Source organism: Chenopodium album, chromosome 4, assembly GCF_948465745.1.
Source record: "Chenopodium album chromosome 4, dcCheAlbu1.1, whole genome shotgun sequence".
Classification (NCBI taxonomy): Eukaryota; Viridiplantae; Streptophyta; class Magnoliopsida; order Caryophyllales; family Amaranthaceae; genus Chenopodium; species Chenopodium album.
In genome coordinates, this window is record NC_137837.1 from 74,217,274 (window position 1) to 74,289,362 (window position 72,089).

The 72,089-nt window shown below is 32.5% G+C and overlaps 3 protein-coding genes across 5 annotated transcripts; 2 read left to right on the forward strand and 1 right to left on the reverse strand.

Annotated features, from left to right (window-relative positions):
• Nucleotides 1–6,302: 6,302 nt before the first annotated feature.
• LOC145627273 (transcription factor bHLH123-like) lies at nt 6,303–10,263 on the reverse strand. 2 transcript variants are annotated; one of them, XM_081679673.1, is made up of 7 exons: nt 9,824–10,263; nt 8,875–9,613; nt 8,542–8,652; nt 8,329–8,394; nt 7,629–7,688; nt 7,402–7,455; nt 6,303–7,271 (listed from the first exon to the last, which is right to left on the reverse strand). In XM_081679673.1, the coding sequence occupies exons 1-7, from the start codon at nt 10,099–10,101 to the stop codon at nt 7,119–7,121; spliced, it is 1,461 nt and encodes a 486-aa protein (XP_081535799.1). In that variant the 5' UTR covers nt 10,102–10,263; the 3' UTR covers nt 6,303–7,118. The 2 variants fall into 2 exon arrangements, with proteins under 2 accessions (XP_081535799.1, XP_081535798.1); XM_081679672.1 differs by having other exon boundaries at nt 7,623–7,688.
• Nucleotides 10,264–27,992: 17,729 nt separating this feature from the next.
• Nucleotides 27,993–30,438, forward strand: LOC145628134 (uncharacterized). Its single transcript, XM_081680450.1, has 3 exons — nt 27,993–28,769; nt 29,376–29,681; nt 29,728–30,438. The coding sequence occupies exons 1-3, from the start codon at nt 27,993–27,995 to the stop codon at nt 30,436–30,438; spliced, it is 1,794 nt and encodes a 597-aa protein (XP_081536576.1).
• A 3,475-nt stretch (nt 30,439–33,913) lies between these two features.
• Nucleotides 33,914–48,462, forward strand: LOC145627274 (uncharacterized). 2 transcript variants are annotated; one of them, XM_081679674.1, is made up of 4 exons: nt 33,914–34,282; nt 37,236–37,400; nt 47,191–47,675; nt 47,844–48,462. In XM_081679674.1, exons 1-4 carry the CDS (start codon nt 34,015–34,017, stop codon nt 48,213–48,215), a joined length of 1,290 nt encoding a protein of 429 aa, XP_081535800.1. In that variant the 5' UTR covers nt 33,914–34,014; the 3' UTR covers nt 48,216–48,462. The 2 variants fall into 2 exon arrangements, with proteins under 2 accessions (XP_081535800.1, XP_081535801.1); XM_081679675.1 differs by having other exon boundaries at nt 37,242–37,400.
• Nucleotides 48,463–72,089: the final 23,627 nt, after the last annotated feature.

Genomic DNA, 72,089 nt, shown 5'->3' on the forward strand with positions numbered 1-72,089 from the left:
CACAAAAGTACCAAAATTGAGATAAGAAATAGCATAACTAGAACAAAATCTAATGCATAACCAAGATTTCTACTTTATTACAAACGAAAATCAAAAGCAATCTATCATAGACTCCATACCATAAATCCACACGGTTTCTCGTTTTACCAAGAGATCTCAAAGGGGAACTTATCATGAAGAGATCGTAGAAACCGCAACCCCAAAGCTCGTAACCCTAAAGTGCATAATCATCATCATCGTCGGTATTGGCAATATTTGCGTATTTGTCCTCATTGGATTTCTCCTCATTCTTCTTCTTTAATTTCCAACACTCGGCTTTGATGTGACCCTTCACATGACAATAGTTACAAACTTTTCCTTTACCAAAATTCTTATTACCACCATGAGCAACTAAAGCATTATTTTGAGCCGGATTATCAGATTTATTAACCAATTTATTGTCAATTAAATCTCTTTGAGTTAAGGCATCCTTAACATCCTCCAAACTCAAATCATCTCTACCATACAATAAAGTATCTCAAAAATGCTTATACGTAGGCGGTAAAGAACACAACAACCTAATAGTCATATCCTCATCATCGATCTCAACATCGATGTTTTACAAATCCATAATAATAGAGAAGAATTCATCTGAATAAGACTTAAGCGGTTTACCTTCTTCTAGACGAAGATCATGAAGTCTAGATTTGAGCAGTAGACGGTTGGTCACGCTCTTTGTCATATAAAGTGACTCCAACTTCAACCACAAACCCGCAGAAGTCGTCTCCTTGGCAACCTCTCTCAAAACATCATCAGAGAGACATAATTGAATTGCCGAAAGAGCCTTCAAATCGATCTCCTCCCACGTATCCACCGTCATGCCCAAAGGCTTGTTGGATACACCTTCAAGAGCCTTGTGACATCCACTTTGAACCAAGATGGCTTTCATCTTCAATTTCCATAGGCCAAAGTTCACTTGCCTATTGAATTTCTCAATATCAAATTTCATTGGCATAATTTAAACAAAATAACCTATAAACACCTAAACCTTAAGACCTTAAAACCTTAAAATCTTGGGTCTAGATACCACTTGTTAGGAAATTAGGGTGTAATTATGTTTGATTAATGCGGAACAAGTCAATGAAATTAAGAACGGAGAAAAAACAATAAAGAATATAAACAAACAACACAAGGATTTACGTGGTTCGGTCAAAATAGACCTACATCCACGAGTGGGGGATTCGAGAGCTTCTTCACTATAATGGAGAAAGAACGAGAGAATAATACAAGGAGTCTTAAATCTAATGGCTCAATAAGGTATGATCTAATTGATCAACTAAAGGGTCCTTTTATAACACAAGGAAACCCTAATAAAACCCTAATATTGTTCCCCAAGTATACTCAAATAGCCGTCATAGAAAAGATATAATTTTAGGAAATATTCCATAAATTATCCTAGAATAACCTAACTACCGAGCTATAGCTCGGCAGCTAGCTCATGCCTGCCGCAAGTCTTCATAGGGCCGAGCTATAGCTCACTCGCATAGAGCTATAGCTCGCAACCTCGTTGCAAATTTCCAGCTTCGTCAGGTTTTCGTAAAACGGTCATAACTTTCTCGTTTCTTATCGGAATTGGGCATATGACCTATCGTTGGAAAGCTCTTGAACCAAGCTATCACCTCCAACTTGAATCACCTCAAAATCAGTTGTAGTTTGAGAGATATAATTGTTCAAAGTCAGCCCTACTAAATTTTGAGTCACAATTTAACAAGTGGAATGACAATTGGTTGTGAAAAGACATCATTCTTGAAATTTGATGTGATCCGAAAAAGAGCATGACAGTCAGTGTTAACCAATAAATAAAATATCTAAAAATTTATAAGGAGGCTCACCAGCGTGGCGCGACATGTGGACATAGCCATATATAGGCATGATAGATCAATACGAGCTCAACAAAACACACCTTTTCTTACTCAATTCAAGCACAACTTCAAGGGCCATGCCCAACTTTAGTGGTCATTTAACTTGTTGTGTAATTCAATGTTAAAAATAATAATTGATGAACATGATCTTCTCTCCATCCTCAATATATCCTCTTTTTTAAACTTTAACAAATTCAAACACACGTTGAATGTTTGTCAATTTTTACACATCATTGAGAAAAGTTGTTAGAAAATACTTCATATATGAGTTAGAACTGATTATCCCATTGTAGAAAAGATGAAGGATTGTTATCATGTCACATAACTCTAGTAAGTTGCTCCACACATTATCAATTGATTTTATAATGGAATTCGATTAGAATTGTTTGTGGTGATCACATACTCACACTCTCTTCCAATTTTTATGCTTGTTGGCTTGATGGGAATTTGTCATGGTATCAAGAGTGAATTATAATCTCAATAAATCAGCTCAAATTGCGTGAAAAAGATGAAGGTAGTTTGGTTATCCGTTGATTTTGCTCTAAAAGGAAAGGAAGGACAATTAACATATGAATTTGTCAAGGCTATTTCGTCATTTGGTTTTATGATAAAATCTTATTATGCGTGCTTTAGGGTATTTATAATTAACTAAATATCCTACATATATATTTTCAGTTCCAAAGCCTATGTTTATATTATAGATACACGTACACGGTCCATAAGAGATATACTTTGTCATCATCATCAATGTGTGCTTTAAAGCCTTTAAGGAGCAGAAAGAATTTAAAGAAAAAGGAAAAAAGTTTGTGTAAGGAGGTAAAGTATGATCAATGTACACACTAATCAAGTAGATTAGGGTCCATTTAAATATAATTATGGTACGGTACAATGATGTATGTAGGATAAAATTGTATCATATCATTCTTACTTGCTTATAAAACAAAATTGAAAATGTTCCTTTTAATCATTAGTCATTTATCCCAAAGGATTCTTAAATCAAAAGCTTTCAATTTTCTTAATTATTGTACATGTAAAACATTCTCTTTTCATATGACCTACCGACTTTGAGCTTCGTCTTTTCTTTTTGTTTGCGGTTTAGCAACTCACCAGTTGTACACACGAGTATAGGAAAAGTGAGGGAGAATCGTTTTTTTTTAAATTTGAGCTAAAATTGCAACATTCAAGTGTAGTGATTAGCATATTAGCATCCCAAGATTAATAATATTATGCACATGACACATAAATTGTAACACATTGTACATAGACTTAATTGCTAGCTCTATTATTTTGTCAAATGCAATTTTAAAAATTCCAGGTATAAGGGAGGCCATGTAATAATCCTCCAAATGAACCATCATTACATCAATTAAAATGTTATGGAGTTGAAATTAAAGTAGAGCTAGGCATGGACTAGACCAACAAGAGTTGTAGTAGTAGGCATGACACGAAAATAACCTAATCTGGTTTGATATGAGAGGCACATCAGTGGACCATGAAATGTGCATGAACATCACTTTAAAAAAATATATATGCGTGAGCATGACAAGCCTTCACACTTATTCTTTTTTACTAATCTACAAAGAAATATACTACGTATATATTATTTAAGGAGCATTATTCTGGCATGGTTCAATCGGTATGTCATGACACATGGACTGTCATGTATGAGCTTTGTTTATGAAGAATTAGCATGAGCCTAACAGGCTAACATAACTCGAATTCTTCTAGACCAGTTTACTCATTAATATATAGTGAAATGACACTTATACCCTTGTTTAATTTAAAATCCTACCTAAATTACATATCCCACAATTAGCTTATTGATCTTTTCACATACTCAAATAACTTTAAGCTATCAACTATTTACCAAACACTTTTATACAATTAGCTAATAAAATAAATTAGCAAATCAGTTAATACAATCCGCTAGTCAAAATCACCTACATAATCAGCTTCAGCTTTAAGATATTCACCAAACACGACCTTAAATTGATAGATGTTGAAAACTTGAATTTTTTATGGTGATTCTTGTACTAGAAACAAGAGTTCAAATTGGGATCCATTTCAAAGGACACATTTGATGATTTCTTCACCAGCCATGAATATCATTTTAACTGTGTTGAGGATCTCATTTCAATTGGTCTAGAAGCTAAGTCAGTATAAACTATGATTCTCGATTATCATTTGATCCAATTGGTGGCGCCAAGGTGCATATTGGTGAATTGGAATCTTGTTAATTTAACTTTCCCTATGTAGCCTATATATTATTAGTAAATCATATATATTATCTTTAGAGTACACATATAAGTGCTTTAATTTTATATATTTTAATACAACAATCGTATAAAAGTGAGATAAATTATTGACAGTTTAGGTATTTTCTGTAAACACCGCTACTGATCTCTTGGCCCATATAATAGATCATTTAGTTTTATAGCTAAACAAATAAATACTCATTCTAGTATTCCACAATACAAACATGAGGGACAAATTAAAAAATAGATTGATAGTCACTTTAGAATGACCCCAAGATTAATATTCCTTTTAATCAATTTGTAGACTCGTCTCCATTACATGGATTTTAATTTCTTACTCATGAGTAAAAACTTTGGAGGTGCAAGGTTATAAAAACACATTTTGAAACTCTTAACACTGGGACCTCTTAGAAAATTATTGTACACTTCTCTATTTTAAAAGTTTAAAAGTATGTCTTGTTAATTAGATCCACTCTGGAGGAACCTATGTTATATACTGATCAACAACCATGCTAGATATCTTATAAATCATCCAAGTTAATGATGTATTAAGAATAGATTGGTAACTAAAATGATAGAAATTAAACATGCATTTGAATTGCTTAGAGGATTATACAACATTTAGTATGGAATTTGAAGGGCTTAAATAGTATGTAAAAATAGGGTTTTTGTAGGTGAATTCTTAATGAAAATCACGAAGATCGATCTAGGGTATATATATGGAAAAGCGTTGCAAAATAAGATTGCTAAAGGCTATGAATGTTTTGCCCTAGTGTTGGTTGCTGCAAGTGTGCATGCTAGTAGTGTACCTAAGTTGTGTATTCTGTCTTGTTGCATAATGGAACATTTTGTGCTCTTCATTTTACAAAACTCGGTATGTATTGTGTTTGATAAGCGTATTTGGCCCTAATGAATAGGTTTATGAATAATTAATGCATAGACGATGGAACAAAATTTCTATTGCATTGTCTACTACACCTATTAATCTAAATTTGCACTAAGATAATAGTCAATATACAAATACTTATACCCCCTAGTTGTAGTGTTATTTCTCACTCAAAAAGAAAATATGTTTAATTAGGCATATATATTACTCATTTAACAAATAACTTTAAATAATTCCTTAATTATCTTTCACTTAGACGTTAAATCACTCTCATTTAAGGATCAAATCATCTTTCCTAACTTGTAATTAAATGATGTTATCTACATTCCACCCTATATATGAATAGACAAGCCTATGACCTAAGACGTCATCTTATATTGTCACAATTTTACTTGAGTTGTGAGCTTATAAAGTTACATACTTTGGTAGCTAGCATTTATTTCCCTTATCAATCCATGGTTAATTATAACAATATAGCATATGCTATTTTGGTAGGATATTCTATAATCAAAGGTTTTGATCCAAAGCAAACAAAAATTATTTTTCTTCAAAACTTCAAAAACTTTTATAAATCTAGATGTACTAGAAGATAATATAACTTTCTTTTGTGTTAGCCATCCTTAGCACCAAAATGCATTTTAAAAATATGTAATCCAAGATGAGAAGTCAAACTAAAACTTTTGATCGTAAAAAAATCCTTTGTTTTTTCAATTAGCCTCTTGCTCCAATGAAACCTTCCAATGGACGCTCCTCAATGTGACCATTCGATGAAAAGCACAAAAGTATGGATGATGATGGGCTCCTTTGGAAATTACACTTTACTCCTTACTATTTTTCTCTAATTTACAAGAACTTAATTTTAATAAAATTAATAAATCCCAAAAAGTAGGAAATTGTGGACCCCTTTAAGCACTTCCCACTAACATATTCCCTATCACATAAACAAATCTAAAAGTTAGATTTCCAATCCAATGACATCCCCCACATTCACTCTCTTTCTCTCCTATTCTGGAATTCAATTATTCCAAACGATCACCCTATATCTCTCCTTTCCTCCTTTTTATCTCTATGATCATCATATAAGTTACAAAGTGAGTAATTTCATACATGTGCAATTTTAAAGGTAATTAGTGTATTTCATAGAAAAATGTAACAACAAATAAATTTAGATGATTATAAACTCGTTTCATCATGTATGTCATCATAAAACGTTGTATGACCAGTTATACCATACGCACATGCATCAAATTACACGCTATATAAATAAAAAGAAGTTGGAGTTTAATGACGTCTGATTAGCATGTATTTGAAAAAAAATTCAAATCTTCCAATACAAATTAAAAGAAAGTAGTATGTTTTACCTTTTAAATTAAACAAATCGCATGAGGATTTTAGCACTCCAAGACTTATAAGTTTATTTCCTCTATTGCTTATCTTCTTGTCGCATGAGTGAATTCCGACCTGTCTATGGAGTGCTAATATCTTCATCCAAAGCTAACAGATGAATTTAGTCGATCCTATACTATAAACTTCAATTCCTATGCTTTTTCTAACATTCTTTGTTGGTGAAACTCTTACCAACCTCAACACTACCTATAATTAACAATTAAAACTAATCATAATCATGCAATTATTACAAAGATGATGAGTATTTTCTCATGGCCCTAGCTCTTTTAGCTTGCACCTTGGTCCTCAAAGATAACCATGATTTTTTTATTTTTATTTTTTTCTTGGCTATCCAAATGGTCCATGCATTCTCCCTTTTTTCTATCCTTTGGATTGAAAGCCATATTCCTTTCCCTTTTTTCCATATTCACAATTTTTTTCCCTCCATTTTTCCATGCTCCAATGTCCTTGCTAGTACTACACAATCAAATTCATATGGCTGCATTCTTATAACGTCATCAAATCCACCTTCTTTTTCTTCCTTTCGTTTCCTCGATTTATCTCATCAATCGACCAATCTCTCTCGAATTCAACTTGCATAGGGAGATTCCGTCTATGAGTTGTATATTTCTCCTTTTTTTTTTCACCATCGTATCAAGAATAAGTTCTTATGAATGATCCCTTTATCTTTCACCTAAAAGTTCCTCCAAATGTAGGCGTCCAAAAATCTACCGTGGTCTCATGTGTTACAGGAAATGTGCTAGAAACGGGTACTAAACATAACCCTCGACTCCTTAAATCTTGTTTCGGACCATCCGGATCAATCTTCGCCTTTTCGTTACCCTACATTATTAAGGCATAATCCCACATATGATTACAAAGCAATCATCATTAAACAAAAAAATTAAACAAATATTTCTAATATTTTTTTTCTTAATTAAACTACTATTAAAAAAATATAGAGAATATATACCGGTTGATGTTGTTGGTAGGAGCCTCCACTTTTCAAGTATGGGTTGCTTAAAACCTGTTATTCAACCCATGAAAGAAATGTTATTATAAATTAGAATATATGACACTTTTTGACCTATTTATTTTCCTAAAAAGTTTGTATTTTTTTTTAATTAACTAATTAATTAAGATTATACATTTATATTCATAAAAAAAAAAAAAAAAAAAAAAAAATTAACTTACACTGACTTGTTCATGGAGAAACTTGATGTACTCAATGGCTTCAGAGAGGACTGACGCAGTATCAGTCTGCAAAAGGTATTAAAAAAGGAAATAAAGAAATATACCATGATTCATATATGGACCAATATTAATTAGTGTGCACAAAAAAATAAAGCCTAAAAAGTAAGCTTTTTTCGACCCAAAAAAATTGATCGAAATACAAAGGAATGACATTTGATGAATCATCTATCAATGCCATGCTTAGCTCTTTTATTTTTTTTGCTATAAAGTAAAAAATTAAAGCTGAAAGAAACGGTGGGAAATTTAGCACCACATGATTTCTAGCAAATTTTATCCTATATTGTATATTTCTAAGTTTAATTATTAGTGTAGTCTTTATTATTGTAAGATAATGACTAGCTAAAATAGATGATAATTATTTCGGGTAAGAATGATTCATGTATACAACGTATATGTGTATTGTATTATGTACTTGTATATGATAGTGTAGTCATTTCAAATCATGTATAATTCGCTCTTTTGTAAAGTTGACTTTTATGAAATCAAACGTGATCGAGTAATCATACTGTTTATCATACACTCGTTCAGTTGTAATTTTGTGCTATCATAGTGTATACAAACTTATTACACGAAGTAGATTGACTTAATACAATTAAAAAAAGATATGTATATAATACAAAGTACTCATTTTAAAATTAAAATTTACCTTTCCGAAAGGCGAAACTAATTGTTGAAGAGCAGTGATTCTGTCCCCCATCTTCTCTTTCCTCACCTGGTAAAAAGATTTTCCCACAATCAATCAATAACGTACAATATATACCTAGCTATAGCTAGGCAAGTCTTTCATCAATGTGTCCTATGAACTAATCATACAACTAACATATCTTACTAATATTACAAGTTTAAGATTAATCAATACCTTAAATGGTGGCAAAGTTGATGAAGCACCATCGTTCCTAGATCGTTTATTATTATTCTCGGAACCATTCTTTTTCGCCATTGAACTCGTATCTCTCACCTCCATTGTAGTCTACCAAGTCGTAATATAAATAAAGGTAAAAAAAAATGATATATATTAAAAATAACTTAGTGATGATTTTTCCAAGACAATATTAATTAACTTATTACTGCCGCCAAGTGTTAATAAGGTAGTTTAAGTTGAGAAAACATTATTCTATTGATAACTAAATTTACCTTAAGTAGTTAAATCGTCGAAACCCTAGTTAATAAGGTAAAGTATCATTTTAGTTACCTTTGGTTTCTCTTCAAATGTTGGCATGGTAGGCAATTGGGCACCTTGCAACGACGAAAAGAAATTCGGCCTAACATCAGTTAACGGAGCTGAGGCACTCCAATACGGGGCGTTGTTGATGAAATGAAGTTGTTGTTGTTGTTGCTGTTGTTGTTGTTGTTGTTGTTGCTGCGGCTGTTGCTGCTTAGGAGAAGAAGCTCTAAGGAATTGAGGCACTTTCGCCCAAGAAGAAGGCAATTGCGAGTGTTGTTGATGATGATCATTACTAGTAACACTACCCATACCAAAATAATTAGGTTGAAAATTGCTCGTATTTAATTGTTGTTGTTGTTGTTGATGTTGGTTGTGTTGTTCAGTACTCATAAGACCTTGCAAGATACTCGAGGGGCTACCAAAGACGGAGCTAGAAGAGGAAGTATTATCGAGTTGAAAGCTTGAAGGCGCGGTTAGCCCTTGGCAAGTAACCGTGCTTTCAATGGAACTACCATTAGGTGAAAACTGTGGTTGGTTATCTAAGGAAAATCCGCGCCCTATTTGTTTGAAATCCGTGCTCGAATCTTCACTACTCGGAAATAGTTTGTCCGGTCTCCATTGATGTAACTGTGGTGAATTACTACCTCCGAACATGACTCCGCCTCCTCCTCCACCACCGCTCGTGTCTTGCTGGAAGTTCGCGGTTAGGCCCATGCCCTCTTGTAGCATGGACCTAAAGCTATTCTCGGCTTTCTCCGGATTCCTACTATGTCAAAAAAAAAAAAAAAAACAAACAAACAAAATGACAAAAATCAATTCAAATGTATAATTACAAACTTTGAAAATTCTTTAGTCCACTTAGTGTTTACCGTACTATTTACGATTTTCCTTGATTTTCGGGATTTAGTCTATGTGAGTAAAGGACGAGAATTTTTATAAGGTAGTTTTTCACAAAAACAGTCGTATTACTACTTACAGTATAGCTGTTTGTTGTTGATTCCACTCTGCCATGGCTTGAGAGGACAAACCAAGCCCCACGAGCTGAAGCGAAGAAGCGTCCAACTTAGTGTCCACCGCCGTCGGTCCCTCGGTTAACCATCCGTAACCGGCTCCACCACCGCTATTGGCTAGCGTCGTAGTAGAGGAAGTAGAAGAAGAGCCGCCGCCACCACCACTACCACCGTCGAATCTACTTCTATTAGTTGATGTAGTTGAATCCCACCAATTTGCTCCTCCACAATATTCTTCAGCCATAATCTAATATTTATTACCAAAATAGTATGTTGTGTATATATTTAGAAACTGGTTTAATTATTTTCTCTATTTTGTTGTAATAATATAAGCTTGTGTTACAAGTGATATAAGCTAAGGGTTTTTTTTTTTTTTTCTCTTTTAAAAGGAAAATAACTTTGCTTAGGTTTTTGAAGGGGTTGATGATAAAAATGAAAATAATGAAAAATGGACCGCTACATCTGACCACATATTTATATTACCGACTTTATACCATTTGAGAAGGATGTGGTTGACAATATTTTTTTTATTTTAATTTTATTTTTTTGGGTTTCTAGGGTGATCATGAAAACAAGGAAAGGTCATTTTGAAATGAAATTCTCTGACTTTTGTAAAAAAAAATTAATTTAAAAACGATGGCTAGCTAATGATGTTTCTTAAGCTTAATTATGTTATCTTAATTACCCTAATCCTTAAGTTGTATGACTTTGGTAAAATATTGAGTGCAATGTTTTATCTAATTAATGAAGATTGTTGTCACTTGCTTTATAGTCAATCAAGGGGTGCCACAATAATATAAAGTTTTTTTGTTTTGAGTCATTGAATATAACCCTATAATACAAGTGGTTAAATGAAACAAATTGTCCCAAAAAGTAAAAGAGAAAAAGAAAAAAAAAAAAAAAAAAAAAAAAAAAAAAAAAAAGATTGTGTAAATTGGCCAAGTTAGCTAATCATGAGGGCAATTCTTTTTGGATGCTAATCATGAGGTACTAAATTGAGAAAATAAGAATCTGCCTTCTGTAAAGCTGTTGTTATAGTTTTCTCTATGGATGGTTTTTTTAGTAGCTAGATTGAAGTAAGGTTGGTGATGGTAGCTAGACACCTTATAGATATATCCCGTTTAAGTTGTTAATAATTATTACTTCATTCGGACTTAATAATGGTTTGTAATGCTAATAATAGTGTGATATAAACTACTAAGTGTGACAGTAATTAGCCCTGAACACAAATAAGAATAAAGAATACAATAAGATATATCCCGTTTAATTTACAATGAGTAGATAGGACAATTAGTACAATTTCAGATGTCGTTAAATAAGGGTGTCTAAAGGTACCTAGAATATTAGTTCGAAGCTAAGTTTTCAATATATATCTTTTTGTAATGCATGATAAAATTTGTCTCTTTGACACATTCCAATGTTATCATATACTTTGCATCTCATACGTACCTTCTTGGTTAGATAGAGGTTTTGTTCAAGTCCTATACTCTGATGATATGTCTCATTAATATATGTTCTCTCCTTCTTGAGTCATTAAAATGACTCGAAAGAAGTTGCTATTGTTGAGTCCATTTTGACTCGGTCAACATATAACACAGGCGGTGGTGCAAGATACCTAAAAGGCAAGCTTTTACAGCGAGTGGTTGTAGTAAGTTAAGAAGCAAGACAATAAGATACAAAAAAAATAAAGATTAGACTCCCATCCAAACTTTAATAATTCAGGTATTTTGAGCTTTAAGTCCTTTTAATTCAAAAATACAAGTAAAAAAAATTAAATGATGAAATAGCAAACCTAAGGATGCTTACCTTGACTAGATTCTCTACACTTTTTATGTAGAGGATGCGTACAACGTAACATAAAGATTATTTAGACTAAAATTTTGAATCTCTTTATTTTGTTGGCCAAATATATTTCCAAATACTAATTGACCTTATAAAGCTATAGGGCAAAGTTGTAATTACATTAGCATATAAGTATGTAATATATTTCCTTACACGAAAGTTGCATAAATAACAAGTTGCATGAAAGTTTAAAACAATGTTTAGCTACGTTTGGTGTGGTTTAACATAAATACTTTATGTCAAAAATAGTTAAAAAATCATGGGAAACCAAAATCTTGTAACATGGAATTTGTCGAACAAAAAAAATATCCTAAGAAGAGTTGAAGATTCTATATGCCATTAATTAATAATTAAATAATATACCATGAATATATACTCCTATATATGCTAGCTTAATCATAAGGCTTATTGATGCTCATGTGCTTCTCTGGTTCTGACACACAAAAATAAAAGGGATGATTTTTGGGTGTCTTTGGTAATACAAGTGGCCAGAATTTTGAAAGTGTAAATGGATGTTAATCTTATATTCTTTCAATTTCATGAATTTATTTCTTGCCTTTCTCTGCCAGTTACTGCCTTTAACCTTTTATTTTTCTTTATTTTACCTTTTTAATTGATGATAAAATTTAAGATGGTCTTGTTATGGCTACATGTAAATGTGCCATGATGATTGATGATGGGTGTGATTGTGCAAAAATTATTGTTTTTGTATAAAAAAAAAAACTTTTTTTAAAGTAGCAAAGAAATTGGTTAAGGCTAGTACAAATATAGTAACAAAACTTGATTTTAGCACACCTTTATGTGAAATCAACGTAAAAAATTGTATTCTCAAAATGAATGTGCCAAAATTATTATCCATGGAAAGTCAGTTTATTGATGACGGTTTGTGCGGTGTTGCAACATATGTCTACATTCTCTACAATCAATGAAATCAAAATTTTTACAATTGAAAAATTACAATGGCTCAAATAAGAAGATCCACTCGTGAAAATTTTTATTAACTAACAATGTCATATCTCATATACAATGACTATGATTTTTGTAGGTTAGAACATTATTATTTAATCCAAATTGTTTTGTATTTATTAGTTTTGATTAATGCCGTATAAATTTTTATTAATTAAATAATTTTACTTTTACAAAAATATTCAAAATATATAACCATTGTCTTTTTGTATCACTTAAGTACCAAAATCATACTCGCAACAGGAACATAATTGTGTTCTTTTTTACTCCCTCCTTCCCAATTTAGTGTGTTCATTTTCTTTTTGTAATTGTCACTGATAGAATATAAAACCTATCCATGAGCCTTAACCATCGGCTTAAGTTTTTGGTTGAATTGATCCTCTAACATAATGGTATCAAGAGCTAGCGTTATACAAAGGTCACAGGTTCAAATCTCATACAACCCTCATTTTAAAGTAAAATATCAAGTGTCTGGTATGAAGAGGACCCATGCTGCATTCACACTTTAACCCCAACGAGTTTATTCCTGAGGCTCAACCTTCAATTTAAACTTTTTTGTTGAGTTGATCCTCTAACAATCACAATTTAGTTTGCCTATCTCTATTTTTTGCCAAGGACCACTATTTTATTAATACTTCGCTCTTCCTAGTTCCCACTACTAAAATTAGAGTCTCACGTTCTATTTCATTTTCTTAAAAAGGTATCCAACTATTCTTCATTATAACAAGAATGATTTTCATCTTATACATGTGATTTTATTTAAAGTTTGATAACTATTGCGATCCAATTTTGTCTAGTCGGAATCTCTCGTCTTGACTAGTATAGAAAATGTACAATATTTACACCTTTATTTCTTAGTATACCAACAAGGCAACAATGACTACACCTCTGGCCTGGACTTCCATTATAAGAAGATCCATCAACATTCCAACTTACCTTTTTTGACAACGGCAACACTCCCATACAATACACCCATACGAATCTTTACTTCTTTACATTTAAACTACACCCCGCGTTTGCACTAGCTTCATATATAGTGCAAGAAGCCAAGAACCTTACGTTAAGTGGTAAAAAGGGTTTTATAAAATATTTGTTTTTAACGCGTTATTATTCTATCTACTCATGGATATTTGTTAAGTCCAAGGAGATTTAATTCCAAAACCATACTTCCTCCGTTCTTTTTTACTTGACCCGCTTTGACTTTTACACTATTCACCAACCCACTTTTGACCGTCTTTTGTGAATTACTAGATTAAACCCCGTGCAATGCACGGTTGTTAAATAATTCTAATGACAATAAATTTTACCAAAAATAATGAATATAAATATTATAAATAGACTTAGTAGTAAAAAGTATGAAATATTGTGAAAGAAATTAATTAAACATGTAATAGTTATAATGGGCAATTTGATATTTAAGGACATTTATTTTAGATTTTATACAAACTAAAAGTAATAATTTAATTACAATAAGCTTTTTTAAGTAAGTGGTTTTGGAGGGAAAACTTTTTATAATATTTTGCCAAGTGTTCTCTAAGTTTCGCCTTTAGTATAATGTAATGATAGGTAAAGAAAAACATATTCATGTAGGATCTTGTTAGAATCGTCTAAATAAGTACTATCACAATATATACCTTTTATAATTTTTACTTATAGAGTATTAAAATTATTGATGGTTAAACTTGTGCATTGGCAAACGTGATAAAAGAAACAGGTCAAGTAAAAAAGAACAAAGGAAGTATATAATAGCTAATAGGAGGAGTAGCCTTCTCTCAGCTTTATGATGTGTTTTATATTTTATTACTCTTTTTCTTTATCAATATAGAACAATTATCATGTCTTGTTTGGGAAGGTTACATTTACAATACGTATGACCTTTGTATGCATACATCATTTTAAAGGTCGGTGAGCTGGTGGTGGAAAGACCTTCGGATGGTGGTAGGATTTGATCAAGGTGGTGAACATGGTGGTTGGGAAAGAAACCTCATGTGCCACTCTCGTGGGAGTTTTGGCTAGTGAAAAAGTACACGGCAGCAAAGGTATAGTCTAAGGAAAAAGTATTTTAAAGTGTCGCATTTTTTAAAAGGTTATTTCTCACAAATTGGTCGACATAAAATGTAATTTCTAACAAATTTTCCTAATGATATTTTTTTTTTTTAGTGAAGAACACAACTACAAATTTGTTATCCTTTCTAAATCGATTAGTGAGAAAATGAGAAGGAAATGGATGTATTGGAGGGGAGATATAGGGTGGAGGTGATGAAATAGACACGAAAATGTGTGACATTCTATTTTCTATATCATTCTAAAGGATAGATTAGATGCTTGAGAAAACTATTTTAATTTCCTCCCCATATCAACTAAAAAAGGAAAATTAATTTTCTTGGAAAATATCATCCTCCCAACTAAACACACATTGTCATGGTCAAGGAACGAACGGTGAGAGGTATCTTGTGTCATCAACATCTATTTTAAAAATAACATAAATCATTAATATTCGGCTTTATTTTCTACTCAATTAAATACTTAATTGTCATCAAGAAAGAAAAATTGACGGTTATTTGAGAAAAGACAACCTAACATATATGGGGAGAAAGTTTCCAATCATATTAAAAAGCTAATCTAATTAATCTGCAAACCAAATTGCCAAAACAAATCAAATTGCAAGCTTGCTAATACATAACAAGAGACCATAAGACTACCAAAGGTACAACTATACATATATGTAGGTTTACAAGTTGATTGAAACCCAAATAAAGCCAAAACACAAGTTAGTTAGCAACTAAACCAATGAATTACACTTTGTGAAAAAAGAAGTATATAGTGAGGGCTGCTCAAAGCAAGTAAACCACACACATAATAAATTAAGCATCACATCATAATACCATATATATTAATAACAATTAATCTATTGGTTAATAAGCTAATAATAGAATTGAAGTAGTAGTAGTTGTTGTTACCGTTGGTAGAGAAGGAGTTGAATAAAAAAGGTCAACGAGTGGGACTAAGGGTGAGGTGGGGTCTACACGGTGCACGCGCGGGGGCAAGAAGAGGAGACAATAACAGGATTAGGAACAGAAACAGACTCCGTTAGTCGATTTAGTCTCAGAGTCAGAGCCAGACAGCGACTTCTTATTCTTCTCCTCATCATTACCATTCCCATTATCATTCTATCTCTCTCTCTCTCTTTTTTTTTAAATCTATTTTTTAGTTTATCTTTTCTTGGGATATTTTTTAACAACATTCATTTGGTATAGCTGGACACACCGTGCAACAAGCTGACAAGCACAAAACACTGCTTGAGTAATCCCTAACCAACCGATTAACTTTTGACTGATTGAGTAATTCATGATCGGATAACTCCGACTACATCGTGTGGCCAACCACATATGAAAATTTGTGATATTTTAAAGTAGAATTAGGCTAGTTGCCTACTATATTATTGTTGAACCTTTTGTATAATTCTATTGCCAAACAACACATGTGAAAGTTTGTATTGACGAGATTGCTCCTAGCATGAGATATATGTGGTTCATGAATTAAGGGTTTGTTCTCTTCAGCTTATTTCAGTTCACTTCAGTTCCAATAAGTTCAGTTCAGTTCAGTTCTTAATTTCCTTCTCTCATAAAATATTCAGTTCAGTTCAGTTCAATTCGACTCCAATAAGTTCAGTTTATCTCAACTCAACTCAGTTTAGTAAATCAGAATAGGCCCTAAGCATATAACATGGTTTATGTTAAACATCTGGAAGGGAGTTTTTGACCTATCTCGATTGCAAGCTTAAATTGACTCACCTATAAAGGAGAAATATAATGGAAACAACCTATATAACTAAGTTGTAAGAGAACAACTGAAAAACATACAAAGTATAAGATTAGTAGGACACTCCAATTGAACTTGTTAGACAAGTGTGTGGTCAGTTTCTCTCCTAGTGGGAGCTTGTACTCATCCCGGTGAAGGTTATCAATTATTTGTCACTTATAAATTATCTCTATGCTTCAAATGTACAATATACAGAGTACATGATACATTCATGGTCATTTCATAGGAACTTTCTAATATTTCTTCATCCATTGTTACTACAAAATTGAAATTTACATGAATATCTATTAACAATTGATAGTTTAATTATTTCTTATGTTTTGTAGCATTTTCTTTTTGATTCCTATAAATTTCTACTTTCTTTTTTACATTTAAAATCGGTTCAATGTTTCTATAATCTCTATTAGTTGGCTTGGACAATGCACCTATCACGTCACGAGTTCAAGGAAGTTAAATTCTCAAATACCACATTGTAATAGTAGAAATACGCTCTTACCCTTAACCATCTCATCTCTTATCGATGTAGAGTACTCACAAATAAAGTCACATATATTGTTTGGAAAGGTCATTGTTCGATCAACAAAAGAATTACACAATTAAAATTCAATTTGGAAAACATGATTATACATTAATTTATACAATTCTGCTACATTATTGCATTGCACCATGAAATTGCTGGTTCTCGTATAGTGTCTTGGACATTTTAAAACTAATAATCATTAACAAAACGTAAACATGCTACTTTACCGGCACAAGATGATTAAGAAATGATCACTCTACTTTTATGATGCATGAGTTGGTAGATGATGGAGGAAGATAGCAAATTAAATTTGGCCATCAAAGAGATCTATTGATGACCCTATTGCTTAATTTCAGTGTCTAGTGGTGGAAACATCTCTCATTGACATTGAGGCCCCAACTTCAAGTCCCCAATAGGCATACAAGGAACTTATATTTCCCTTCTTCGGAAACTTCGAGCTTGTATTATAGTTTTAAACTTAATTTTTTTTTTTTTTATCGGCTTATTTACAGTTTATGTTATTAAAGTTTCGAAAATTTTTGACTGACTTTGATGATTTATACTCCGATTGTTTTAACTTAATCGTTGTAACATAGGACAACATGCCTTGTTGGCATGTTGTTCGGAAAAGTAATTATAAGGTAAACTAACAAATTAATTCAATTTTTCATTGTAAAAACCTAGGTTTTTTTTCTCTTATTGGTGCAAGGCTATATTGTTAAATTTTAACCATGCATTATCTACTTTCATATACGTAATATATCTTAATTGAGTGTATAATGCATGCATGTGTTACTAGTAAAGTATACATGAAAAAACGTTTTTTTGTAAGATCTTGTTGGATTTGTCAATGTGTATTTTCATTATAACAATTTTTTTTTAATAATTTATAGTGCTAAACTATGCAAATCACAATACAATTTATAAAATATTCAAGGAACGAAAAGAATACCTATTTATGATTTTGAAGATATTAGATTGGTAGGTCAAATGAGAATGGAAAAACTTGCATATACTAATAAAATAATGTATATTAATTTGTTCTAATTAATTCAACATTAACCCAAGTACAATATAAATTAAGGTCCGGTACATTAGCTAAAATCAATGTATACATTCACTCATAAAGTTCATTCTATAGAAGTCATATCGTATGGTATAAGAATACTTGTTTGATATGTGCAAACCTTATACATAATGATAGAGTATATAAATCAATCCAAGGCTTCAACCATTAACTTAAAGTTACAATTGAGTCTATTCTTTAACATAGTATTAGAATCATCGTAAAAATTCACAAGTTCAAATCTTGTCCACCCCTCTTATATTAAGTGGAATATTTAGTGTTAAGTATGGGAAGGTCCATGCATATAACATGTGGAGTTCTAGATGTTCCTATGAGGATATGCTTTATTTTTATTATCTTCTTAGGGCATCAGAGCATATATTAAAATCTTAAACTTTCAGTCTTCAATACACATATTGACATATATATATAGACTATCAATCACATTATCCACTCTCAAATCAAAGTCCGAACAAGCCTTAATTGTATTCCGACGAAACAAGTTATTCCATTATGAACATGATATGAATCCTCCTTCCTACTTGCTTAAAATTCAAAATGAATCATTATACTAAGGGTTTGCTCTCTTCATCTTAATTTTAGTTCAGTTCAGTTTCTAATTTCTTTCTCTCATAAACAATTCATTTCTGCTCTATTCAGTTCAATTTAGTTCAAAAGCTCCAATCCGTTCAGTTCAGTTCAGTTAAGCTCCAATCAGTTTAGTTCACTAAATCAATCACAAGCCCTAAAATTTTATTGTCAACCTAATTTTTTAAAAACCCTAACAAGAAATCTCTCCAAATAAAAAGGAAAATAAATATGATGTCATGATTTGGTAGGCATGAGGTGCATAAAGTGACAAAAATGTGGACAAACTAACTCACGCAAAAAACAGAGAATTTAGAAAAGCGAAGGAAGAAGAGCTAAGTGGGACAGTAAGCCTGCAAGACACACGAGGTGTGATTAGAAGAATAGTATTTTTAGACTAAAACATAACATAACATCATTTATTTATATTTTTAACATAGCCCCACGAACAAAGGTGGGGTTTCATTCTTGGTCACTTTCTTCAAAGAGGTATAATTAAACCTCCCTACCCCCTTACTTCTCCTTTATCTTTAAGGCACATTAAGCATTCATACATCTCCAAAAGATTGCCAAATCACCACTTATAATTCTTGTTTTGTCGTCCAAATTTCCCGTTTGAAATCAATGATTAATTTTAAATAGCCTTTGTTTAATTGGCTATCATTACACTAAGATTGTAGAATCAACTATTATTTGCATTTTGCATTTTTCTGTCTATTGAACTGAACTGTTCTAATACTAATAAAGTATGATGTTCCTTATCGATCACCTAAAATTTCAAAGTATAAAAAATTAGACAAAAATTAATGTTTGTAAAATCTTACAACTAACTTCATATAGAATTATGTATGTCATTTTTTACATAATGAATTTTATCTCATTACATATGCAAATTAGATCATGGACACATATATATCTTAATATTGGAGAACTCAATGCAAATAAATCAAGTAAATGATTATATAAATTGTTAGATTGTGAAATTTCATGATTAAAGAATATTCCATTGACCAATATTTATTGAGTTTTTAATATGTATGACTATCCTAACACACTTATGAACAATGTGATAGTGTTTAAATAGAAATATACCCTAAACCTTTGAGGGGGGAAAATTGAATAATATATAAAAAAAATAAATAAAATAAAAAAAAGAAAAGAAAAGAAAAAACCTCATGCATAATACAACCCATCAATCTAATGTTATGAATAAGGTTGTGCACTATAATGTTATGCATATAAATACGAATTGAATATTCAAACAAACTAATAAAACGATTTGTTTTGTTATGGTCTTTTGTATTTGACGGAAATTTTTCACCTACAAACCGTCAAAGAGGAAAGAAAGAAAAAATAATTCCACCGATTTTTTAATTAAAAAAGTCAACGACATAATACTAGTATACATGCACCGTGTTACCGCCCTCATGTCAAAATTTTCTAACTTGTCTATGAGTATTATGATCTATCTTTATCATTGAGTTAGGTTTACTATATCTTTTATCTTACAAATTAAGATATCCTGAAAGGATAGGAAACACACCTAATGTAAAATTATCATATGCTTGCGTAGTTATTTGTATCATCCATATAATTTTAGATATTACATTATAATTTTCATATTCTTCCCTGCATAAGTTTAACCATAAACTAGTGTGTAGCCGGGCGTTGTATTGAGTTGCTACTTTATTTATTCCTTGTGATTATATGTATTTGATATATATAATGTCTTTTTTTAATAGAACTTGTGATTATCAATTATATACATATATTTTCATGTTTATAACATAATTGATAGTTGGCTTAGATGTTTAAATAAACATATTCTTTATAATAAGTTGGGTGTTTAAATCCCCTTATCATCATCTTTTTATATGACCCAATATTGAGTGACGTGGCATAATGATTCAGGTTAATTGAGTAGTTGTGATGTGGCATAGTGAGAGATTGAGTAGGTGACGTGGTCTACGTGACACTGAGACGTTCTTAGTAACGCCTTTTAATAGATTAGATTGATAAGAGTATTGACATATGCCACTTATAAGCATTAAATGGATTTTCTAAAATGATGAGTATAATAATTTCAAAAAATTAATGACAAAAGCATGTGTAGTGGATAGCATAATTAATATTCATAATATTTTCTATTTGTAGTTTTTTTTATTATATGTAGTCCGTAGGATTAGGTACATCATTTTCTTTTTATTTGATATTATTCATTAGAAATTACTAAAGATAATCGGAATATAGGCGTGTGAAAAGTGAAATGAAAAAAGTTAGATCTAAAACTAAATAGAGGAGGGAAGTAAGCTAGAAGCTTTTCTATTGGTCAAAACCAAATGTATGTTACTAAGCCGTAGAGGTTATTGTCATAGGAGTTTAAAAAGATGCTTTACTTTACTAAATGACTTTAGTTTAATTAATGATGTGATTGATTCTTACATTAGTTTGCTAATGTCACAATTCCTACAAAGTCAATATATAATGATTAATTTATGTGTGACAAGTCAACTTACATGGATTTGGAGGTTGACTCATCCTATGGTGACAATGAAAAATAGGGTTATAAGACTTTTGTGGGGTCAAACTAACATTGATCATTAACTTGCTATTTGTAGATAGTTTGGCAAAATTCCGATCATGTTATGAGTTGTGACAAGAACTTGTGCTAGTGTACCACATGAAATTAGGTCCAACTGATCTCAACATAAAAGTAACATATACTTGTATATGTCAATTAATAAGTCATAATATATCAAGTAGATGAAGGAATAATAAACACTTTTAAAATATGTGAAATTCAACTAGTTACTTGTGGCCTTGTGGGTTGGTCCTCGTACTCATCCGACGTGCCTCCATTTAGTTTCAAACGGAGTATTAAAAGAGTTCGATTTTTTTTTTTTTTTTTTGGAAAGTATGTTTTAATAGCTAGAAACCAAAATAAGTGCTTAATTAAAAGTTTGAAGGGTAGTTAGTGGGTAATTTAGCTATTATAGATTATAGTACCTCTCTGATCTAAAGATTCTAATTAAATCACCTCTTTATATCTAACCTTTTCGGCTTATAAACCTTTAGAGTTAGAAATGAATTGGACTGATAAGCAAGTGGCATAAGTCCCACACGAAATTAATTGGCATGACTCAGCACAACTAGCTCATCCTAAGTCAAGGCATGTTACGAGAGGCACGAGTGTGACCATAATCATGCATGCGTATCATTTGGGGGCTTGTTGACATATCAAAAGATGTTGATTAGCTTATATTAACTAATAAACAAAATGTATAATAAAAATATCAAGCGGCTCATTCGTTAGCAAAAGATGACCTGTCACGACATCGCAACATGTTGGATTGAGTCCTGCACATATCATGTTTAGTTTATAAAAGATCGATCAACACAAGCCTAACACAACATGACTTTTCCTTAATACTATGTGTAGTAGTATGTTAGTTCCAATGCTCCATCATCGTACCTATTGTGCAAAAACACCTTCATAAAAAGGATTTGTGTGAAATGTTATGACGCCTTAGATAATTATGATTATTTAATTAGCAAGAATTTTAAACAAAATTTATGTTGTTGATATTGACTAAAATTGTAAGATTGAAATGATACTTTAGATATCATCTTTAAAATTTCTACAATACGGAATATATCTATACTTTCACTTTTTTAATAAAAAAAAATTAAAAAAAAAAAAGGCTATTTACAAACCTTGATCAATTAGGGTTACTATATTATACAAGTACATGTGTTTGAAAATTAAGCAAAGTCGGTGTGTAGGGAAGAATGTAAATAAATTATATGACTCGTGTATTAGATATTTTATGAAGCAAAGGACAAATTATTAGTGAATAAAAGGTAATACAATTTTATTTTTAAATAACATGCTTTGTCCAAGTGCTCCACTATCGTACCTTCCATAATAAATTATGTATACAAATCCAACTAAGAATTCCATTGTTTCGAACTAGACAAACATACCACGACCATTTGACAGCTTTTACCACCGGAAAGAGGTTTAGCTAATCGTATAAAGCTCATTTCATTCCCTTCTTTATTGGCATTATTACACATAAGAGTCCATTTTAGTGCATGTCAAATTTTCTTGGTGACATTATTGTATGATTTCATCATAACTTAATCACAAGTAGAATGATTAGGATGTAGACATTAATTATAGATTAATTATGAGAAGGATTATGTACTTACACATTGTTATTAAATATTTGTGGATTATATGATGTAGATTCCATGTTTTGCTACAACTACCAATTAGATTTGGTTGTTTAGTCTATATACAATGGTGCGTGTAGAGGAGGAACATAGATAGGTAAGAGGAAGATTATTATATTATATTGTATATCTGTGCGTACCTAAAAATATGTATGATTTGGATAAAACTAATAAGCGTCACGCTAATCTAATGTTTACATCTATCTACGATACATGTGTGCATCATATCGCCTTCATGTCACGCACATATCAATGTAAGTATATAATTGACATATAGAAACATATATGGAATTTCATATGTTTAATTATAATATACCTAGCTAACTCATATTAGAATTTCATATAATCTTGTATTAAAGTATATATAACGTTTATAAACTAATTCATTGGCTACCTTAAGAAGTCTTGTTAATTACTTTAATTTGTAGTTTTTTTGTACTTCGTATTTTCTATTCGGTATGTCTTTTTTTTTTTTTTTTTTTGGTCTATGGTTTTTTCCTGAGATAGGAAACCACTAACAGCTTTTGGTCTTTTTCTTTAAAAACAAACAAAAAAAAAAAAAGAACATATAATTACATACACGAAATACTCCTCATACTAGATTAAGGAAAACTTTGGGCCATTGGCCATACTGCCATACACATTGGTGTAATTAATGTTATTTTATCCTAAATATTTCCTCTTTTAGCTTCTTATACGCCTTTAGGACTATGTTTATCATTCTCCTATAATTATTAGGAGAAAGAGGAAACAAAACCCTTCTTTCGTGATGGCCTTATGGGTTTTGGTTATGTGTGACATTACTGACATGCAACATGCTCAAATGGCTCAACCAATAGTCTTACATAGATGGTAACTAATCCCCACCCAGGCCTAAATAAACCATTAACTGTAACCTTTCTAAATATAGCTAATAGCTTGAATAGCAACCACATTGATTCATTAACAGTAACTTTTATTTATGCAATTATGCATAGTCAACCCTGGCCTACTAGTATCAACTCTGTATTTGCATTGTCATAAGCGTCATTTGAATCAATAATCTCATTGCGTATCTATCATCTTTTATACATGTTACATAACTAGTTTTAGGCTCGGGCGATACCCGGGTTATTTTTTGTATATAAAATATTATGATAAATTAAAGTGAAATTTATTAGTGGTTTTATAATTTTAAAAATATAAACTTTTTTTTTTGGTAAATATTATTAAACATTATCAAAATTTATTAAGAAATATGCAGTAACCTAAATTTTATACTTCATATTAGTTTGTTTTATTTGTTAAAGGAATGTTTATCTATCATTAAAAAAAATTTCAAGGTAAACAGATGTTGTGGCTTTGAAATTGCTATGTATTTTTGTGTTACATATTTTAAAGAAATTTTGCAAAAAAAAACCATCTTTTATAAGCAATTTTTTTGCAAGAAACCACCTTATAATTTTATTTTATTTTTGGCAATGACACACCTTAATCAAATTTTTTTTTTTTTTTGCAAAGCAATACCTTTATGTCAGAAATGAGGTTTGACCCCATTTTCCGGCGTTGACTACCCCAATCTACCCACGAAACCACCTCCCTCCCTAGCCCCACCCACGAAACCACCTCCCTCCCAAGCCCCACCCACAAAACCACCCTTTCATGGCGTTGACCACCATAAACACACCCCCTCTTACGGCGTTGACCACCCTAAACACACCCCTTTTAACGACGTTGACCACCCTAAATCCTCCTCTATAGCCCTAGCCACCCTTCTCCCCTCCACTCTCAGTTTCGTGGGTGTGGATGGCGTAGTCAACACCGGAAAATAGGGTTTGACTCTATTTTCCGGCATAAAGGTATGGTTTTGCAAAAAAAAAAAATGATTAAGGTGTGTCTTTGCAAAAAAAAAAAAATTATAAGGTGGTTTCTTGCAAAAAAAATACTTATAAAAGGTGGTTTTTTGCAAAATTTTCTTTTAAAAAAAAAGGAAATTTTGCAAAAAACCACCTTTTATAAGCATTTTTTTTAATACATGTATCATATTTGAATTATGAATGGGTAAATGAATGAATGCGATTATATTGAAGTATATATATAAGTTCAATTAAAAATTTAGAATCTATGAACATAAATTTTTGTGAGGAAACATTGATGATCATTTTTAATATGATATGACCCCACATCATTTATCAAGTCATGACGACACGTGGCAAGAATAATGATACATGGCATGATTAAAATTTTTGCCATGAGTTTTAATAGATATATAGATTTTAAATACATATAACATATACGAAGTATGAATTATGAATGGATAAATGAAATAATGAGATTATATTGAAGTATATATATAAGTTCAATTAAAAATAATTTTTGTGAATTTTAATATGACATGACCCTACATCATTTATCAAGTCATGATGACACGTGGCAAAAATAATGACACATGACATGATTACAATTCTTGCCATGAATTATATATATATATATATATATATATATATATATATATATAAACTAGACCTGGACGATGATCTGAATTTGACCCATATATCATATCTTGGAATGATATTAATTTTTTACACTATTTGAGACAGATTTTTAACATGATCCGAAATCGAGATCTAACCTGAATCTGAACTTGACCCGTTGACCCAAACTAACAAATCTATAACCAATCAATGACCCCATACACTAATAGTGTGACACGTGCACACGTCTCATTTTCATAATTTGTCTTTGTCATCACTTTTATTATATTCTAAATAGAAATTTTCTTAGTATTCCACTAAGGATCGATGATCTTGTAAGTAAATTTAAATTTTCAATCTTTATCTTAAACTTCTTACTAATAAGCTAAGTAAAAATCAATTGTGAAACTTGTCAAATTCTAAACAAAAACTAACTTTTCCTCGATTAATTATGGTTAAGTATAAAAACCAATCCTTAGTTTCAACCATTAGCTTAAGTTTTGTTTTAAAATTTATTTATTTATTTATTATTAAGTTATTTCTTTAACAAATAAAAAAAAATTAACAAGAGTCCAAAATAAAGTATGAATTATATATGGACGAGGACATTAATAAGAGCATATAATTTACTAAACATATTAACCAAGAATAATACATATAAGACCATTTTTTCACCTTTTTTTATTGAACTGAAAATAATTTATTTTTATTATATTTATTCTTTAATTTAAATTTGATATTAATTTTTACTGACTAAAACTTAAATTACCGAGCTAAACTTATTTTTGTTGAAATTAACTTTTCTTTACAAAAATTAATTTAGTAGTTTCATTGAATACTAAAGCAAAAGGTTGCATTGCAATATTGGTTGAAGATAATATTCAGTCTATTACGAGAACCTACAAGTCTTGAAAGTTTAACAAGTTTAGTATACACTTGGACATACATGACTCTTGCTCAGCCTTCATTCAACTAATGCACATCTGCAAGACTGCAATAGTTACGTACCAAAACACCTACCAGTCACGAACTAATCATTCAACCACCAAAGTGTAGCCAAAAGGTCGGTTGACTTTTAGTAAATTATCTAATGTACCCTACGACGGTCATCGGAACACCTATCTATTACGGACTAATCATTCAACCACCAAAGTGTAGCTAAGGCCTAATTTTTATAAATTACCTAATGTACACTTGCGACGTCGTCGCAACACCTACCTACTACAAACTAATCATTCAACCACCGTAGCTAAGGTCGGTTGACTTCTAGTAAATTGATGATTTTAATGGGTGCTCCACCTATAATATGAAGGTAAACTTGTTCATCCCATAACAATTGACATGTGAAATAATATACACAATTTTGACTATTAGTGGAGTCCTTCCTGTCAATGTTACCTACTAACTCGTCAACCCCTTCTTCCCTCAGGTGTGGTTGACATAAATATTTGGTCTTAGGAAACATTCCTTGATAAGCCTCTAATTGGGTCCCGCTTATCACAAACTTTGTTTTTATAATTCCTAAATTACATTATTTCAAAGCATGGGGTTGAAGACTGTTCTTATATTTTGTCCTCTTCTACCTTTTATTTTTGAAAAATATTTTATAATTTTAAAATAAAATATAAATAATTGTATAGAAAAATATTTTCTTCCTGAGTGGCCATTATTGTTCTTGTCTTCTAATCTTTGATACTTTGTATAATTGACCTATTTAGATTAGATTAGGAAGAAAAAAACTGAAAAAGAAGCTATATGGCTTTCCTATAAATTGGTCTTTATGTTCATTATTGAATAAAAGGATAGGTTCTTCTAAGGTTTCATACTTTAGTGCCTTTGTGGGGTTGGTAACCATGATTTATAATTATATTTTTTTTATAATGTAGTTTCTCACGAGAAATTTATTATATTCTTCTTTACTGATGTTTGATAGCCACAACTTTAATTATGTTTATTTAATTGAGGTATTCACCAATAATTTGTTAATAGAAAACGGCTTTAAGATATCATTATTGAATGTTAGGAGTAAGAGGAAAATTATAGATACATATACTTATAATAACACAATAAGGGCCTGTTCTCTTACGTTGAAATTCAGTTCAGTTCAGTTCAGTTCAGCTGAGTTCAGTCAATGAGAACAGGCCCTAAGTCTTGGGTTAGATGGTCTTGCTTATCATATGTACGGGATCAAAATATTACATAAATATCTTCTTTGAGTAAGAGAAAAAAAAATCTCAAAAAAAAAAAAATCTTAAAATCTTATATTACTTTATTATTATTATTATTATTATTGTTATTGTTATTGTTATTGTTATTATTATTATTATTATTTGATTCTTATTAAAAAAAAAAAAGAATAGATTGATTCAAATGACTAAAGTGGTTAAGTTGTATTGAGGATATTATATTTTAGGAAATTATATGATAATATTTAGTTGCTATATTTTGTGCCTAGAATATAATCTTTTGAGATATTTGTGATATTTCCTAATTTTATCATATTAGGGAAACCTTGTATTATATATTGGCGATGATCGTATCAATGGAGATCAGGCAATTGAGTTTGTTCAATTTAACATATTATCTCTATTTTAGCATGGTATCAAGAGCAGGTTAAATCGTTTTTATTTTTTTTCATAAACATGGTTGGAGATGATGAAACCCCTCCACCGCAAACACATAACAATGCCATCAACACAGCTACGCAACATCAAGACTGCACAAATTCGGTCAGTGTTGTCCTCGGATCTGCTGTCCGTATAGTCTCAAGAAGGGGTTGTGCGTGTTCCGATCGTGGTCATAAGGGCTACAGCAGTCAGGGGGGGCAGTGTATAGTGCAAGCTAATGTAGTTTCGAGTGCTCATGTTAATGCAATTACGGGATTGTTTGGAAATGTTAATATTCCCGATAATCGTTTGAATGGAAAATTTGATGTTACTTCTTGGATTATTGACACAGGTGCAACTCATCATGTAACCGGAGACAAATCTTGGTTGTTCGATACGCAGAGTTTTGAGTGTCCCATTGGCCTTCCCAACGGTGACACTGTATTGGCTTCTTTGATTGGTTCTGTCCGTTTGTCGGACAAACTCATTTTAACCAGGGTTCTTTATGTTCCTAATTTGAGTTGCAATTTGCTTTCTGTGTCACAAATTACCGATAATCTTAATTGTACTGTCCAGTTTAACTCTTATATGTGTGTTGTACAGGATCAAACGAAGGAGTTGATTGGAACGGGAGCTAGGAGAGACGGACTATACTATTTTAGCAATTCAGATTCGGTGAATCATGTGGATGTGGGCAATGCAATGTCGACTTTGGAGTTGTGGCACCGTCGAATGGGTCATCCCTCCGAAAAAGTGGTTAAGTTACTTCCTCATGTTAGTGGCAATAAACATCATCTTTCTAACGGGTGTGAGGTATGTATGCGTGCTAAACATCCTAGAGATAAATTTCCTTTGAGTGATGGTAGAGCTTCTAGGATTTTTGAAAAAATACATTGTGATTTGTGGGGTCCGTATCGATCGACATGTCTCTTCGTGTGGTGCTCGTTATTTTTTTTACTATTGTTGATGATTATTCCCGAGTTGTTTGGATTTACTTGTTGGTTGATAAAACTGAGGTTTTTCGAATGTTCTTAGCTTTCGTTGCAATGGTTGATAGACAATTTTCTCAAACCATTAAGGTGGTGCAAAGTGATAACGGCACTGAATTTAATTGATTGCATGATTATTTTAGTGCTACAGGTATTATTTTTCAAACCTCTTGTGTGGGGACTCCGCAACAAAATGGGAGGGTTGAGAGATAACATAAACACATTCTTGAAGTTGGGAGAGCTTTGAGGTTTCAAGCTAATTTGCCTATTTATTTTTGGGGGGGAATGTGTTCTTGCCGCTGCCCACCTAATTAATCGTACACCGACTCCTTTGTTACAAAATAAAACTCCATTTGAAATTTTGTTCAATAAACCTCCCTTATTTGATGCCCTTCGTACTTTTGGATGTCTGTGCTTTGCGCATAATCAGAAAACAAATGGAGACAAATTTGCAAGTCGGAGTAGGAAATGTATTTTTGTGGGATATCCCTTTGGGAAGAAAGGATGGAGATTGTATGACCTTGAGTCGAAAGTTTTTTTTGTGTCTCGAGATGTCAAGTTTGTGGAAGATGTGTTTCCGTTTGTTACTCCGGAAGATGTTAATCTTGAGTCACAAGTGTATGAGTCGAATTATGATATTCATGATGATTTTGTGGAGTTTGATTTGCGGGGTGATAATGACGATGGTTTAATTATGGGGGATGATAGTGTGGCAGAACACCCGCACCAAGATTCGGTTCAGCATCCCACCTTAGGGGACCCTACGGCTGCTGACACGGCAGGGCAGCAACACAGCCACGGCACTGGCCTGCCTGCCAGTACGTACAGCAGCGGCCCCGCAGCAGCAGCAGCATAACTTGCTGGCTGGGACTGCCGAGGAGGCCAGCAGCTCCTCTGTTCGTCAACAACAGCTAGCTGGGACTGCCAAGGAGGGCAGCAGCTCAGCAGCGCATGACACGGCTCCCTTGGGTCGTAGTTTCTGGGAGAAAATTCCCAATGTTCGTCATCGTGACTATGTGACTCACTCAGTTTTTGCTAAAAGTCCGTCTCCGTCCACTCCGTCTACAATCCCTCCTTCAGGTACGCCTTATCCTCTAGCACACTATATAAATTGTGACATGTTTTATGTGAATTATCGCAAATTCCTTGCAGCCGTTGTTTTGGGAAAGGATCCAAAATCCTTTAAAGAAGCGATGAAATCCGAAGGTTGGAGACATTCTATGAAAGAAGAAATAAGATCATTGGAAGACAATGGGACTTGGACATTGGAGCATCTTCCTCCCGGCAAGAAAGCTCTAGGGTGCCAATGGGTGTATAAGACGAAATTTTTGTCTAATGGTGATATTGAGCGTCTTAAGTCTCGTTTGGTTGTTTTTGGTAATCATCAACGAGAAGGCATTGATTATGGTGAGACCTTTGCTCCGGTTGCAAAAATGACTACTATTCGCGCTTTTCTTGCTATAACAGTTTCAAAAAATTGGGAGATTCAGTAGATGGATGTTCATAATGCTTTCCTACATGGTGATTTAGAAGAGAAAGTGTACATGAAATTACCCCCAGGCTTTGAGAGCTCGGATTCGAGTTTGGTGTGTCGTTTGAGAAAGTCTTTGTATGGGTTGAAACAAGCTCCGAGATGTTGGTTTGCAAAACTCACTACGGCTCTAAAAGGGTATGGTTTCATTCAGTCTTACTCTGATTATTCTCTTTTCACATACACTAAAGGAAATGTTCAGATTAATGTCTTAGTTTATGTTGATGATCTTATTATTTCTAGGAATGATTCCGCTGCATTAAATGTGTTCAAAGCTTATCTTGGTGATTGTTTCAAGATGAAGGATCTTGGTCCTTTGAAATATTTTTTGGGCATTGAAGTTTCTCGTAGTAAATCAGGTTTGTTTTTGTGTCAATGAAAATACACCTTGGATATTGTTTCTGAAGCAGGGTTATTAGGTGCGAAACCTAGTGGTTTTCCAATTGAGCAGAACCACAAGCTAAGTCTTGCTAGTGGTGAATTACTTGCGAATCCTGAGTCTTATCGTAGGCTGGTAGGGCGGTTGATTTATCTCTCGGTGACTAGACCGGATCTGGCATATTCGGTTCATATTCTTTCACAGTTTATGCACGAGCCTCGGATTGAGCATTGGGAAGCAGCTCTCAGGGTGGTTCGTTATTTAAAAGGTACCCCAGGACAAGGTATTTTGTTGAGTGCAGATAGTGACCTGACTTTGCAGGGATGGTGTGATTCAGATTGGGCGACATGTCCTCTTACTCGTCGCTCGTTGACAGGTTGGCTTGTGTTCCTTGGTAAATCACCTATTTCTTGGAAGACCAAGAGACAGCCCATAGTTGCCACATCCTCTTCTGAGGCTGAATATCGGTGCATGTCTTCAACCACACATGAGTTGAAATGGTTGAAGGCCTTGCTTTTGAGTTTGGGTGTTGAACACCCTAAGGCGATCAAGTTGTTTTGTGACAATCAATCTGCTTTATATATAGCTCAAAATCCAGTTTTCCATGAACGTACGAAGCACATTGAGATTGATTGTCACATTGTTCGTGATGCCATTACAGAGGGCTTAATTGATCCTTCCTATGTTTCCACTAACGAGCAACTTGCAGACATTTTCACTAAGGCGCTAGGGAAGTCTCAGTTTGATCATCTTCTTTCCAAGTTGGGCATTTACAATCCCCATGCTCCAACTTGAGGGGGGGTATTGAGGATATTATATTTTAGGAAATTATATGATAATATTTAGTTGCTATTTTGTGCCTAGAATATAATCTTTTGAGATATTTGTGATATTTCCTAATTTTATCATATTAGGGAAACCTTGTATTATATATTGGTGATGGCCGTATCAATGGATATCACACAATTGAGTTTGTTCAATTTAACATATTATCTCTATTTTAGCAAGTTGTTTTTCAAAAAACTTAAGCATACTATTGCCTCAACTAATTCTTTCAAAGACAATGATGAGGTAAGATAGTGGTCATGCAATCAAAATCAATATATATTAGTGAAATTACAATAAATTTATGGTGGTAACTTACCAATGCTAATAAACCTTAATCACCTTATATTATACTTAGCTTGTATACTACTTCCATTGCTTAATGTTCTTGATACTTTGATTTATGACACTATTTTAAATATATATTTTGATTTATGACACTATTTAAAAATAACATTGTAACCATTGTTTATAATTTATATGCATGTAAAATTAATTCATGTGATTCTTGTAAGATTCTTCTTAATGTATACTTTCATAATTAATTTATATATTTTTTCTACAGTTATAATTAAAGTTATTATTAGTTAAAGATTTTATGTTGACAATTGTGCAAATGTAAAATGTTAGATATATTTCGAAAAGTAGGTAACATATTCTTTAACTCGTATACTAATATGAATCATTATAAGCCATGATGATAGGCCTAAGGGCCTGTTCTCATACGTTGAAATTCAGTTCAGTTTAGTTCAGTTCAGTTCAACTCCTAATTTCCTTCTCTTATAAAATATTCAGTTCAGGCCCTAAGTCATGATGCTTCTAGGTCGTGTTGGGTCATGTCTTGCGTCACGACCTCATTTTTTAGCCTAAATCCATAGATGAACCCACTCGCTACATGTAGTGGAGTGACAAGTTTTCAAAATAGTAGATTGTGCACTACCCAAACCCACGTGCTATTGTACCATGTCGTTCTTGCCGAACTTTACCTCATTGGCTATTGCAATTCTCCTAAAAATATGACTTAGGCTCAATCATAACGCACCATGGTATTTCTACTTTGCGCCTACAACCTATGTAGAGCTGTCAGTTTCTGACCCGAACCGTTAAACCCGACTGTTTCGAACCGATCCGAAAAGGAACTGAACTGTTTAAAACCCGTTTTTTGGAAACCGAAAACTGACCCGACCCAATTTTCTCCAAACCGAAACTGAACTAAACCGAATTTGTGCAAACCGTTACTAACCCGACTCGTTATCAAGCCAAACCGTTACAACCCGAAACTGAAAGCAACCCAAACCGATTATGTTTAAACCCGATAGTAACCCGACCCGTTTTAAACCGAAAACCATTAAAACCCGATAAAAATCCGATAAACCTAAATCGTTCCAACCCGTAACCCGTTGTGACCGAACCGGTTATAATCCGTAACCCGTTGTGACCGAACCGTTTACGACCCGTAGCCCGTTATGACCAAACCGTTTAAAACCCATAACCCGTTATGACTGAGTCATTTACAACCTGTTACCCAATATGTTTATGATCTAATCTGCTTCAACCCACTACTCGATAAACCCAACTTATTTATGACTTGACTTGATTATAACATGACTCGTTCCTACCCATTATCTGACTAATTCGACTCGATAATCATCCGACTCAATTTTAACCCGATATGATTTTGATTAGAAACCCGTTTCAAATTAGGTAAACTCGTTTTCAAACCAACCAAGTTCAATCTAAACCGATTATAACCGAAACAATAATGGTTGGACCCGATTTCACCCGATCTATTTTGAACCGAAACCCATTTTCGAACCGACCCAGTTAAACCCAAACTGATTATGACCTGAACCAATTACAACCCGTCCTGATTAAGACCCGAACTGTTTTTAACCGAAACCCACATTAAATGGGCTAAACCCGTTTTCAAACCGACCCAGTTCAACCCAAATTGATTATGACCCGAACCGACTAGAACCCGATCCGATAAGAACCCGATCCGAATAGAAACTGCAATTAAAAAAACCAAACCGAACTGACCCGATAGTTTTCAAAACCGACCCAAACCGACCCGCTTATTATTTCAATCCGTTATAAACCGACCCGTTATAACCCGAAACTGATAAATCCAACCCAAACCCGAACTGTTTAACCGAATTGACACCCCTAAACCTATGTCGTTCTTATTTCATGACGGGTTGTGTCGTGCCATAGGCCGCCCCGACGGGTGCTATCTGAAAGACAAGATTAGGGCACTTCATTCATTAACATTCCCCCTTCTTTCCTCACTCCAACAAAACAATCCGATCAAAAACTTCATTCGGATTCTGTAAAATGGATCTTCTCTGCAAAACCTACTCAAACAGTTCCGATGATGAAGATGAACAACAAATCAAACCTACCAGAATCGTTCCTCCTCCATCGAAGCGGCCCAAACCCTATAATCAACCAATTCACAAACCCGTTTTTCAGGCTCCGAATCCCCAAATCGGAGCTCCGATTTCCGGTACTGGTAGGTACATCTCGAAGAGAGAGAAAGCTCTAATGGCGTCAGCTTCAACCACTCATGCTGAGCCATCTCCTACCTTGCCTCCTTCACCTGGTATGATTTTTCTCATTTTCTGTAATTTTTTTTTGGTTATATTCAATTGATTGTTGTGGAAAACCTAGAATTGAAAAAATAGTTAGATTTGGGGAAATAATTACATTTATTGAGTTGCTGTCGATTGATTTGTGTATATTTATGGTTGTGCATTGAAAGAGAATTAATTGTTTTATGGAGTGTGATTTTGAGTGTCGAAGTTTTGTGTGTTTATGACCAATTGTGAGATGACGAGGAAGGTGAATAACCCGAACGATGCCGATACTTGAGAAATGATTGCCTAGTGATTAAGGATGGATTGAATGGATTTTAGGTGCATTTTTGGAAGAATTGGTGGTAGAGAAGATATTATGGACCGAGAAATACTTGTATAAGATTAGTACAAAAAGTTGAAGAAGGCTCGAAGTGATCGAGTGATATATTTGGTTTCTAATTGGCGTTGCAAATGGAATTAAAAACGAAGTAGATAACAATTTCAAGTTAAGACAATGAGAAAAATTGAAGGTGATTCTCGAGGTTCTTATTTATCTAAATTTGCCTCCTTAGTGTCCTACTTTCCAATAGCAAACTTTATTTGGAAGGGAGAAGATTCTCTTAAGATGTGAGCTTTTGTGTGAACAATGAGCTTGGGAAGTATTAGTGCGTATGATTTGATCCAAAATTAGGGAAAGCAAATTGGCTATTTCATATGGCAGTTGTGTGATGTGCTGAGTTAATGCCGAGCCATGCTCTCATGTTTTTTTCAATTGTCAATTGGCTTGTTACCTTTGGAGAGGCTTTTTTTGATGTGTCTAATGAGACTTGGATAAGTCCTTCAAATATTTGGGTTGGTCTAGAGCGGAACCTGCAAATCTTTAATGGCATTGCTGCTATCTGTGAGTGTGTCGTCGTGGGATGAAGTCAACCTTTTAGCTTCTTTATGGGATTAGGTGGCTGGTTCTTTACCAAATTATTTTACAGTGGAGATACAATTCATACAAATTACAAAGGAATTGGACTTCTTGTATTTGTGTTAACCTGTTACTTATTGAGGACATCTTGCCCTCTTGATGTACTTACTGCTTCAGTAACATTTTTGTTTTCTATAAAAAATAATCTTATATTGTTGTTCATCATATGATTTTATTTAAAAGTTTATCTTTGAAACTTCTCTCCTTTTATCCCTTAATTCTCCCTCGTGTTACTTCCTCTTATGCCTCAATTGATATTTTCAAAATTCAAGTCATACTATCTCTCATGATAATTCTCTCCTTGACTTAAGAACCTAGTGCATTGAATAGAAATACAAAATATGGGGCTTTTTGGCTCACTAAAGACAAAATGAAAGAAATTGAGTTAATTAATTGATAGGAAATGATTCGAGAAAAGGGAATAAAAATAAAAGTTTGGTTTGTACAAGGGAAATATGAGTCTAGACAAGGAATGAAGTTGAGAAAGGGAGTTGCTAGGAAGCAAATCAAATGAGTTCATTTTTACTTGACCATTCTTGGTTCACATGTTATCATCTCACACCTCTGTCTAGCCGACTTCTTTACCAAATTCATTGATGTCCACGATATGATGTCCTCACCGCTATTTTCATGTCTCTTTATTACTTTCCATAACCAGCCTCTTCTTACTATCCTTTTTGTGCTCTTGGAATGAAATATGTGCTCCTGCAGCTATGATCTTGTTATTATCTAGATTACTCATTATTAAGAACTGAAGTAACATCCTGGACTCAAATACTGGGATGAAAGCTGCATTATCTAACTTAATGCAATGACAATGACTGGACATTTTGATCTCTAGACTAGTGTTACCTGTTACCTGTGTTGTGGTATGCTTAGGTATGTGGAACGGGTATGGGTCTATGGGAACACAATTCGTTTCCTAGTTTTTTTTTTTTTTTTAAAAAAAAAATTAGTATAAAAGTATACTGCTACACCATGTACCACCAGGTAGCATGGAACAATTTATGGTCTCAGAAACAGGGAAGGGGTAATTCTTGAAACAAGAAAATGACTGGGAAATGTTTAATGAAAATTATGTAATAAAAAATTCAATCATATACCTTGTATACATCAACTCTATTGTGTGTATCTAAAGTTATTCAAAACACTTTTTTTTTTTTTCTTTATAAGTATACTACCTCCGTACACCATTTGACTTTTACACTATTCGCAAACTACACTTTGATTATCTTTTGTGATTTATAGCTACTATAAAATATAGTTAAGTGAGATCTTGTTTGAATCATCTCAATGTATTTTATTAATATCCACTTTTATAATTTTCTACTGTCGAGAATTTGAGATATTAATCATTAAAATAGTGCGTTGGCAAGGGTAATAAAAGAAAGATGTCAACTAAATAAAAACGGATGTAGTTTTTTTTTTTTTTTTTTATTTTATTTTTATTTTATTATTATTATTTTTTTAACATGGTTTCCTGGGTGGAGGGTAAAAGCTCATTAATAGACGACAGAAACAATTCTACCTAGTCTCATACTTATGGACTTCATGTATGTAAGTAAAAAGATATTCGAGTAAAATCTGCTGCTTTCCCGTCCTCTTCCAGATCTTTTTCCTCAAGAATAAACTCTATTTCTCTGCCACTTGTCTTCTTCTCTACAAAGAAATTGATCTGAAGATTTGTCCCATACACCACACCATCATTTCGGCCAAGGTCCCTATTATATGTTTTCTTATAAGAAATTTTGTCAAAAAAGTTTCCATTTCAGTAATGTGTACAAGTAATTTTTTTCTCTCTATTTTGAAGTGAGAGTGCCACAATAGTAATCCTTTGCTTCCCCCTTCTTATAGTTATTGTATCTAACCTGTTCCACCCCCTTCTCCTCTCAAATACTTATTGCACAAATGAAAAATGAAAACAAATGCACTTTCTTCCTATCCACACTTGAATCACTGAAACCTCAGTTACAGTCTCACACTCACTGCTCTATTTTTGGCAGAAATAGGGAGTATTTCTTCAGCATATGTGCGGCCAGACATTTTGTTGTCTTTGAAGAAGCGAACAAATACATGTGCAGAGAACAACAAATTACCTTTCAGGCTGTCTATTGGTTTAAATGGACATGTGAAAGCAGTCAATGCTGTGCAGTGGTCAACAAGTCATGGTTAGTTATTGTTTCCTCTACTGGATTGGATTAAGTTAACCTTTCTTCATTTGATGCGCTTTAATTGTATCAACTCGTTAAGAACTCCAATAGAATTTATTTTTGTACAGTAACGTAGGTAAGTTGGGCTTAATTTACATTTAGCGTCATGATATTGTCATATTTGGCCAAGCGTCTACTGTGTGCTTCTCTATGTGTGGTGTCGTTATGATATCTCAAAAAAAAAAAAATGTAAAAGCATTAGTTATTCAGTGATATCAAATGCCAAATTTTCTTATCTCAGGAACTCACCTACGAAGCACTATACCGCCCCACCATGTATTTCTATTTCTTTGAATTATAAAACCCAACAGAACACATTTGAAACAAAGCGTTTCTTAACTACACGTGTTTCCACTTTCCATACCTGCAAACTGTAATGTCTGTAAAAAGATGAAAAAGAAAATACTTGAGCTCAAATTTAATGAGAAATACCCCTACTTTACATGAAGAAAATACTCTCTCTCTCTCTCTCTCTCTACACATTCTCACTCTCATTTTCGAATAGCTATGGTTTGTGGCTACTTGATTGGAGCTTCAGTGAATCTATTCTTAAGGACAGGCCATTAGCAGCTGCTTATATGAATACATGTTGAGAAGTGAGAGTTAGAGTATAGGTTAAATCTGAATATGGAATTTTTTTTGAATTTTGCTAGTTGAACCTCTTTATTGTCCTACTTTCCCAATATCATAAAAAGTTCATTATTTATCATTAATGTTAGACACCCTTGAAGATATTAATGAAATAAGGATTTAGGGTGTAGGATCGGAGGGGAGGCTACTTTGGCATCAACTGTGATTTCATGGGTTTTATATTGACCTCGTAACTTGTAGAGGCTTGACGCATTAAAGGAAATTTATTAGTTGCAAGGCTTTGTGACATTTGAGTAGGAAGTTTGGACTCTTGGGCAATTGAAGAAACAATGCTTGGAAATAGGCGGTTCCTGAACCAAGAGTGTACTAGACTGGTTTACTTGACAGGGCCAGATATGGTTGTTATGCCATAGTTTACTTTGACAAATGGAATTACGTGACAAAAAAAAAAAAAAGGGTGCGACTTTTGTTGCTAAAGATATGTTATGTTGTGTATTACTTTGGCAAATGGATTTTGTGACAAAAAAGCTGACAAGTAGTGGGAATCTAAGTTTGTGCAGGTAGCCTGGTAGGGTAAACATGTATAAATGTATTGCCCCTTGCAATGTTGCTTAAAGAGCTTAGTAATAAATTTTTCTTTTCATTTGGCTTAGCCTTTGGCAAGTATGGCCTAGATACTTGTGGAATATGCTAGGGGGCTTAGGTTTTAACTTTTAATTAGAGGCAAAAGAAGAAGGCTTGTGATGTTGATATTCAAGTGGTCTTAATTACTGATGATCACTTGTATAAATGCATTCTGATCTGTTTTATGACTTTGATTTTGGTGTAGCAAACTAAGATTTTTAAGATAAAGTGTTAGGCAAAGATTTGTTAAGATTTTTTTAGTGGTCTCTTGCGTTTTCATATAGGGAAGACACTAGGCTATTTGAAAATAAATAAATAAATAAAAAGTATACGCTTATGAAATTACTTGAATCATGAAAATGATGTGGAGTTGGCGTACTTTTTTAAGAACGCAAACACAATATCTTGACAAACCTTAAAATTATTGTTGCCATATATCTAGTCTTTATTCTATTCCCAAGGTTTGAGCCTTGGTAGTTTTGCCTCCAATTGAAAATAATCTTACACATATTTCCTCATTCCGAGCTTTCAAAATTGTCTGATAGCTTCCCATAGTGTAATTCATCTAGAAGTTATTCCCCAGTGTTAGTTCTAAGGTGGATGTTTGGTATATGCCTCGCGTCCTTAAAGAAGAGGTGGAATTCAAGTTTCCTTTAAGAACAAAATACTCACCATGAATTATCGAGGTGCCACTATATCTAATCCAATGGAGACTACATGATTTGTACTACAAAACACTTCAGGTTAACATGACACGACCAGATATGTGTATGAAATTTGTATTGAGGATTTGAGGGTTCTGGAAATTTGATAGGGTAAGTATAAAGGAAGATTGATTGTAAGGAGGAAGCAATTCAAAAAACGTGTCGTTCTAGTAATTTTAATTTTGGTTGGGGGGGGGGGGGGGTGGGGGGGGGGTTGTTAATATTTACCAATTTTTTGCTTAAACAATGGAATGTGTATCCTATCATGCTAAAGTGACTTGTTTTTACAACTATCTTTCCTATGGTCTTCTCCAACAATGGTGAGTGGTGACGAATTGAGTAACTCACATTCTTGTTGTTTTTATAATTTTATCATCCATGGATAGGTAGGGGATAGAATAGAATAATTCGTAGTATAAGAGAGAAAATTCAACCTGGTACTTTAACTTTATGGCTAGTCTTTCCTGTTCTTACCTCTCTTCGCTTTCATTTCTCGTTTGATTGTCTTCAACACTTTAATAACTCAAAACTTTTAACTAACATGGAATTTGATACTTTTGATTTTCTTTGGCCTTTCAAATTTATTGTAATTACTCTTGAATTAGGAAATTAATTTTCTTTAATATATTTTGTTGTGTCCCCATATCCTTGCCTTGAATTCCAGCTTTGCCAATTGTAAAAGTAGGATACCATACGATATATGATTTTGAGCAACATAGACCGAAGTTTAACTATTAGCTTGATTGGTGGTGGTGAACTGTTGATTATGTACTTGTTGCAAAGTGCTTACTCGGTTACTCCTTACAATTGAGTCTAAGTAACTAGTGAGGCCTTGTCTTATTTACATATTATTTATTGAATTTAAATTATTTTTGTTGAACTTAAAATAATTTTTTTTTTGAACTTAAATTTTTTTCTTTGAAGTTAAATATATATGTTGAACTTAAATTGTTTTTGTAAAACTTATATATATATATATATATATATATATAGTCCTATGGCACGCAATTCAAGGAGTTAATTAAAGAAGACAAACGATATTTTTAATACAAAAAAATAAAACCACCAATAAAAGGGATGAATTGGGGTTTCATGCTATTAATTTTTTTTATTTATCTTATGTTAATCTTCTTTAATTTCTTCCTTAAATTGCGTGCCAAAGGGCTATAGGTCAAGTAAATAACAACGGAGGAAGTATATATTTACTGATTTTCTATTGTATTTATTTTGTAAAGTTATTGATTTTTAGTATTTAAAATTATTTTTACTGATCGTAAATTATTTGTACTGCTGAAGTGAAATATTATTTCTATTGAACTTGAAATATTTTTTTTATTGAATATTATAAGTTTAAGGTGAAAAGAAAAGAGTCTAAATTGGTGAGGACATTCTATCATTAACCACAAATGATCACATATATTTCTTTTTTATTTGCTATTAGATCAGTTTGTATCTCTTGCAAAATGCTTTGAGCCTTTGATCATGTTTTATTGGATTTTCACATGTCAATTCTCAAAAGAATACATTTCCTAGTAAATTGATTTAGTAGGCTCATTTTGTATTTTTGAAAATTGAAGAAAGGCATTATTATAATGGCGTGTAGTTGCAAACTTAGATAATTTTCTTGTGCTTTTTTTATTTTCCAATCACGGAGCGTTTGGTATGAGGGATAGGATAAAGAGGGATAAAAAGGGAGGATAAAGGTGGGACTAAATAAGTGGGATTAAATTTATTTTATCTCTATCCTTTGTTTGGTTGATAGGATATAGAAAGAGGATAAAGGTAGGGAATTGATATAGAAGAACAACATATTTACTATATTACCCTTTTATAATCATCAACCAACCAACTCACACCATCCCTCCAAACCTCCATTTTTAGCACAGTTTCCTTCCATCTTCCCCTTAACTCTTTCATTTTCTCATTTTAATTTCATAAATTGCTAACAAATTAATACTCCATCATCAAATTATCATTGATTGTAGCCTTGTAGGTTTTTTTTTTGTTGCCTTCGTGAGTTGTGGGGGTCGTCAGTTGCTGCCTCTGTTAACCACTGTTGTGGTGGTTGTTGCCCAGCGTGGTGGCAATGCTTGATAGAGTTGTCTAAGGTTGAAGATGATGGGTAGAATGGTAATTAGATACGAGAAGGATTAATCCCCATTCTTTATACCTGCTCCTCTCAGTTAAAAGATTCAAGGGATAAGGAGCAATTTAATCCCTATCCCATCCCAGTGAAAAATTCAATTCCTTGTAAACAAACATGGGAAAAAAGTGAGGAAAGATAAGAAATCCTTATCCCTACCTTATATCCCTTTTACCAAACAACCGGTCATGGTATAAACTAGAAAGTCAATAATGTAGGGTTTTAGTTAGCTTGTTCGGCTATGGGTTGGAGTTTCTTCAATCACCCAATGTGGGTCTTCTTTTTATGCTCTTTTGAGAGATTTCATGAAAGAGTTTATGATATTCTTTTTCCCTATGGTACTACTCTCTCTGTTTTTAAATATTTGCTCCACTTTTCTTTTGCGGCCGTTTTTAAATAATTGTTCTATTTCCTTATTTGGGAAGCTTTTATAATGTTTATTTCATTTCTCTCAACTGGCGAGACCCAATTTTATTACTTTTAGATTCTCTTTTCTCCAATTTACATTCCACTAACCCCACTATCTCTATATATTATTACTTTATCCTAATTTCTCCTAAAACACTGTGCATAGAAATGGAGCAACTATTTTAAAACAGAGGGAGTATATATCCAATTTTTGTGAAGAAAAAAAAAAACCTTAAGGAGGTCTTTAGGTTTTTCATATTTTTGACATCAATTTTCTGGTGTTATACTTTTTCTTATTAGGTTAATATACTTATGCTTATTATAAAGCTATAAATATTCAATAGGACTTCTTTGTAAAAAGAAAAAATTATTCAACAAGACTTCCTAAGGTTTAACAATAATATTGATAAGAGTTTTTCTTTGTTTATGGAAAAGAATGTGTGTTTTGTGCTATAAGTTGGGGTTGACATTGAAGCTCTTAAAACAAGGTAGCATTTGAGTTTTTTGAATGGTGAATGAAATTTGGCATTGTAAAAGAAATTAAGGTGATGGTGAAGCCTTTTCTTTGCAAAGGAGTAGGGAATGGTATTTTTGGACTGTTGGCCAATTTCAAAGTAAAGTGTAATTTAAGGTTATCAAATTTCAAGGCTTTTAATATGTGTATGTTGAGGAGGTCGATTTTGATTAATATGACCAGATAAGTTGAGATTGTTTAGTGAAGTGGCTCCTTTAGTGTTAAAAAGAGTTTTTATAAAAGTCTAAAGAAGATAATTCTATTTTAGATCTCTCTCAAAAAGAATACCCTACATACCTACATTTAACAGGAAACATTCTTAGAGAATGTTTTTTCCCCAGTGGCTGTAGTTTTTGTCATAAGGAAAAGTGTTGATTATCATTTGCTCTTATATCCTGTTGGCACGTATCATTAGATTTATGTGGGATGAACTTGCTCCTGTAACTTTAAAAACTAGGATCAAAAGAAAATGACGTTGAAATGTGGAAGATGATTTGTATAAATTTGGAGGCGCACTAAGGTATAGCTGAAGGAGGCACACAACAATTTTTCAAGAATTGTTATATTGTTTAATATATGCACCTTACTTCAACAAACCTTGAAGTGCACCGAGGCCTGCTCATTGTGATATTGAGCCTTACTATATGTGCCTTGCGCCTTTTTATACGCTGAGCCTTTTTGTGCATTGAGATCAACAAGATATTGAAGGTATAGCTTCCCCACGTCAGGATTTTAAGTTCCCTTTTTTATATTTTGACTTTAGTACTAGGTTGTAGAAAAATTGCTTCATTATAAATGGCTTGCTTTTTCCTTTGGACTAATTTTAGTATATGGATAACACATCGACCTTCTTAATACTTCCTCTGTTCATTAATGATTGCACCATTTCTATATGACATACTTTTTAAGGTTTTGGGTGAGGATGTGAAAAGGACTAACATTACTCTTGCTATCTAACATGACAACACCAAGCACCAAAGAACATTATCAACCACCACTAGTCCACCAGTGTCACATTACTCTACCATTACCATCCAACACCAAGCACCAAGACACATCATCAACACTATTGTCACAATGTCACATAATTTTAACACCCACCACTTTGATGCTCATCAAAGAAGACTAAAAGCGTTGACAGAATGAAATTACTGGAAAGCACTATGGAAGTGGGCCTAAAAATTCAATCCACCCACAATAATAACCTTATAATACAAACCAGTAACCACACAAAGCAAGAAAAGGAATGAGAAGAAACAATTGTATACCTATATAAAGCCTTAATCATGGCTTTTAAAAATTGAATTTGATCATTAATCAAATTCAATCACAATATATGACGGTGACTGTGGTTCTCTGAATATGGTGTTGATGGTTGTGGCCCGTCTGAGAAGATGGTGAGTGTAGTTAATAGTGGTGGTCTATTAGAGAAGATGATGAGGTTAGATGGAAGTGTTGATGTTGGTGCCGATGGAAAAGAGATTGGTTGCTGCGTTGCCGTGGGTAGTGAGAATGGAGAGCAACAGTGGGGGTAAGGGGTGTGGAGAAGTGTAGAGAGATGTGGTAGAGTAAAGATGTAGTGGACTAGTAATTGAACAAGGAGGGGTGTGTTTGGAATATTTGTCATAGTAAATTACCAAGTAGAAAAATGGTGTTACTATTTTTATGTTTCCATTATAGGAATATGGTGCAATGGTTGATGAATATTTCTTAACTAATGAAAAAGTGAGGTTTTGTAAATGAAGAACTATAATGAATGTTGCATGCTTTCTCTTATAGTCTTCAATATCAACATATCTTGTTTAAGTCATCCAAATCACCTATCCCTTGTAGATTTTATTGGTATTTGTCTATATTTGTGGTAGAAAAGAAAGATGAAGACTGTAAATCTCTGCTTTGGAACTGGAACATACTGCTTGGCATTTGTTGTTTTATTTATATAGCATCTAGAATGAAGATGGTAGTATATTTGTTTAATGTGAAGATAGGAATCTTCTTGCAAAGACTCAGATAAGAGCTTTATAAACCATAATGCAATGTAAATATGAAACTTTGCGCATTGTCAAATAATGATTGTATATTATGATTTGGAGGATCTTAGTCAAGCCAGTTGAATATAATTGCAGAGTCCAACGCAAACAATGGTTAGGCAATTTCTCTTAGGCCGAGCCTGTACAATTTTTTAAAAAAGATTACACTTTTGAAGATGGTGAAACAAATGAATCTTATGTAGGTCAACGGGTGAATGTTAGGTAATGAACTCTAATTCATTATCGAAGTCATATACATTGTGAACATAATCTTCATTTTCATTAATGCCTACTTCCATCTTATCCACAACATGAAAATTTTGTTTCAATCGCAAGTGGCCACCCTCTTATTTTTTGTATATAAGAAGGAAAAAGCCAACCGATCTCTTGTCTCTCTCGTTTCTCGTATGGTTTTTGAATTTATGAAGTTGTAATTGAGCTTCTTCACTTCTTTCAACCCTTACATTCTGTTAAAAAAAAAAAAAAAACAAAAAACAAAAAAAAACAAAAACAAAAAAATGAAGTCATATACTACCTCCGGTCCAAATTACTCGCAACTTTGGGGTATTATTTGTGAGATATAAAATATTCCAAAGTTGCAAGTAATTTAGACTGGAGGTAGTATTATAAGGTTAATACCATATATTGCTAGCAAATTGGGTTTAAACAAATGTTTCTCTTTTTTAAAAACGCCATTACAAAATAGTAAAATACGCCATCATAAAAATAGTAAAATTCTTTTCGGTAGATTAAACTATGATAAGGGAGTATTCATGAACTACCTTTTGTTTGGAATTTTATCCCAAAGCCGTGGAACTAACGACTATCATAAAGTAGGCCTTGCTTCTAGGGATGGCAGTGGGTCTTGGACTCGACCCATACCCGGTTGGATCCAATCCATATTTTAGGGTCTGGGTCCAAAAAATGTAGACCCAAACTCGACCCTGATCCGACCCGTGGACCCGTTTTAAAATTTTTTTAACAAATAATAATATATATCAGGTATAATATTATTAAAAAAAACCACTTAATCAGATATACTTTAATTATATACTACGTAATTAGAGGATGAGATGATAGACTTTAGAGAAAGTTGGTACAACCAAGAAATTTAGTTTTTAAGATTTTTTTTTTTTTTTTTTTTTCATGCATTGTCTTTACTTTTTAATGAACAAATTATTGTGTGTCAAAATTAAGAACAAGTTTTTTTAATGCATCTTTAATTATTTTTAAGTATTAGTATAGTTATAAATTTATAATATATATATAAAAGATTATAAAAAATAAATAAAAATTATAGTTAGACCTATTTTGGACCCGAGACCCGCTAGACCCGATGGATCTTGGTCAGGGTCTGATTTTTTAGGACCCAGTGCGTTTGGGTCGGATCTGGGTCTGCCTCTTAAATTTCGGGTCTAGGTGGGTGGACCCATTGCCATCCCTACTTGCTTCTTGTCTTAATCATTTTTTTTCTTTTTCTGAAAAACTATCAATACATGATCGGGGAAGTTCATAGTCATCCACCATTCCTTGTGGGATGCTATGAATCGGGTCAGACTACTCCAGCAGCCACAAGAAAGAAGCCAAGAGACAAGATCAGCAGCAGTAACAACTTGTAGCAGGAAGAAGAAAAAAAAAAATTAATGTTCCACTTAGGAGTGTGGCATTCAAATTGCTGTGGTGAAAGCCACCTTAGCAATACATGACAGTTTTAATTACTAGGGTACTTTTGTATGAGGGAAGACTTGGTATATAAGTAGAAAAGCAATGCAACAGTAGTAGATATGTAATTGGAGAAATTAGTAGTAGAGTAGTAGTAGCTGTAGTCTTCTTCAAGGAGCAAGCTTTAAGCTTAGCCCGTAGTTCTTGTAGCTGTTATTTACAAACATCAAGCAAAATACCCTAAGCTTTCCTCTTATTAATCGAATGACACAACTTATCACACACCAAAGGGTTATATTACGATCTACATAAGCAATACACAACTTATCACACAACAAAGGGTTATATTATGATCTACATAGGCTTACCTCACCTAGCATCAAGGCAAGCTGTCAGTGTACCTTCCACCCACGCTTCTTAGAATCTTAAGGGTCTCATTGCAAGCCACTAAGGTCAATCATTTAAGTTAGCAAGATTTGGCTGGTATCTTTACACCCCTTTGAGGCTAAAGAGTGTGAGTTTGTTTCTCTACAGTCCAGATAAACAACAGATATATTAGTGATCTAGCACTTTAGTGTAAAGGTGTTTTTTTTTTTTTTTTTTTTTTTTTTTTTTTTTTTTTTTTTTTTTTTTTTTTTTTTTTTTTTGGGGGGGGGGGGGGGGGGGGGGGGCGTAAGAGGGCAATTGGAACTCAATAGAAAACACATGATATTCTCGTGGATGTCCTCAATTATAATTTTCTCAAGTGTTGTTTTTTCATAAGCTCTTAGGCGGTAATGAATTGTAAGGATAATCAATGAAAAAAAACACATGGTAGGTAGATGAGGTGCATTACCGTTATAATCTAAATGGCCAAATGGGATGTCTTAAAAGTCTCAGAAATCAATTCGAAACTCATTTTCCTTAATCTATGATCTGTATGCCAATCGGACAGTAAATCTGAATGTGATCAATTCTTTACTAGATGAACGTGTTTTAAATGTTGTTATCTATATACTATACTTGAGCTTTTATGCTTCAAAATTTTGCCTCATGAGGTTTTTTTTATTTGTTCATCAAATCTAGCGTGCAGCCCACCTTTTAGCCTCTGCTGGAATGGATAATTTTGTCTACATATGGAATGTATGGAGTGAGCAACATAAAAAAGCACGTGTATTTCGTTTTCATAGTGCGGCTGTGAAAGATGTGAGATGGTCACCTCAGGGACAGTTCATTCTTTCTTGTGGCTATGATTGCTCATCAAGGTTGGTCGACGTCGAGAAGGGTATGGAAACTCAGAATTTTACAGAAGACCAGACTGTTACGGCTATTAAGTTTCATCCACACAACTCCAATCTGTTCCTCTCGGGTGGATCAAAGGGGCTTCTGAAATTGTGGGATATTCGAGCAGGAAAGGTGGTTCATGAGTATGTTCGACGCCTTGGACCAATACTTGATGTTGAATTCATGAATGATGGCAAGCAATTTATCTCTTCAAGCGATGTATCCCAAACCAATCTTAGTGAGAACTCTCTCATTGTCTGGGATGTTTCTCGGGAGGTGCCTCTGTCCAATCAGGTTGCTCTTTAGCTTCTTGTTTGTTCCTTTCTTTTGTAACCGGACAGTGTTTGAAAGTTTTTGAAATATTATGCTCACAAAGTGCATGTCTAGGGGGCTTCGCTCTCTTTGTTTTCAGCTGAGAAATTCCAGTGTGTAACTTGTTTCTGTCCACCTCTTTGTTCACAGGTTTATGTGGAAGCTTATACATGCCCTTGTGTTAGATGTCATCCTTTCAAACCTTCATTTGTGGCTCAGTCAAATGGAAACTATATTGCTATATTCTCCACTAAACATCCATTCAGACTAGACAAGTACAAGAGGTATGAATCACATGGCGTTTTTGGTTTTCCTGTCAAGTGTTGTTTCAACTTGGATGGTGAAATTCTTGCCTCTGGTTCCTCGGATGGTGAAATATATTTTTACAGTGTCAGATCATCCAATCTCGTAAAGAAAGTAAAAGCTTATAATCAGCCATGCATAGATGTTGCTTTCCATCCTGTAATTCCAAATGTTATCGCGTGCTGTAGTTGGGGTGGAGAAGTTTCAGTGATAGAATGAAGCTATCGAATTTTTCCCTGTGGAGAAGTTAATAGGGAGGAGTTTTGTAGTTCAGCCTGATTATCTAAATTCAAAGAAAACGACATATCCAATGCTTGTTTGATGTTGTCCACATGAGCCTGGTTATGAGGTTGTCTGTCTTCCTTTTTTTTTTTATCTCTTTTATACTTCGTATTTCTTAATCAATCAAAGCCTTAAATCTGCATGAACCAAAAGTGATTATTATATATAGTCATCTATTTTTATATTTCTTACTATCTAAAAGAAAAAAGAAACCGAGCAACATTCTGTGTTCAGGAGAATTGTAGATGAGGATGGACTTCTGCCTGTGTCGAAATGGAATTCTCACAGAATGAACACAGCATCATATCCTTTTGCCTGTACTGAAATGGAATTCTCGCACCATGAACACATCATAAATAAGATTGAATATATCAAGAGTTTGATTCGTTTTCAGCTCTTCATGACTAAATTCCTCGCGCTGATTTACAACGTAAGAATCCTAGGATCCTTGCTCCGAAAACCGAGTATGTTATCTAGGTGAACATGTTATAGACTTGTATACTCCGTATTGGTTTAGGGGCCATTTGGTTTTAGGTATTCATCTAAGGGTAAAGAGATGATGATTGACTTGATTTCTTTTGGTGTTTTTATGCTTAGTTTGTTATGCCTTCACCTTATTTTCTCACTTTCCCCTAAAGTCTTTTAAGTTGATTACTCGACCCCCTCTTGTATTCTTGCATTCTCTTTCCCCACTAAATTACCTCTTCTGATAATCTTTGCTGTCTCCTCCTTGGAACCTTTGCCCGCCTCCAGCCACCCATCGGCGATCGCTATTGCCATCCACCACTACCCACAACCCTCCATCTATCTTCTTTGGTTCCCCGTTTTTTTCCATTTCATGCCCCATAGATCTCTACATTTGAATTAATTATTCATAAGTTATTTGGTAGGATATATCTTGTACAGTGTACATGACAACTTGATAATTTGTATAATTGTATTTATCAAAATTATGCTAAATTTGAAACAAGGTTCATCATTTATACAAATGTTCATGTCTGAAAATACTTTTATGGACACTTGTTTTTTGAGCCAAATAAACAAATTACAAACATTTTATCCTGTTTTCGAAACAAAATCAAACATGTACTAGTAATCACGGTCATCCTTTCCCTTTTACGGTCCTATATTATTTCTAGGTTTCATTCTGTTTACATGCGCAAACCAAACGCCAGTTAATGATAGTTCATGACGTTTGTGATAATCTGGACTTCATTTTGTTAACCATTGAACATGCTTTTAGCAGAGCTTTATAGTTAAAGGGTATTTTGGGTCGTCGTTCTTTTATTCAATTGATTAGAAACGGAATATTTTCATTAGAGGGTGTCGATTCGAATGTTTGGATCGGGTATGAGGAGATCAGGTCGGGTTGGGGCAACTTTAAAGTTGAGTTATATGAAGTACTAAATTATTGTGTTTATGCAAGTCGAAATCTGAATTAGTTATTTTTCGGGTCGGTTTCGAATCAGATCGGATGTGATTTTGACACCTCTAATTGTCATATTGGGTTCATTAATTAGTCGTTATATACAGAGTATGTTTTTTTAGCTTATTAGTGAGTTGTTAAATAATTCGTTTGTTTCTTTCAGAAAAAAAAAAAAAAAAAAAAAAAAAAAAAAAAACACGTTTGTTTTCCAGCTCCAGTCTCCATTACTTATGTGAACATCATCTTATAAAAATTATTAGCCAATAAAATTGGGAATTATTTTTTAAAAAATTTGCATCACTACCGAAAATCGTTTCAATATAAATGTGACTTTTAAAATTTTGTTATCCTATTGAACATATGTTTATAAACTTGCACTTGGATATGACAAGACTAAGAACAAAGAGACAAGTAGCCAAAATTCCACACAGACATCCACTTTGTAGGCTGTATATAAAGTTGCTGGACTCCATAATGAAGTTTCGTTCTATTATTATTCTGTACAATTTTAAGATTTCTTTTTTTTTTTTTTTCCATGTACAATTTGTTTTTGTAAATTATTTTGCTTATAATATGGATTTTTGTGTAACTTTTTATTTTTATTTTTATTATTATTATTATAAAACATTATAAAATTATTCCCCGTTCCATATTAGTTTGAACGTTTATCATAACATGATTATATGAAGTTTGATAAGATAAGTTGAATTATCTGTGGTTTTAAACTTTTAATAGAAAAGTGTATTTATAATTAATGATGTGAAATGAATGTAGAGGGTTCAAAAGAAAGCTAAATAACACCCTTTTTTTTTATTTTATTTTTTTTGAGGAAAAGCTAAATAATACTTTATACTAGATGATTAATATTATTATACCAAAAATAAAATAAAATAAAATAAAATGTTCCAACAATTATGGAAAGGTTGAAATATATTACAATTGTACGAAGTAAGGGTTGGAGGGAGTAAATTTTATTTAATCTATTTTATATTATTGCTTTTTGTTTAATTCTGTTTTGTCTCATAAATTTGATTTTGTGTTGTCTCATTAATTAAACAATTTTTTGGATTGACCTTTTCTTCCTGACTTCCCTGCTTAAAGCTAAGCAATTTCTAGTTTTTAGTTTCCTTTGCCAAATTCCTCAAGTAATAAAGCAAACATATAGTACACTATTTATTATTAGCAATATATCAACTTTTTCAAAAGCTACAATTTTGAGTTATTTCTTTAAAAAAAATCATTGGATCATTTGCATACATCATTCAAACGTCACTTAAAATGGTTATTATAAACACAAGCCAGTAAGTTAATAACTTAACACATAGCTATATATTTTTTTTTATTATGCAGCCGGTTGCATACAAGACAAGTTGGAGTAAAGATTATTGTGTTATTTCTTAGAAGCTCCGATTAAGTGAAAATATCTCAAGTTATATTCCAATATAGGCGTTGATGATTACATTATCATTCATAATCAAAACGTCAAAGGTGTTTGATTTGATTTGCAATAACTAACTTAACCTTCAAACAAATGATTATAAAACATGCATTAAAAACAGACAAGAGTTTGTTAAGATTTAAGTGAAGCAAGCATGACCCCCATGGCTTGCCAGAAGAGGAAAAAAGAATGACATTAACAAAAATGTTTGAAGCCAATAATCAAAAAGTCTTGATTCTATGAACCTTCACCTACCTCCAATGGCAAACATAACATGAAGCTTTCTAGATTTGAGGAAGGTAGGGGACACCCTTAAGAGTTATCCTATGCACAAATTCATAACCCTACTTTAAAAAATTCCTTTTGGTCATTCAACAAAAATAGCAGGAAAATAAAAATTCAGGTAGGGGCCAAAAAAGAAGGGACACTTAGACATAAGGGGCATAATTTTATACTAGTATATGCACTATATCTCTTTCTTCCCATTTTAAGCCTTGGAAAAATTGTATGAAAAATATAACATATAGTTTTCATACACCTCTATCTCTTAGCTTCATTGGCTAAGTGGGGGCTACATCTACTCTAAGCTTCCCTATCTCTCCACAACACCTCACAGACAAGAAACATAAGTCAATGAAATTATTTGGGAAGGGAAAAATTAAATGCCATACACTAACAATAGCATACACCCCATTGCCCACCTCTCATTTAGCACTATCTAGATTCCAGACATTTTGTCACAAGGGAGAAATATTATTAATAAGGAGCAAGATTGTATCTAATATGGTCCACTACAACTAGGCTTAGCTTACCTCACTCCTTTTATCACAAAAAAGAGAGATTATTAAAATGGCTAATCTTTAAAAGAGAGATTGATTAATGGCTATTAAATCTATGTGTTTGTTAGTGTTGTCGAATTACTATAGAATATTGACATTAAAATATAGTGTTAGTTGTTATAAATTCTTTGCTTAAGCCACTTCCTTGATATGGATTGATTCGGTTTGAGTTATATGTTAAATCTTTATTGGGCTTAGCACAAAACACACATCAGAGAAAAAAATCTGTCACATACGACTCTTAAGAGGTTTAATATCATCCTAAATTATACTTATATGTTAATCTTGCTCCTTGTTCCCTTTTTAAATGTGGCACTAACATCCCCTTTTCACATGTAGGTTATTTTTTCCACTATAGGTTAGTTGGATACAATTGAGGGATTACTCGCCTTATCAATTAATATAATGCTGATTTTCTCTCAAGGTTCTAACTTGAGATTAGAAGAACCATCTTACTAGTTGATTTAAACTAACATAAAAATTTAATAGATGAAGATCAACCTTATACTATTCTAACTTTATTTTAATTTACTATATGAACGGTTTATCCTATATAGAGAAGAATGAATACTTGAACGTACCAGTTAATAATACAAATCTAAAACCAAGAGTGGTTTCAACGAACTTAACCTAAGTGGCCTCTTAATATTTACAATTATGAGGACATGTCTATGGAAGACATTCTTTCCCAAAAAGAGAAGCTGTATATATTGGAAGACAGACAAATGTCTCTAGCCCCTTCATCAACTTGAAGCTAATAAGGAACAAACTTATGCAACCTATAAATCTTCATCTTTCTTCTTAGGTTTAGTTATTAAATTCTACTATATATTTTCATTTTGTTGTGCTTCTTTCAAAGTTGTTTATCAATATGTTCCCCACATTGATTGGCCAGGTGACTCTTTAAAAGTCCTCAAATCTAAATCCCTCTTTATCTCTTCTTCTTTTCATAGGCATCATATCTTCCTAACAAAACAACATGGAAAGTGATAATATAAATATTAAATTAATAAATTAAAAAAAAAAAAAAAAAAACCCAAAGAAAGTTCAAAGAGAAAATAAAAAATGATCAAAATTGTATCACATCTTATATAATAATAAGAAATTTTTTGAACTTTTTATACTAACCTGTTAAAATCTTAATTTTAGACTTCTTTATCCTCTTTTTTCTTAGAGAAATATTTTCTAACATTATTTTTTTTGAAAGTTTGATGATTGCATCAATTTGAGTCATTGGGTAGGGTTTGGTTCGGGTCAAATCTAGTCGAATTTGTGTCATTTTAAACTATTGTGCCCATGCATATCGAATCCTGGATCGAATTACTTTCAGATTAGGTTGGATCTAGTCCGGTCAAGTCAGTTTTTCACACAACTATTTGATTTTGATGTGTATTCATGGATCCACATTTACACTTAGAAAACAAAATAACGCTTAATTCTGTCATGCATTAACACGGATATATTCTTAATTCTGTCATGCATTAATACGGATACATTCTAATGAAAAGAAAATAAAAGGCAAGTGACAATAAGTAAATAGTAGAAAATACAAAATAATATAATATGCTCCCCCATTCTCCCTCCCCTACCGTATGAGAGCAATGATCTTGTAGGAGAAAGAGAGACTATTGGAGGAGAGAGAGTAAGTTTGTGGACAAGCGGGTGTTCGTGTTAAGTGGGACCTAATTGGCTTGCCTAATTGGGGACACTAACCGATGGGCATAAAGTTGTTAAGTTTACATCAACCCAATCACTTGGATTTTGACATCAGTCACTTACTTTGGATTTTGACTTCTACTTTCTTAGTCTTTGTCATTTAAGTGCACTTAGGATTCTCATTAATTAAACCCCTTTCAACTAGATTCTTGTTAATTACCCCTAATTTTGAGGCCTCTCTTTTTACGTAGTGCCATCAGTCCTAATCATGACATAATTACACTTTAATTTCATCACCTTGTTGATATGATATGGCCGGCGATATGTTAACTTTGTATCAATTTGATCCTTATTAGTGGTCTCAAATAAAAGTATCTCAAGGAATAAGTATAATACTGTTCTATGCATACGCTTGAACTCGAACAAAACAATATGCGTTAAGTAGATTATGATTATCTTAGTAGATAAAGTTCCAAGATTTGGCATTTAAGACATATGTTCAACATATACGTAGAAAAATATAATAGTAGATACAAAGTAATATCTAACTTAAAGAGTGTATTTAGTAATACCTAGTGCTGTCAAATTTCAAACCGAAATCGTTTAACTGCTCGAAACTAACCGACCCAAATGAGAACCGAACCGATTAAAAACCGATTTTGTAAAACCGAAAACCGACCCGAACCGTATTTAAGTAAACCCGAAACCGAACCGATCCGGATAATGTCAAACCGTATAAGAACCGTACCCGTTAACAAACCGAACCAGTGCTAAACCGAACTGAAATCAAACCGAACCGAAAATGAACCGAACCGTTTATAACCCGAAACTGTTTCCAACCCGAAACCGTTTGAACCGAGGTAAAAACCGTTTACACCGAACCGTTAATAAACTGCAACTCGTTTGCACCGAACCGTTTATAAACCGAACCACTTACAAACTGAACCGTCTATAAATCAAACTGTAATTTCGATGTCACAATAACTCCTCAAATCATGATTATGACACATCAATTAGATGATTGAATAAGAAGCAGCTAATAACGTGATAGTAAAACAATAATAATTCATTAATACACTAAACTTTTATAATCTACGTTACTTCGTAATAAACTAGTAAGATCAATATGACTAAACTTGAAAATAACATGATATGTATTTTTAAAATCGATGAGAATTTGTATACAATATAATGCCTAATATGAAGTGATGAAGTCTCGGCTTGATATAAAACTTGTTAACCAGCAAAAGGTTAGCAAGTACTATGAAATTTCAAACCAAAATCGTTCAACTGCCCGAATCCAAACAACTCGATCAAAAACCGACTTTTTAAATAAAAAACCGTTCCGAACCATAATTTAGTAAACGTGAAATGGAACTGATCTGAATAACGTTAAACCGTATAAAAGGCGAACCCGTTAACAAACCGAACCAAAATAAAACTGAACCGAAAAAGAACCGAACTGTTTCTAACTCGAAACCGTTTCCAACCCGAAACTGTTTGAACCGGTATAAACACCGTTACCGAACCGTTAACAAACCGCAACCTGGCCGCACCGAACCGTTTACTTCTGGAACCGTTTGGAACCCGAACCGAATTAAAACCGGTCAAGAATAAACCGAAACTGAATCGAACCGATAACTATTCAAACCGAACTGAAACCGACCCGTGAGACACTTATACCGCTTTCAAACCGACCCGATTTAATACCGAACCGATTTCAAACCGAACCGAACCCGAACTGTCAAACTGTTTTGACAGTGCTAGTACGTAATACCTAATGTTCAAGATAATAGTCGTAGCAACAGTAGTAGTAGCCGTTATCAGAGCAGGTAATTAATAGTCATAGCGCATGAAGTAGTAGTTTCCTTCGTAGGATTTTTGACCAAGTATTGTGTGATATGTCCGTAACTTCATAAGAATTTCCACAATCAATTCTTGTGAAAACCAGTTTAAGTAACCCTCTATTTTCATAGCCAAATTAGGAATACTACATTCTTGGTTAGATTTGTTAGTAGGTCCTATAATCCATGCAAAAAAGCCATGATTATAGAATTTAATTAATTTCTCATCATACATGCAACATGGTGTGTATTTTTTGCTTCACAACCATGACAAATCATGATTGTTGATAAACTTGCTGCTTAATAAAGGATTTGGTAACGTAATGATGTTCTACAAAAGCCATCGACAAGAAGTTTGGTCCATAAATATTACAGCCTCAGATTTATTGCTTTTTAGGTGTCAAATTCCCAACTAATTACCTCACCTCATTTAGACTAGGATAAACTATTTCCTTCCACTACTTCACTTCGTGGCAAACCCCATACATTTGATACATATACTTAAGCCCAATCTTTGTTCATAGAATTTTCAGTTCACTTTAGTCTCTTTCGTTTCAGTTAAGTTCTAATCATTTCAGTTCAGTTCAAGTGATCATTTTAATTCATTTGTCAATTCAGTTCAGTAAATTTCAGTCCAAATAACGAGGTTTTAATTATGTTATTTAATAATCGCAACATTGGATACCAATTATGCTATATTGCCTATATATACAAAATATTCACTAATTTTGACGACTATTAAATCTATAGAGAATTTTATTTGTCTGATATGATTAAAATGTACAAAATCCATAACCACCCTGATCATCCTATACTTTTCATGCACACACACATACATATATCAAACCTTCCATTCAGCTATCATATGGTCAAATTAGTCTATTATATATTAAAATAATCCTTGGATCATTTATTTGCATCTCCTTTGTTTCTCAATGAATTGAGGTCAAAGTAAAATTATATAACCTTATTTGAGACATTATTTTGAATTGCACATTTGATTTCAATAGTGACCAAGTAGTAAATGCAAAATTTTTTATTAGTACTTCCATAGCTCTAATTTTTGTACTTATATTTGTTTCTTAGATAAACTAATGAGATTTAATACCGAAAAAGGGGAGGAGGAGGGCTTGTGCATCCAGTTATCCGTGGGTGTAACTATTGGTATAATGCAAAATGGAATATATATGAGATATTGAGATAATATAAGATAAAGTATGTATGCTTTCCTTCTAAAGAATCTGCTATGTTCTCAATGTTTATCTATGTTGATCAACCCCCCCCCCCCCCCCCCCCCCCCTTTTTTTTTGTTTTTTTTTAAATGAAAAAGTGAACATAAACCTAATTAAAATACTACATATAAATGCAACTGGTATTCAATTTTATTCCCTTTCTATTATAGGTCCTAGATTGGATTTGATCACCCTTGAGCTCATGTTTTCCTTCTTAAGAATCTACTATGTTCTCAATATATTTCTAATTGACTGAACATGCATCTTTTTATTGTTGAAAGGTGAACACAAACCTAAAAAAAAAAGGAAAATTTGCCAAGAATAATACCACCTTTCACCGGTCTTCTATTAATGGAACGACCTTTAGATTATTTCAAAATGGAACAACCTTTGATACACATTTGCCAAAAATGAAACGTGACCAGTTGGTAACCGGTTTGATAGGTTACCAATGACATGTGTCACAATGTCATTGGTCTTTTTTTTTTTTTTTTAATTTTGTTTTATTTTAAATAAAACCTTAAAACTAAAAAAATAAATTATTTTAAAACCAAATAAAGAAATTACTTAAAAGAGTTAAAATTAAAAAAAAAAAAAAAAGACTAAAAAAAAAACACTTTCCTCCCTTTGCCGGCAGCCACTCAACCACCATCCGGTCTCCTCCTCCCCACCCCGGGCTGACGGCCTGAACTCCTATATGGCGTCGGCGGAAACCCTCCTAACCAAAATCCCGACCACGCAGCCTATACCCTTCCCCTGAACCACCTTACCCCCTCCCGAAAACCCCCTCCTCCGCTCGTAAACCCTCCTCTCCTTATCGGTTGGCGACCAATCCCCTTCCTTTGTGCCGACGAAACCATTTCGCCCTTCTGCCAACTGACTCCACTCCATTCCCCCTTGAACCACCACCCAAAAATATTAAAACCCCAAAATCGAGTGGTGATTTTGGGGTTTTCGAATTTTTAGGTGGTGGTTCAAGCCTTCACGGGGAGGGGATAGGTGGTCGTGTCAGGGTTAGGACGGTGCCGCCAACGTTGGTAGGTATCTCTGGGCACGCCGATGGGTTTAGAAAGGGGGAGACCGGGTGATGGTGTGGTGGCTGCCGGCAAGCCAAGGGGGGATGGGTTTTCTTTAGTTGGTTTTTTTTTTTTTTTTTTTTTTTTAAAAAAAAAATTTTAATTTAAGATTTGTTTTTTTAATCATTATAATTAAAGAAGAATGTTAAAATAAAATAAAAATGCTTTAACCAATCACCATGTGACATGTGTCAAATGTAACCTGTAAAACAAGTTACAGGTTTTTTGTTCCATTTTTGGCGGATGTGTACCAAAGGTCGTTCCATTTTGAAATAATCCAAAGGTTATTCCATTTTTGGAAGACCACTGAAAAGTGGTATTATTCTTGGCAAATTTTCCAAAAAAAATCTACATATTAAGTATTTTATCTTTTTTTGATAAAGTATATATGTAAATCAATCTTGGACTTTAAACATCAGCTTAAATTTTTAGTTAAGTTTATTATCTAACTTTTTTTTTTTAAAGGTAAGATACAGGAAAATTAGGAACGTCTTCTCGCAAGACTGTAACCTAATTTATCGAAAAGTAAAAAATAAGAAAACTTGCTATCCATGAAGGGGTCAATATCTTGATGTGTCGGGGTAGAATAGCCTAGAGAGGCAACATAATCTGCTGCTCGATTTCCTTCACGATATATATGCTGAGAATCAAAAGCTGAGAAAGACTCCAGAATCTTTTTAATGTCGTGCATGAGCAGATGCAGTTTCCAGGGACACCTGAATTTTCCCTGTAAAATATTAATAGCAGTTAGATTATCTCCTTCAATGAAAATATGGGAGATGTTATGGGTTCTTGCTAAAAGTAGACCATTACGAAGAGCAATAGCTTCAGCCAGAAAAGCCGGGCAAGAGCCCAAATTATAAGCGCGGCTAGCTATGTGGTTACCTAGGTGGTCACGGAGGACCACGTAGCTGAATTAGTTAAAGCAGAGCCATCAAAGTTAAGTTTACAAAATCCCAGAGGGGGAGGGGACCAGGATATAAAGGAAGGGGTAGGAGGAGACGGAGAGGAGTGAATGAACAGAAGGACTAGTAGGATGTAGATTATCCAAGAGAGAGCGGGATTGCCATTCCTGAAAAAGAGTAAAAGCACGACAAAAAATGGTATCAACGGTAGGGGTAGAGCTCTTAAAAATAAGGGCATTTCGACATTTCCAAATGCTCCAGAACATAATGGCTATCTTAGGAATAGCCCTGGGATGATTATCTAACTTATTATCAATGCCTACGTGATACAAAAGCTATGGGTTTGAATTGAATCTCATTCACTCCTTTCTTTCAAATTGGAATATAAAGCATTGGGTATGGTGGAATCCACGTTGCATCCGCACACTTCAAGTTCAATTAGCTCCCATGTTAGAGGCGGGCATAATAGAGTGCAAAATGTCTTTATATAGTAGTTCATTAGCCGGATTTGATCACCCCCCGCCCCCCCCCGACTCTGATCCCTTAGTTTAGCCTCATGGCCCTTAACAAGTTAGACGCTTGGTAATTGAGGAAAAAAGATAGATCAAAAACCATCTAAAAACCTTTAGGACTTGTTTTCTTCAACTTATTTCAGATACTTATTACTTATTCCAGACAAGATGAGAACTTTTAATTATCATTTACTTATTGTTAAATATCGTTAATTGCGTATTAAAAAAAGTTATAAAAATTACATATTTAAAAAGTTCATAATGAGACAAATCTAACTGGATCCATTTTGATAATGTTTTTCTTTATAGATTAGTATTAAAATGCGATCAAGTTTAGTCAAATTTTCAAATCAGATCAAGCCAGACCAGATAAAAAAAATTTCACATCAGACCTTACAAAATTCAGACTAGATTTACTTGTTTCAGGTGAAGAGAACAAGTCCTTAATAAGATTTGATTCCATGACTTACAAACATTGCTATTAGAATACTAGATCAAAAGCTGAAACGATTAAGACTCTGTTTCTTTTGAGCTTCTGAGCAGAGTAAGTGTCAACAGAGTAAAGCAAGATAGGGACAACTTATTTATACTCAAAGCATATTTCAACGAAGCAGAATGAAGCAACTCAAAAGAACAGGCCCTAACTTTGTACATCTCGAGTTTATTGCTTGTGAATAATGTTACTCGTTGTTATTTTGATTGTATTATATGAAAGGAAAACAATTAATTATAAAATGATACATGACAAGAAGTACAATATAATAAAGGTGTGCATATGTAATTAAGGTTTATACTTGATATGTTGTAGAACAAGTACAAATACAAATTAATAAAAATGTGCACATGTAATTAAGATTAAGGATAATAAACTGTTTTCTTTGAGCCATAAACAGTAGCATGACGTTCTTTTTGTCAGCATTTGATTCCATTAACTAGACAAAAAAGATAAACAATTATAAAAAATGATGCTAAAAAATTGCAAATTGGGTTGACTGTCGAATACAAAACAGTGTTACAAATGTTTTGCCATGCATATTGACCGACAATAGTGCATGAAAAAATCAGATAAATTTAACAAGTGTTTTGGATAATGACCCTAGTAAGTGTAAAACTGTGCCATTATAATTTGTGAAGATGAAGCCACATCTATTGACACACTATCAAAGGATTATTTACAATTAGTAGACATAAAGGTGAAAAGATATGGTATCACAATATATTATCATTTCACTTAAAAGCCAAAGTAATCGGAGGCTTTTCTTTTTTTTTTTTTTTTTTTTCTTTTTTTTTTTTTTTGGCATCTTTTCAAAGTACAAAAGCTTAGATAATGACATCCAAAACTCACCTACACCGCCCTCCCTCCAAAAGACATCCTTTTTTGAGTAGTGATAAATTTTAAACATGGCAAATTTATTGTTTTCTAAATATATAAAGGGGAATTGGCTTAAAAGTTAAAACACTAAAATGAAATTTGTAGAAAGTTTAATCTCTCAACTTCGTATCATAGTAATTTTTATCGGCTTAGTACATAATTTAAAATATATATACAGAGTATTATGTATCTTGGTGTATATTTATAAGAATATTGGTATGTATGAGTATTTTTTTCTTTCTTTTTCTCATTTGAATATTTTGGAGTAAAGATTATCGAATGAACCAAAAAAGAGCCCCTAGGTTCACGTAAGTTTAAATACACTCAAATGTATGTAAGAATTTTCAATTTTTTTTTAATAATAATTTAAAAGCCATATATGATTCCATTATCTTCTTTAAGCCCCCAATATAAGTCCGTCTCAAGGTTTTCTCCCTACCTATTAAGATAGGATATGACGAATTGACGATGATGTATGCTTACCCTATAATGATAAGCATAGTAGATTTTTCTTTAATATTGGCCCATCTAAGGATATAAAGCCTACTATAACCAATTTTTAGGAGGAGAAAAGAGCTTGTAAAAGTAATTTTGGTTGTTATTACTTTATTACTATTGATGTATAGCTAGATAGGACTAGACTTGGCACTCCATATCTAGCAAATAACTATTCAAATTAACCTCATTCTTACTATTTAGATAAAAATGAGTTAGATACATAGTACATGAAAAAGAAAGTTACAAACATGTGAATGCTTTATTATATCGTTCTCACCTTAAATCTCGTTATTGTAGTCCAATCTTCATGATTCTTTAATCTATATATAGTTTTTTCCCCTTGTTGGGGCCTTGGGTAAAAGGAAGGGTGATTTATACGTGTTGTACTCTAGAGCTTAAAGGCCACTTTCTTTAACATTTGAAAGCAGTTTCATACTTTCATTCGATGTAGGGTTATCTTTAACCTTCGTTCCCTCATCTCCACAAAAGCATGTATAGACTATAGAGCTAGGATCAGCCTAGCCATACAAGCCCACATAAAAAGTCATGAATATTATATCTAGAAATAAATTTTTATATGTGGCTGGTCATACATATAAAGTGACCAGTCAATATGAGAGGGTTACTTCATGAGTGTTATAAGGGTTACTCGGTTAATGTTACAAGAGTTATTCGATCAGTGATATAGAGGTTACTTGATCAGTATTATAGGGGTTAATCACTTTGTTTTTTTTTTACTAGTGGTTGGTATACATACAAAGTGACCAGTCAATATGAGAGGGTTACTTCATGAGTGTTATAAGGGTTACTCGTTAGTGTTATAAGAATTATTTGATAAGTGATATAGATTATAGAGGTTGCTTGATTAGTATTATAGGGGTTAATTACTTTGTTTTTTTACAAGTGACCATATGGTGTGGTCAGCCGCATACAAGACACGTTGAGTTAATATTGTTTACTAATGAGTAAATTCAGATATATACTTCGTATATTAAATCAAGCATCACATCATGATCGAGTCTTCATTTTCTACAGAAATATCCCGAAAAAAGGATGATCTATGCATTGATGATCACTCTTTAGTCTTTACACCTTTAATTGAATCGAAATCAAAGGATATGATGAGTTAAGTCAATTCCAAAAGAGAACAAAATTGTGTGTTACATGACTTACATCCTTCGTCCCACTAAATTTATCTAATACTAAGAGTGAATTTATACACTTTCTTAATCAAAACCTTCTTGTAGTTTAGCATGTGTTGTTATTACTTAGTCCTTTCCTAAGTTCTTTTTAAAAAACTTGGTTGAAGTTTTCATTAGTAGTTGTTATAAATGTCTATGGCTTTCTTCTACAAAAATACTCGTATGGGACAAACTTAACGAGACATTTGAACAATGGAAAACAGTATGATGAAAGAATGCGAGGACGACTATAAATTTTGCATTGAAACTATCACTTCTTCCGTGTTAAATCTATAATATCGCGCATGATATAGGTGGACATTTCCGTCACATATCACTAGTTAAAGCTAGACAAAGACTGCCTCTTACGTTCACCATTTAAGTTGTTGGGAGGATGATACTTTGAGACAAGAAAAGACGTGACCAATTTTGAAATTGGTACAACCCAAGTACTAATCTTTGTTTTTATGCTCATCTTCAATCTATATGACATTATAAGCCTATCGTGTGCTGATGCTCCTAGGCTCATAGCCAATTTTCTTTACCGACAATCATTACCTTGGCCTTATTTGTTTAAGTCTATGATCGTGAGTAAAAGTATTGTCCTATATTGAAAGAATGTAATAGTGTTAGGATGTGTATCGTCATTGAACAAAATCAATTAAATTGTGTACACTTTATAAAGTTAATGGGCTGCTCCAAATGACACATATGACAGTGAAAGCTCCTCGGACTTATAAAGGGACACTCGTGGCGGATGTGGCAGACCTGTTTAACATTATTTTAAGTGATAATTGCTCTGTCTCTTACTAAAATTTTCACACGAGTTAAGTACAGTTTTACATAATTTAATGACATAACAAGGAATTTTATTGAACAATCTTCGAATCAAAAAAATTGTACAAATTATAAGGGATGAAAGGAGTAAATTATTTTTTTATTTGGTGTTCCACCCGGTTCACCCTTTGGGCTAATTCGGATTCGGGGATCAGTTCTGGGTGGTTAGGTTCCAGTCCCCTCCCGATTGTTGTTGTGGGGGATCGAACACGAGTCCTCCCTACCAAGTGTAGTCTCAATCACCACTACACCAACAACCAATTGGTTGAAAGGAGTAAATTATAGACTAGTATATCAGTATATACAATATTTAGTGTTTATTGAGCTAACATAGCCAAAAACCTTAGTGTTTGCTTTTGGTAAACTTTGCCATGAGCTCAACTTATCTAAGAAGGATGCCAATGATTTAACTACTGAAGATGAAGTTAAAAAAAAAGTATGTACTCTGTAATAAATTACTTTATAAGAGAGTAAACGATAAGCTGATAACATAAATAATTATGGAGTAATTTTTTTCAATGCACTACTTAACACATCATATCATTAAAAGTCAACAAAAAAAATACATATGAATATTACTTGTATATGAGTGAATAAGAAACAAAAAATATTCAAGTTGTGAGTATTGTTTGGGCGAGTTACATCCTTTGTAATTGTAAAATATAATGAATTGCATTAACTATTGACTAGCAAAGTTGTCACAATATGCTGTCTTATCTTAATTCTTAAATCAATCAATCTCTTTATTAAATTTGTAACGGTCTTTACTTAGGTGGTTGTTTATGACATGTGTCTACTCACTACAAGCAGTCACAGTTGGTCACGAACAACACATGAACTGAGTTATCCTATCATTAACAAACTTATACGAAAATATGTCTACGCTACTTAGCTTGTTTTACCCTTAATACATTATCCATAAGATTTCATTCATGATTAATTGTGTATGTCATATATTTTACATGTTGGTAAGATCATTTAATAACATGCTTAGAGTCTCTTTTACGAGACAAACTATCTCCACTTTCTAAAAATGCTCAAAAGATATTATAAAATAATTATCATATCGTGTCATCTGTTATAATAATATGACAGCACACCGTGTCATTATCAAGTATCAAGTAAAAGAATATAAGGTGTCGCATTGTGAGTAATTATCTATAATAGATAACATTGTTAAAGCTTGTACATACATATATAGATAAGATATACAATTAATACATAGTAGATAGATATTTCAACATTTTACTAGGTTAAACTATTTTTCATTGTGAATAGGATAACCTTGGATATCACTTTGTACAAATAATCGACCAATAAGTGTTAAATGGTACGTACCATATAAAGTAGAGAATAGGAAGTGAAGTTATAATTTTCTTTGTTATTTCTTCTGCAAAGTAAAATGCACGATTCCTTTTTAAGCAGCCTTTGGTTGAACAATGCGTCAAGCCAAATTAGTACTATAGTAGTACTCAATTTTGAGTACTTTGAAAATATAGAGACCAAATTATTGGGCTAGGTTTTGAATATTTTTGAGAACTTTTTCATGATGTTTGTGAACTTTTAATTACTTTTCACCTAAAGTAGATAAATTAGATTCCAACAATTATTATTTTAGTGATGTTGTATACGAGAAATCCCATGATTGCTAAGTACTTTCCTACTTAAATTTGGAATTGAAGTGACCTTGCGTGGGGATTTCAAAGAAAATCTTGATTACGTTAGAAAATTTATTCTGTGATGCTTATTGAATCAATATAAATTATAAACTCTTAATTAGAAATTTCTATTTATGCTTAAATTATTTGTATATCATGTACCCTAATTATTTTTTTCTCATTTAAAATCTTACAAATAAGTGAAACGGATGGAATGAGCAAGAAACACATTATTAATTGTACTTATATTTAAATGTACAAGGCTGATGTGCAGTTCATAATTAAATTAACCATTATAAATAATTATATTAAATTTTAATCTTTAACCAACGTCATAATTCTAAACTTGTTATATTTGTTTCGAATATAACATCAGTGAAAATCGTTTATAAATGGTGTAATTTATTTTATTTTTTATCTAATTGTATAACATGGATATGAATTATATGAGTAAAACCTTTCTAATTAGCTAGCTCACCACTTAGAGACTAGAAGCTAGCTAGTCCATATATGCATGCAAGAGAAAAACGTGCACTAAAATTTTTGGTATAGGCTAATTAAATAAGGGGTTTTTGATCTTATTTTTGTAAGTTCTAGTTGTTCTATTGTGACAATCAATCGAATATATGTACTGTGTTAATGTGTTATATATAGGAGGTTGTCCTTAATATAACAACAGAAGACTAAGATATAAGTGTTGATCTATCTGAGTTGATGTAAGCTAGCTAGATTAAATGGTTTTATTCTCTTCTAAGAAGGATTAATACATACAGGTATTATTGTGTATGTATTCTTTTCCTTCATGTTTGAATGTTTCCATATTCCAATATATGCAAGTTAGGTATATATATATAGGGGCCTATTGTCAATGTTACATATATATATATATATATATATATATATATATATATATATATATATATATATATATATATATATATATATATATATATATATATATATATGATTGTCACAAAAGTACCTCAAAAGAATTTTATTATTCTTGCTAGAATAAATAACAAAATAGTGAAGTAAAATTTTTTAAAAATGTCAAAAGGATGATATTTTTTAATCAAAGAAACTCTACCTTCTTTACATATTATTTGATGACCAATTACTATTTTATCTTTTTACGTGTATATGTAATTACATCATTTTGTAGAGTTTTGAAAGTTACTAAGGCTACAAATAGTACAGTTGATATTTGCAATGTCTTTCATAATAAGATTTTGGCACAAAAATAGGGAAATTCAAAGTTGTCTATTTGATTACAAAAATATATATCTCCTCTCAATTCAAACAGGCAATACTGGTCAATTGATATACTCCCTCTGTTTTAAAATAAATGCTCAAATCCATTTTAACTCTTTACACTGTTTGCATAATTAAGCCACTTAGACCAACGTTAATCTAATCTAATATATAAATAAAGGAAGCATTTTTCGAGATCATTTGGCACACAACATAATCTAGGGCTTACTTCAACCCATGATAAAATATATTTGAATTTTATTTAAAATTAAAAAATTCACTTGCCACGTAAGTAAAAATTAACGAATGATATTTGAGATTTTAATATTAAATGTAAGAAATAACAGATAGTGGTTTAGGATTTAAATTATTAAAAAACAAAAATAATTATATTTTCACATAAAAGATTTTATCCTACTATCTAATGAATGAAATAACATATTTAAAATTTATTTATATATAATTAAAATTACCGTGTGACTAACGACAACAAATAAGTAGCAACAACAGATAAGGTCGCGTCATAATAATAATAAAAAAAAAACCTAATACTTAGGGCCTGTTCTCTTCGGTTTATTTTTAGTTCAGTTCCTAATTTTCTTCTCTCATAAAATATTCAGTTTAAATTAGTTTAACTCGGTTCAGTAAATGAGAACATGCCCCTTAGACTTTTCAAATAGACAATAGCTATTTAATTAATAAGTGTAAAAGAACAAAGTAACCCTATAACACTCAAGAGTAACTGCTGACCAAGTAACCCCTATGAATGAAGTAACCATATATTAGAACTATTACTGTATGTGTTTTTGTTTGAAACTATTAAATAATTTTGAAGATCTATGTGCATCGCATGAGCTTTCATCTAATAAAATATAAATAAGAAAAATAATATTGTATTGTATAGTGGAGTATAGTTTTCGAATATCAAAGATTATACTAATTCGTAAATAAAAATATTATTAGTAAAAGTTTTACATTGACATATGTGCCTTATTTAAGTAGAACATTTATTTTTAAATAAAGACAGTATTTTATTAGCTTCATGACCTTAGAATGTGACTTTTCTTTCCCTCCATAAAATCCCTACATTATTTTGCGACAATACCTACTATAAAACTCCAATTAATTCAAATACGATAAAAATCAAAACATTTTTTAGGCTAAAACCCAAGACCTTTGATTAAGTCAAATTTAAACGTCTTACGAGCTGATCAAAACACTTATTGGAATTGGTGTATGTGAACACTCCAATACTATTCACATTATCATTATACAATAGGAACAAGATGCAACTAGGCATATATAATGGGTATACATTGAAAACCGTTCGTGTACATACTTTTGTTTTTGCCCTTTTGAGAAGATGTACAAACCATAGTTAATTATTTATAATATGTACTAAAAAAAAAAGTAGTACTAGAAAACTTAGGTTCTTATTTCAAAACAAGGTCACCTGAGAGCAAAGCTGTTCCATGATTACCTTCAAACCAAGTGTTGCATGTGAAGTACTATTGTTTACCTAATTATGATCATGATTTGGATCTTAAAGAACCAATTAAAGTCTCTAATTCTACCAACTTACTTAGGTTAAATTAAGCCAAAGGTTTTTAATTAATATATAAATTAACCTAGAAAGACGCGCTTAATTAAGGCAAGATCCTGCCTTGACGACGATTCGTTGATAATCAATCCTATACGATAGATTATGTAAAAGTGTGTTCCCATACTGTTGGCACAGGTAGTGGCAATATCCTTCTTGTCACACCTTAATGGCGACACGAAATTAGGGACCACTAATTATAGATTAGTCTTCTAATATAAGTGTGACATTACATTAACAGAAAGGAAGCCTTAATACCATGGGCTTAATCTTTTAACTAATGACAACTGGTGCATATCATTAAAGTGTAAGTTCTTTAACTAGGTAGCTAATTAAATTAATTAATCGCGCTCGTCATCCTCGTGCCTCAATCTCTCGCATAAGTACAAGGGCTGTCTCACATGGTTGTGTGATTAATATTAATGATCTAATTAATTGTCATTAGCTGTTTATAACTTAAGGAATTTATATTAGAGGGGCGGCTAATTAATCATAGAATCTTCAAATTTATGTGTATGTTGAAAATCCAATTAATACATAATATTAGTACGTAGAGATAAAATAGTAAGATGCATGAGAAAATCTTTGAAACAGCTGTGTAACACCCTAGTACTTTGGCTAGGTACATTGTTCGGAAATTAGTCATGATATGAATTTGGATTACAAAAAAAGATACTACTACAATGGTCGGTCCACTTTTATTTAATTTTGGAAAAAAAATCTAGTATTTTTGCATGCATTATGATTATGATCACTACCATGAATTATTAGCTATGAAATTCAAAGTTGACACGGTACAACAAAGTCATACCATGTTAGTAGTACACCATTGTCTTAGGATGGCTTTTTGTCAAAGCATTTTTAAAGTTTGTAAATAAAGAGTTGTACTCTTTGTATTTTTACCAGTAAATTGTTTGGAATAGACCAAAATTCATTTGTCAGTGTGTTTAGAAGCAACCTACAACATTTTAATTAGAGGTGTCAATTTGGATAATCGGATCAGGTATGATGAGGTCGGGTCGAGTCGAGTCGGGTTAATTTTTAAATTTGAATTATGCTACATTATTATGTCCATGTGAATCCAAATGTGAATGGGATATTTTTTGGGTCGGTTTCGGATCGGGTCGGGTGTGCTTTTGACACCTCTAATTTAAATGTCTTTCTTATTTAAATTCTCTTTATCAGACTTGAGAAAAGGGTAAATTCAAGTTTCTCTTCGAGATAAATGTTGTGAATAAATCTCCTATCACAACCTAATTTAATCATTTTCTTTTATTTTTTAAATGATAAAAGTAAAATTATAAAGTGGCACAGATTTCAAAGCATTAAGTTGTGAGAAGAGATAAAATGGAAAGTTAATCTATGAGATCAACCGGGCTTTTTAACACGCTGTACCCAGCCCTTTATTTGTACCTGAAATTATTGCAAATTGATATTAACAACGTATCTGATAATTTATTTCAAACTAAACTCGAATTGTACTTGAAATTATTGTTTTTTTTTAGTTAGATCAAATTTATGCCAAAAATAAAACCTTATTGAACAATGAATTATTTATCATTTAGCCTATGTAGACTCTAATTTAATGAGTTATCCCTACACATACCCTTAATTATTTTTTGTCATTTCAGTGTGCTAAGAAGCAACATAGCTACAGTAATGCAATTATTTTTACTAGCTTTCTATTTTAATTTTCACAAAAATTTAGCTATCCAAATAGGTTACAATTCACCTCTTTCTTTAATATTCATCTAAAGTAGCATAGGTCTATTCCACTTTCCAACTTCAACCCTAGTTATTGAATCACACCTTTTTTTCTCCATTATCACCTTCTTGTCACCAACAATCTTGACATCACTGAAATCAAGCAGACCGTACAAAATAATTCAACGGATTAACTTACTTAAAATAAAAGAAAATTTTGGCTCTTTAAGGTACACATTGTTAATATCAAGTGCAAAACACCTAATTAACCCTTGTAAAGGAGCAATAGACATGAATTAAGGGGTTATCTAGCCAAATTAATTAATCAAAATTCAATTAAAAAAAGTAATTAAGGCCATAATCCTTCATGACAGGACGATGCACGAGGGAACAAATAAAGCAGAGAAAAAGGACAATTGCATGCAACAAAGCAAATCCAAGGCCTAAGCCATCAATAATAATGTCACTGTTTAATTTATGGGGAGAAATTAATTCAGAAATTAAGGGGTCAAACACATAAATAGATGTAGTAAGCATGCATAATATGCATGGACCACTAAACCTTATTTACAAATTTCATATACTATAAAATCATATTATTATAAGATTAAATATCTAAATATATCCATTTAGTATATAGTTAATTTGTTAATGGACCACATCATTTTATGCCTAGTTTTGAGCCACTAGCTAAGGGTCATCTCCATGAATAGAGGGTTGAATTCAGAAATCAAAAAAAGAAGTATAGGAAGAGGTAGGATAATGGGGAGACAAAGGAAAAGAGCAGGGATTTGCTTAATTAATTTTCTTTTTGTTTGATTGACCCACTACACGTCTTTTCAATTCATTTCATTGTAATTTGATAGCTTAATCCATTTTTATTCTTTTGTGGATCCTCTAGTGATGTTTGAATAGGAAAAATAATTGTATTATCCTTGAATCTTCTAGGGTTTTTTTTAATAAGAATAATAGCTGTTTCGATGTAATGACAATTTGTTGTATTTGAAAAGAAGATGAAACTGATAAATTAGCTAAAGGTAATATATTATATTTCCAATTTAATTTAAACTAATGAGAAGATGAATCGATGAGATAGCTAGTCGCATGAGTTGTTTGGTAGAAATAATATTTGATTTTTTTAATACTTCGGGCATGTTCTGATTTATTGAACTAAACTGGTTGAATCTAAACTGAATTGAACTGAATATTTTATGAGAGAAGGAAATTCGGAGCTGAACTGAATTGAAATTAAGCTAAAAAGAACACGTCCTCCACCTCCTTTTTCTTGGGTTGGTTAAAATTGTTGTTTGAAAAGATGTCCAGGAAGGGGTATGCATTGTTTAGTTGATTATACTCGCTCGTATATGCATATGGTTACTATACTGTGTGGAGTAGGGAGAGAAAGAAGTTTTTATTTTAAAAATTGGAAGAAAATTAAGGTGTAACTAAAATCAAACATTAAAAAAATTGGAGGGAATGGTATTTTTAGGATTATAACAAATAAAATGGCGAGTAGGATGTTAAAGTTGACTCTTTAGTTTTAGAAGCCACTCGAGCAAAGTAGCTCCTTAACTTGTTCTCTTCGCCTTGTATTAGAAATTTACTACGTTTTGCAAAAGCACATTGAGTCTAATCTAAGAAAAATATTTTAACAAAGTTTTTTTTTTTTTTTTTTTTTTAATTCATTAATATCAAATTTTTTATCAGGATAAGAAATCAAATTAAATTTGACCATGCTAGAAAGATTCGACTCAAACAAGCATAAAATTTTCAAACCTAAACATTTTATTCTCGGTGAAGAGAATCAATTAATAAACATCTCTTGAAAATTTCTGCTTCTAATGATTACAATAAACATATGTGTTGATAATTAAATATTGGAAACGATAATCAGTAAAAATTTGCTAAAGAATTTCACGTACTCCCTAGTTTGATTTATGTCAGAAATTGTTGAAAAAAAAATAATCAACCAGTACTAGGAAATTTTTAGTGAAACTTCAAAACAGATGGACTAAGTTTAAATAAAAAAAAATTGAAATTAAAAAATTAAAAAATTTCAGATTGGAAAAAGTCAACGGTCAAAGATTTGCATTACTGTTTGTGTCTCCCATAAACTACACACACTATGCGCACACAACATTCTCGGCCTTGAACATTCATTTCTTAGAAAAACAGATAGCATAAATTAATTAACTTGTTAAATTTTGAGAGAGATAATTGTACTAATTTTCATTACAAAATTCCCTTCATTAAGCACAATACCCTGCCCATTTGCCTGCGGCCCTACCTGCCTTTGTGCACTTTCCGTTACCATTACTATTTTCTTCGTTTGGGGTGATTGTACAACCTCTTAAAAAAAAAAAAGGGTTTTGATATATACGAGTTATGTACCAGCATTTAATTAAATAAGCAATTAATATACTTTAGTTTAAGTCGAAAAGTTTGTTCCATTCAACATATTAATATAAGATCATATCAGCATAAATAAGTACAGATCGTCAATATAATAATAATAATAATAATAATAATAATAATAATAATAATAATAATAATAATAATAATTGCAATAATAAGTTTAAAGTTTATTCAAATGAAAATTTCTATCCGAAAATAACCTAAATTTTGACAAAAAATAATCTTGAGAGTTGTAATTAAAGAGCAATTCGGCCTTTGAAATTTCAAAACTAGCTCCTCAATATTAGAAATGTCACATGCATTAATTTTATGAAATCACGACCATATATAAAGTATTCTAGTATCATCCAAAATATCTCAGGATACT

Excerpts from the sequence above, each read along its gene's own strand:
- LOC145627274 (XM_081679674.1), top strand. The coding sequence starts at position 34,015 with ATGGATCTTCTCTGCAAAACCTACTCAAACAGTTCCGATGATGAAGAT. Across the intron at positions 34,283-37,235 it reads TACCTTGCCTCCTTCACCTG|AAATAGGGAGTATTTCTTCA; the intron begins GTATGATTTTTC and ends TATTTTTGGCAG. Across the intron at positions 47,676-47,843 it reads AGGTGCCTCTGTCCAATCAG|GTTTATGTGGAAGCTTATAC; the intron begins GTTGCTCTTTAG and ends CTTTGTTCACAG.
- LOC145627273 (XM_081679672.1), bottom strand. The coding sequence starts at position 10,101 with ATGGCTGAAGAATATTGTGGAGGAGCAAATTGGTGGGATTCAACTACA. Across the intron at positions 9,614-9,823 it reads CAACAACAAACAGCTATACT|TAGGAATCCGGAGAAAGCCG; the intron begins GTAAGTAGTAAT and ends TTTTTGACATAG. Across the intron at positions 7,272-7,401 it reads CCTACCAACAACATCAACCG|GGTAACGAAAAGGCGAAGAT; the intron begins GTATATATTCTC and ends TTAATAATGTAG.
- LOC145628134 (XM_081680450.1), top strand. The coding sequence starts at position 27,993 with ATGGTTGGAGATGATGAAACCCCTCCACCGCAAACACATAACAATGCC. Across the intron at positions 28,770-29,375 it reads ATCTTTCTAACGGGTGTGAG|AAAACAAATGGAGACAAATT; the intron begins GTATGTATGCGT and ends GCGCATAATCAG. Across the intron at positions 29,682-29,727 it reads AACACCCGCACCAAGATTCG|GGCAGCAACACAGCCACGGC; the intron begins GTTCAGCATCCC and ends CTGACACGGCAG.